Source organism: Phaseolus vulgaris, chromosome 5, assembly GCF_051622355.1.
Source record: "Phaseolus vulgaris cultivar YP4 chromosome 5, ASM5162235v1, whole genome shotgun sequence".
In the NCBI taxonomy this organism is placed as follows: domain Eukaryota; kingdom Viridiplantae; phylum Streptophyta; class Magnoliopsida; order Fabales; family Fabaceae; genus Phaseolus; species Phaseolus vulgaris.
The window spans coordinates 33552336-33613086 of NC_143502.1; the positions used below are offsets into that span (position 1 = coordinate 33552336).

Sequence of the window (60751 nt, forward strand, 5' to 3'; positions counted from 1 at the left end):
AAAGGAATTGTTTGTTTTCAAAAGAATGTTACTTACACAGTTTATACTTTTGCAATATGTGAGAACCTATATGTGAGTAGTTTTTGAAAGAGTGAGTTTTTGATTGATCTTTGATAATTCTTGGAGCCAAATTTTTATCATCTAAATAGAGGTAAAAGATTCTTCAAGTGTTGTTTTGAATTGAGAGATCCTGTTGCATTTCTTGGTTCACAGTTAAGGTTTTTTCTTTCCTTTATTACTGTTTTGTAATTATGTGTTTGTTGGTGATGGAAGAAGGCCAAGCTCAGGCCCAACCACTAGGTCCATGATAAGGAATATTTTAGAAGACTGAGACTCTACTACTGATGGCAGAGACAACCTTCTATACATATTCAAAAATGCCATAACCTAGTGTAAAATTTCTAGAGTATAATATATTTTCTTGCTAAAATTAGAATATGAATTTTACTTGTAATTGTTTCTTAAATCAAATTAGGGTTGGATTTAGACATCTAAACACCAACCTAAGTTAAATTAGGATTTCTAGAAGACTCCTAATTAACTTAGACCGGTCGTTTAGACCTAAAAGAGTAACATGAAACACAACTTGTCATGCTTTCCTTATTAGGTCATTTTAGGCGCCTAATACAAACTTAATTGGTTTGAATTTTCACTCTTTTCCTTGTACAATAGTTGGACCTCATCACTATATATTTAGGTGCTTGACTGTCATTTTTCTAAGATCAATATATGAGTGAATTGCTGCCAAGTTTGCAACCTTCCTCACTCTCTTGTTTAGACCTCTCTAGGATAGACACCTTGATCTTCTTCTTCACCTCTCCAAGTGATATGACCCAATCAATCACTCTCTTTACCTCTCATGCACCTTTAAGAAAACCATAACTCCATTGGAGCCCTCCATGTTCCATCTCCTTCATCAAGCTTCCTTCAACTCCAACAAAAGTTCTACAAAACTAATTGATCATGAAGGAAACACCATCATTTGGTATCTAGAGCTTTGGTTCTTCAAGAGATAAGTGTCTTCTCTTCATTTTATTTTGCTTTTTCTTCATTTCCATGTTGTTCATATGTTGTTTTGATTGTCTTGTGTTTTTAATTCAAGTTAAAAATCATTTTATGATATTTTTTTTTTGCCATTTTAATCAGTTGAAACTCTTCCAATTCTTGAACGGTCCATTTCTATGTGTTTTAGGTTTCCATTGAGTGAGTTATGTTGTTTTTGCTTTTATTTGAGTCTTATTGTTAATTCAATCAGTGTAATTAAGTGTGGTTGAGTCATTTTAATTTTTGAATCCATTCAAGTATTGTAAATGTCATGTTCATCCAAAATTGTCATCAATTCTATGTAGTACTTTTGTTGCTAATTTTGGTTTCCTATTTTTAATTTGAGTATAAGTTATATTATGAATTTGAGCTTTGGTGAATTTTAATTTTTCCAAATTTGAGTTCATACTTCTTGTTAGTTCCATAAAAGTTCAATTTTCATTAAATTCCATTATGTTTTTGAAGTTTCTAATGCTGTTTTTAATTCTAGTTTAGGATTTCCATGTTTTCCAGTTTTTGTGCTGGTTGAAAACGTTTATAAAAAATAATTGTGTTGGTGTAAAATTATGACATTCTGGATTTGATCAGTTTGATGTGTTAAGAAAAAGTGAAAAAAAGTACATCAAAATTCAAAATAGAAAAAAAAAATGAAAAACAGACAAAGTGTAAGAAAAATCTAACTCTGGAAAATTTGAATCGGCAGTGAATTTGAAAAAATTATTCAATTATTTGGCGCACTGTTTTTGTGAAATTCCAGCGCCTATTTTGAGCTTAAACATTGAAGTTTTTGTGTTTAAAATTCAAATTTTAAGTAATCTCTTTAGCATAAATTCGACAAGTTGAAAAAAAAATTACATAAAAATTATGTAGTGTTGTTTTAGTTTTATTCATCTAATCTAGTTCCATTGTCTAGGATTCACTTTGTTTGCTACCTTTTTCTTGTGAACTTTAATTTTTTTGCTTGTCAATTTCTTGATCAATCTTTCAAGTCATGTCAATTACCAACTCCATTTGTAGTAGTCTTTTATTTTAAATTTGAGTTTTGTTGCTTTGAATTTGTTTGACCTCTCTTGGTGGAAGTGAACTAAATTGCTTTGGTGAGTTGTGGAGCATAAATTTTTTGGTGCAAGCTACATTACTAAAGAGGTAAAAATAGAATACCTAAGGTTGAATATCCTAAAGAGGAAAAGCAAGGGAGAACATCAACCTCATACATAAACATACACAAAATACCAACAGGAGCTACAAGTGAAGGAGTGCATATAATGGACACTTAATTTTTGTGCATAAAAATTTGTTGCCTAATTTTCTTTGTATTTCTTTAAGTTATAATTTGCAAGAATTTGATTAATTAGTGGATTAAATTCATTTTAGTCGATGAGTGTGTTTTCAAGGTTCAAAGTGCCAAAAAGCTTCACCTTAGGAATCACCTAGTTTAAAAGCTTTCAAGTTTAGCAATTTCTTTCAAGTGCTTTATTGCTTTGCATTTTTCTTGCATAAAATTTTGTAATCTTTGATTGTGTTCTAAGTAAATTAAGTAGAGAAAGGTTTGTGAAAGTGTTGTGGGATAGTATCTGGCAAATAAAGGTTTGGTACTTAAGAAATCCTAGTGATCCACCTCCATTTCCTAGGAAATTACCTACGTCCCTCCACTTATTTTTCTCTTTGGGAATTACTTTTATCACATAACTCTAAACATGTCTACTCATTCTTCAAGTCATAGTGAAAGTAATAGAAAATTTACAAAATCTCTTTTGAAACAATTGGCTAGAGATTTTCAATCACTATCGCTAAGACAATTGCAACATGAGGCTCAAAATTTGGAAGAAAAGAAAGAAAGAGATGCTCATCTTGGAATCTTAGAAGAAGAGCTGAAAATTGTTAGAGAAAAAGATGAATGCATAAGGAAATTAAAAAAAAAATCTTCACATGCCTCTAGTTATAGGTCGAGTGACTCACATGCTGAGGGGAGTCTTAGAGTAAATGAATACTATCAACCTCCACCAAGAAGAACTAGAAGATAAAGCACACCTAAAGAGACTAGGGTAGACCTACCTTATTTTTATGGGAAGGAAAATGTTGAAACTTACTTAGATTGGGAAATGAAAGTAGTGTTGAACAAGGTGCTTTGATGTCTCCAAATCCAAGAGGAATGCATGAAGACGTTTCTGTTGGTTGTGTGTGTCTAGTAGTCTTTGAATTTGTTAATCCACTCATTATGATGATCCAAGGTTAATGGAATCTTAATCCTTTTGAAAAAAAATGAGTTTTCTAAAGAGTGTGAGATTTCAACCTGTTGAATGTCGATTCAATCGGTTGTTTGACACTTAGTGGATTTTAAAATGAGTTTGAAAAGCTTGGCTTTGTTTTGACTTTGCTATCAAACCAATTCAACAGTTTTTTTTTAGAATTCAACTGGTTGTTTTTTTGAAAACCTTAACATAATTTTGTTAAGTTGTACCAATTTGTTTTAAATGATTCAAACCGATTTTGGTTCTTGATTTAACTGCTTTGACCATCTAATTGGAGTATAAAAAGGTTGTTTTACACTCTTGGTCATTAACTAAGAAAGAGAGATTAATCAAAAACAGTTTTCAAGATTTCAAAGAGCTTTTGGATCATCTCAAGTGTGGAATAGGATTGTCTTGTTATTCTGAACTTTAATCTTTGATTTACCCAAGTGTATTCTATTCCCTTCTTCTCTTAACATTATATTTTTGTGTGATTTGGTGTGGTGCAGTTTCAAAGGGTTGTTATGAAAACTGTGTGTTTTTCCAAATAGTAGTGTGTGTTCTTGAGGGGTTCAATATCGTCACTCTTGATGTGTGGTTTGTAATCTAGGTTTGATTACATAGTGAATTCTCAGTGGTTAGCTGAGGACTGGATGTAACTATTGGTTAAGAGTGAACTAGTATAAACATATTGTGTGAATCTCTCTATCCTTACACTCATTAAACTGCTTTAGCTTTGATATTAACAACTAGTTGATTTTATGAAATCAAACCAAGAAAACAATTTTCTTTTTGGCTGAACAGTTTTCTAATTGATTGATTCTTCATAGTCTTTCACTCTACCTTCAATACTTGCGAAAATATTTCAAAAACAATTCACCCCCTCTCTAATTCTAACAAGTAGAACAAATTTTTTGCTTGCCATCATGTTAGTGAGGAAAGGAAGGTACCCCTAGCCACCTTAAGTTTTCAATCTAATGCAATGTATTGGTGGACTACCCTAGAGAGAGAGACGTCTCCACAAGGACCCTCCCATTACATATTGGAATGACCTTAGGGGAACCTTGATACGCTGCCATATTCCCTCATACTACAATAGGGAGAGTTTGGACAAGCTCCAAAGACTCCAACAAAAGAACATAAGTGTAGAGGAGTATAGGCAAAAGATGGAGCTTTATATGATAAAAGCCTTTATTGGGGAGGAAAAAACCACCACCATATCTAGGCTCTTAAGTGGTCTCAATCTTGAGATAAGAGACAAAGTTGAACTTTTACCATATAGAGATTTAAATGACTTGATTGAACTTTGCATTAAAGTTGAACAACAAATTTTGAGAAAAGAATCAAGTCAAAAACAAAGTTCATACGTTGTACCTTATGACAAGGGTGAGTTCCAAAGGGGGGGGGGGGGGTATGATGCAATCCTAACTTGCATCTTCATTTGTAGATCTTCTTCTTCATTGTTTTGATTTGAATATCTTCTATTCATGATGAAGACTACTGCGGAAGCATGAAGAATTGTAGAAATTTGGAAGAGATGAAAATTATGATTGTGAATCTAAGTGAGGTTAGACCAACACTTAGTTTCTAGAGTGAGGTTAGGCCAACACTACTAGAAGGAGTCTAAAAATTTGTCTAGCAAGAAGACAACTCTAGAGAGAACTTTGAACAAGTAAAAGTGTCTCAATTGGACAACATTTCATTACTCAAATCAAAGTTAAAAATCATGTACAAGAGACTCCTATTTATAGGAGAAATTCTCTCAAAACCTCTCAAACGAGAGTGTGACAAGTGTCACAACCTTATTGGTGCAAATCCTCTCCATTGAAGAAAAGACATGTGGAGCATCATGCCTTCCTTGCCTACATTTCTATTTGCACCCCTCTTTTACTATTTTACACTTTACTTTCTTTTCTATTTACATCATTATCTACTTTGGCCCAAAATACAAGGCCCAAAACTTCCTAACTACTCTATACAATTTTTACAAGGCTGAGAAGAAGAAAAAGACTTTACAATATCTCCAGTAAGTCTCAATCTTCGTCTATCTTCTTAGCCAAAAGTTTCTAGGCCGGATGGTTTTCATTAGGGTAGAACATATAAAAGAAACCTATCTAAATATGAGCACATCTCACACACTCGAACTAGAGAAATTTAGTGTTTTAAGTGTCTTAGTAGGGGTCATTTAACATCTCAATGTCCCAATATAAGAAATATGATCTTGAGGGACAAAGATGAATATAGTAGCCAAGAAGAAGAAACAAGTAAGAATGAAGAAAATGAGGATAAAATAAGTGAGAAAACCTATCCTTGTGAGGGTGAATTACTCATGATTTAGCTTAACCCTGACAACAAGTCTAGTCCTCTATCTGATTCACAAAAAGAGAATGTATTTCATACACATTATAAAAGTTTAGAGAATATTTGTTCTCTCATTGTGGATAACGGCTCGTGCTGTAATTGTTGCAGTACTAGACTGGTTGAAAAGTTAAATTTTCCTGCCATTCTCCATAAGCTTTAGTGGCCAACACCACAAAATGTAGGAGATGTTAGGAGCTTTCATGGCTTAACAAGTTTTTATAGAAGATTTTTCCCTAACTTCTCAAGTCTAGCTTCACCACTAAATGAGTTAGTGAAGAAAGACACTCCATTTTGTTGAACGGAGAAACATGAGAAATTGTTTCAAATGTTGAAAGCTCAACTCACTAATGCACCCATTCTAGCTTTACCAAAATTTTCAAAAACCTTTGAACTACATGGTGCAACCCTTAATTACCCCACTTGTGACAAAGAGCTATATGCACTTGTGAGGGCCCTACAGACTTGGGAACACTATCTAGTTTCAAACGAATTTTTCATACGTAGTGATCATGAGTCTTTGAAATATTTGAAGGGTCAACACAAGTTGAACTAAAGACATGCAAAGTAGATGAAATTTCTTAAGCAATTTTCATATGTTATCAATTACAAGAAGGGCAGTACAAATATTGTGGTGGATGCTCTATCTAGGAGACATGCCCTCTTTTCTAAACTTGGAGCCCAAATTCTTGGATTTGAAAACATACCTGAACTTTATAAAGAAGATCAGGATTTTGCACCCAATTTTGCTAAGTGCCAACATAAAGCACAATGAAGTTTTTATGTTTTTGAGGGGTACTTATTTAAAGAAGGAAAACTTTGCATACCTCAAGGAACACATAGAAAACTCCTTGTGAGAGAATCACATGAAGGAGGACTCATGGGGCATTTTGGAGTTGATAAAACTTTTGAGCTTTTAAAAGGAATTTTTTTTTTGCCACACATGAGGAAAGAAGTTCAAAGACATTGTCATATATGCATTTCATGTTTAAAAGCTACGTCTAACACAATGCCTCATGGACTTTACACTCCTTTACCTTTTGCAAGTGCTCCTTGGGAAGATATAAGCATGGATTTCATATTAGGACTTCCTAGGACACAAAGAGGTTTTGATTCCATCTTTGTGGTAGTGAATAGGTTTAACAAGATGACTCATTTTATACCCCCCCATAAAGTGGATGATGTTAACAATATCTCTAGACTCTTCTTTAGAGAAGTAGTAAGACTACATGGTTTGCCTAAGACCATAGTTTCGGATAGAGATCCTAAATTTGTTGGCCATTTTTTAGAACTCTCTAGGAAAGGCTAGGAACTAAGTTAAACTTCTCAACTTGTCATCCTCAAATAGATGGACAAACTGAAGTTGTAAATAAATCTCTTTTCGCTATGCTTAGGTCAATCATGAAGGGAAACCACAAATCTTGAGATGGGTACCTTCCACATATTGAGTGCATATAATAGAGTAGGTCATAAAACTACTAATATTTCTCCATTTGAGGTTGTGTATGGATTTAATCGTTTTACCTTTTTGGATTTGTTGCCTTTACCTAATTCACAATAATTTGTGCATAAGGAAGGAGTAACAAAAGCCGAATTTGTAAAGAAAATTCAAGAGAGGATTAAAAACCAAATAGAGAAATATATGAAACATAGCAATAAGGGGAAGAGAGAGATGACTTTTGAAGAGGGAGACTGGGTTTGGCTTCACCTTAGAAGAGATAGATTCCCTAATTCGAGGAAGTCTAAGCTTATTCCCCGAGGAGATGATCCTTTCCAAGTCCTCAAGAAAATCAATAATAATGCATATTAATTAGAGTTGCCTAAAGAATATGGATTACATGCTACCTTCAATGTTATGGGTCTAACCCCTTTTACAGAGAGTGAAGATGAAAAGGAAGAAGCATGTGATTTGAGGACAAATCCTCTTCAAGAGGGAGAGGATGATGGAAGAAGGCCAAGCTCAAACCCAACCACTAGGTCCATGGCAAGGAAGATTCAAGAAGATTAAGACTCTACTACTAATGGTAGAGACACCCTTCTATACATGTTCAAAAATGACATAACCTAATGTAGAATTTCTAGAGTAGAATTTATTTTCTTGCTAAAAGTATAATATGAATTTTACTTGTATTTTTTTCTTGAATAAAATTAGGGTTGGATTTAGGCATCTAAAAACCAACCTAGGTTAAATTAGGATTTCTAGAAGACTCTTAATTAACCTAGGCCGATCATTTAAACCTAAAAGAGTCACATGAAGCACACCTTGTCATGCTTGCCTTGTGAGCTCATTTTAGGTGCCTAATTCAAAAATTAATTGGTTTGAATTTTCCCACTCTTTTCCTTGTACAATGGTCGGACCTCATCACTATATATTGAGGTGCTTGACTCTCATTTTTCTAATATCAATATATGAGTGAATTGTTGTCAAGTTTGAAAGTTTTCTCACTCTTTTGTCTAGACCTCTCTAGGATAGACACCTTGATCTTCTTCTTCACCTCTCCAAGTGATATGGCCCAACCAATCATCCTCCTACCTCTCATGCACCTTCAAGGAAACCATAGCTCCATTGGAGCCCTCCTTGTTCCATCTCCTTCTTCATGCCAACTCCATAAAAAATTCTACAAAACCAATCGGTCATGAAGGAAATACCATCAGTTGGGGGCCAAGATAGGGTTTCTTGGTGGGAATCACAACTATGACAGGGTGTTGTAGTGCGTGGTTTGGTTCTTGTAGTGTTTAAGAACTGTTTTTGCTTTTCTTGTAAAAGAATTGTGTTAGTTTAGTGAATTCCATCTTGGTGTGAGGTGGAAATAGATGCAACTTTGTTGTGAATGAACTAGTATAAAATATTGGTGTCTTTTATGCTTTCTTTGTCACTGCATTTTAATTTTTTTTTGCATAATATTTTGTTTTGGTTTAATCAATTGATTATTTGTAAAAATCAATTTGTTGTTTTGTTCTTTGTAGATCTGCTTGTTTTTCTAGAATAACCGAAACAGTTGTGTTAAACAATATTGAGTTTTACATTGAGAATTGGTTTTGTTTGTGTTAATTAATATTCATTATTGGTTAAACAAGTTAATGGTTTCTTGAAAAACACTGTTTAATACCTTTTTTGCATGTTTCTTGAAATTTGTAAAATCTCTTTTATGTCATTGTTAATCAGAAAAACAATATGTTATTTCCAAATATAATTTGTTAAAAATTAATTTAGAAATTTATTCTTAAAACAAATTCAAATCTTTTTAAACTGTGATTTTGATTTACAAGATCGTGCTTTAAGATTTGTGTGTTAAAAAATTAATCAATTATTTTTTAATAAAACAAATTCTTTTTTTTTCTTAATTAGTGCACTTCTGTAAAAATAATTTGTTGTTTTAAGAAAACAATGAGTTAAAAGTTCGTCAAATTTGTTATAAACCATTTATTGCGAAAATCTAACGTATTTCGTAAAATCGTGGCAAGTCCTTTTTTCAACTTGTGTTCATAAATTGGGGCTTTTTGATTGGAGGTGTGGTTGTTAGGGTTTAAGATAATTGGTTCTTTGTCTGGAATGACATTTCATTGAAAATGTATGAGTGTTAATAAAGTTAGCTTTTTTGTTTAGGTTTGTTCTATTTTTTTGAATGACATTTTAATATAAATGTAGGAAATGATGTTTTCACTAATTGTTCATCATATTAGAAAGTTTATAACATCTCTGGTGTTGCACTATAAGAAAGGTGAAAAAATATATTTTTCTAGGTCTGATTCAGATAGGTGGTCATATTTTGAAGCACCTATGATAGTTAAGGAGTTCAATTATAATTTTGAGGTGCAGTTGTGGTGGAAATCTAAGAAAGGTAGGATGAACAAAGATTTGAAACAATTATGTTTGGATAGAGATGCTACGAAAGTGACTAACTATGCAGAATATAGAAAAAAGAAAGTATAAGTTTATGTTAAACACATTCTTGTTAGTGAAACACATAAAATTAAGTACGTTAGACCAATTGAAAAGTGATAGAATGAAGGGCGATGGGGGTGATAATATGAAAGGTTTTGGAACTAATGTTGTGGATGGTATTATGGAGGACGTTGAGACTGAATTTCATGGTGTACCTCATGAACTGAAGGATGTTGGGATTGAAATGCATGGTGTAGGTGATGATGTGGAGGATGTTAGGATTAAAATGGATGAAGAGGGGGCTAGTGTGTTTGTGAGGGTGGTCAGTCAGGAATGGAGAGTGAATAAGGTGTTGATGTGAATATTTATGAGGGTGGTCAATCTAGAATTGAGGTTGTCAGTGAAAATGATGGGTTTGTTGAAGATTTGGAACTTGATGATAGTGAAGAATATAGAAATGTGGATGAAGATGATAAATTTTGAATGGAATGTAGTGCATACAAAAATATGGATGATGTCAGCAAAAGATGAGAAAATTGATTAAAAGAGGACAAGAAAGGAGTGAGTAAAGATACCAGTGAAGCTAGTTTCAAGAGTAAAACTATTGATAATCATGAAATAAACGAAGATTATAGTAATGAAGACTTAATGATGTCGATGTTGATGGTGATTATGTGGAGAAATTTCCCAAGTTTTGACATGTGCAAGAACTTTAAATTCAAATTAGGAATGAAATTTTGTTTGTTGAAGGAATTCAATGCAATTATGGAACATTCTATGTTGAATGGAAGAGAAGTTGAATTTGTGAAAAATGACCATGTCAAAGTTAAGGTTGTATGCAAGAAAAGGTGAGTTTGTTATGTTGGTTAGTAAGGTGGGTGATAGTCATAATTTTAGAGTGAAAACAATTTTTGAGACTTATAAATGTGGGAGAATATTTGTGAACAAAAATGCAAATAAGGAATGGGTGTTAGAACTGTAGAAAACATGATAGCTAATGAAATTAATGATGATGTTAAAAAATCACGCAATATTTGAATCACTATATGGAGGACTTTGAAAGCAAAACATAATATTCACTGCAATTTGATTATATGAATAAATTAAGAAGGGTATGTTCATGAAATACTTGTCAAGTTCTACTCAACCAATCTAATCAGAATTTACAACCACGGTTTGGAAGTTTTTATGTGTTTGGATGGTTGCAAGAAAGGTTTTTTAGTTGGTTATAGACCTTTTATTAGGGTTAATAGGTGCCACTTGAAAACTAAATATGGTGGGCAATTGTTGGTAGTAGAAAGAGATCCAAATGACCAATATTTTTCGCTTGCATTTGCAATTGTGGAAAATGATAGCAAAGAAACTCGAAGATGGTTCCTTACCTTATTATTAGAGGATATTGGTGATATCTAAACCAACCATCGGGTGTTTATATCTAATCAACAAAAGGTACCAAATTTGCGACTATATAGTTACTAGTGATTATACTTGCTAAAAAAGATACATTAATTACAATTTCATCATTTTCATTTTACAAGGTGTGATGTCCTTATGAACAACCTGTCAAATTCCTTTAATAATACCATATTGTTAGCTATAGATAAACCAATAATTACAATGATGGAGTGAATTAACACATATTTAATGAGTAAATTTACAACTTTGAGGGAAAATTATGTAAACATATCGGTAATGTAATGCCAAAGGCAAGGAAAAGGTTAGGTAGGGAAGTTTTTTTGGTTTGGATTGGAGAAGAAGTTACACCTGATTTTACTTTTAAAAAATGTGTAACTAACCTTAAACACCATACTTGTACACGCTATTTTTGGGACTAAGTGAATATACCTTGTAGATAAGTTGTTGTTGCAATTAACTATAAGTTAGAACAACCTGAAGATTATGTGCATAAATACCATAAGAGGGATGCATATGAAGCTTGCTATAACCAACAAATTTTTGCCATAAATAAATAGCAGTTGCGGCCAAGAAATTTTTTGCATGAAATCTTACCTCTCATATAAAAGACCCCCAACAAGGCCTAAAAAATTAAGGAGGAAGTTGATGAAAATGTGAGTCGTTTGAAACTTATCAGAAAAAACAAATGTTAAGATGAAGGATAATATACGTTAATAGTATGGTCACAAAAGTAGAGACGGTAGAAAGTCACGTGGAAACGAGACTAAAAAGCCTGCATTATGGAGAAGTTCCTTGTTAATTTGAAATGTTTTCATTAACAACTAATTACTTGTATTACTATTTACATTTTACTTATTCAAATGTATTGCCTAATATGATCACAATTAATAATGATTTCGTTAAATGGGAAAAACATGTACTTCAACTTAATACAATTTCATTCATAACAACTATTTCAATACAATTTTTTTAAACTTGCACTTAAAAGGGGAAAATATTACATACTACACATTACAATTGCTTTTTAGTAGAAATATGAAACAAAGCATAAATGTAAATGTCCAAGACACAACCAAAAAATCATATTCATTTTCTTCAATTTTTTCTTCCTATCACTAATTTTTGCTTCAACCTTAGAATTCTTGCTAAGCAATTCCTCTATCATTTGTTCAACAAGAGAGGAGAAAAAAAATACATACTACACATTACATGATAACAATATTAGTTTCTGTTATTTAATAATAACAATTTTTGTTTATTTTTTGTTATAACAGTTTCTTAGTTATGGGCCCATTAGGTTCTGTTTATTGTACCCTTAGGCCCAACTCTATTAGCAAGAGTCTTCCTTTAAATCTTCTTTACCTTGTAATGAAAGACACGTAATACAATCTTCTCAGTTTTTTACTTTCTTCTCCAAAGTTGTGCCTATCTCAATTACGTGCCTTTGTCGGTTCACGCTTCTCTATCACTTATCATTCTGCATTCATCTAATGGCACCGCTATGTTAGATAGCTTAAAAGTGGCTACCGTGTTATTATTACAATTGCATTTTAGTAGAAATATGAAATAAGACATACTTGTAAATGTCCAAGACACAATAGAAAACATATTCATTATACTTGTAAATGTCCAAAACACAATAGAAAACATATTCATTTTCTTCAATTTTTTCTCTTTGTCACTCTTCTTCTTAGCCGTCAGACAAAACATATGAATCAATTTAATTTAGATTGAGGTTTAACTTGACTTGTTTTATAAATTAGTCTATAAATCAGTAATATTAGAGAAAGAAAAAAACTCACTAATAACATTCCAGTAGTGTATTATTTATAGTTTTTTTATTGTTTATTATCTCATACTTACTTATTTTGTGATATTTAGTTTATGTTATTTTGTACTAGTTTATCTTATATTGATTTTTTTTCATAGAATTGTCTATACTTACTTGGATGTATTCTATATTTTTGTCTCATTTTTATTTATCAAATTATTCAAAAAATAAAAATTAGTATCAAATTTAAATTAAGTTAATTTATATTTATTTATCTTATAAAAAACTATTAAAATAGTAAAGATATTTTAAAAAATACATAAAAATGAAACGAGTTTCCATTATTATATATTTAAGTCAAAGTAGACCACATGGAATTTCTGTTGCGCAGTATTTGGCACGGGAAACTGTCAACCAAAACATTTTAGTTTTGTATTTGGACGATTCAACCACTATTCTCATAATTGTTTTAGGAAAATAAATACTTTTTTTAATATTTATTACAGTTATAAAAAATATCTAAATGTATTAAAAATTATGAATTATATACGTTTTGAAGGTATTATAGGAAAATATGTATTTATTTTAAATGGAATATTCTAAAATATTTCATAATAAGATTTATTAGTATAGAATTACTTATTCAGAAAAAATTAAAATGTATTAGGAATATATTTTTTTATCAAAAGTGTAAAAATAAAAATAAAAATCGAAATCGGTTTAAGCGTTAAGATGAAATAAAAAGGTTTTGGAAGAAAATATGATATTTCTTCCTGTACTCCTACATTTATCTCTCTGCACCCTTATATTCTTTGAAATATAGAATTATTTTTAATAATTTTCGATGATTTTGGAATAGACTTTTTGTAAAATAAAATGTGTTTATGGAATAAGAGTTCTGTAAGCAAAGTGTGTTTATGGAATAAAAAATCTGTTGGGACAAAAAAATTATTTTGAAATATTTTTTCTAAAACACATTTTTTTAATTTTCAAAACGTTAAATCCGGAATTCATCAAATGTGTTCCAAAAAATATGGTCATTTCAGAAATATTTAAAAATAATAATTTAAAAATCATTTTTAAAAAGGGTAAAATAGTCATTTATGAAAATGATGGGTGCAGGGAGAAATTTCCGGATATTAGTACAGCCAATTATTCATTCTAACGGCCCATTAGGAAAATTTGAAATCGGATCATATGTATTGAATACGAATCACGCGTATACTATTTCGTATAGGTGCAGAACAGAAAGGAAACAAGGTCCTTCACAGGTACGGTATCTCATCATCTTAGAACCAACTCTCTCTGCGATGTAAGCGAACCAGTTTAGGGGCTGTGATTTCGATTTCGACTTCGATCGCTCTCCATTTTCGTGAATTCATAGCTGATTGACACTTCCTTGAAATTTCGTTTATATGTTTCTGATGAGCAAAACGACTTCACTGCTGATTTCATTTTCATTCGTATTTGGAGCTTTGAGCTTCCCAATTAGGGATTAGTTGAGATGAACGCCGAAGAAGTTTCATATCGTATTATTATTCGTAGATTCATAGCTGATTTGTACGTCCTTCGAATTTCATTGAAATATGTCTAGGATGAGCAAAACGACTTCACTGTTGATTTCATTTTCCTTCACATTAGGATGTTTGATCTTATCGATTGGGAATTAGTTTAGACGAGCACCAAATGAGTTTCATATTTTATATTATTATTCGTAGATTCATATCTGATTGGTACATCTTTCGAATTGCATCGATATATGTTTAGGATGAACCAAACGACTTCACTGTTGATTTCATTTTTGTTCATATTAGGAAATTTGAGTTTTCAATTTGAAATTAGTTGAGATGAGCCCCGAAAAACTTCTATATCATATTAATATTCGTAGATTCATTGTGGATTGGTACTTTCTTCGATTTCTTTGATATATATTTAGGGTGAGGAAAGCGGTTTCACTATTGATTTCAATTTTGTTCGTATTAGGAAGTTTGAGGTTTCAAGTAGGAATTAGTTGAGATGAGATGAGCACTGAGAACATTTTTTATCGTCTTACTATAGTAATTATCCTTGTTGACCGAGTTAAAATTGGTGCCATACAATCTTGGGGAGAGTTAGTGTTGATCCCCGGGGCTAGTTCATTTTCGATAATTTTTTTTATTGTTCTACTAGCATACAATTTTTCAGTCTTGTAGGAATTCTTCCTCAGTGTACGACAGTTGGAACACTGAAAAGGAATAAAAATAATATCTATTTTGCTATTGTAATGTTGGAACCTTGTGCGTGCTGTCTTCGCAGCATGTACTCAACATGATGGTTATTCGAGTGATTTCTTAATTTGTTTCCTCCATAAAAGGATTAAATGTACTTTATGTGATATGGCATGCATGACATGCTATGAATTATGGATGCTATTCTTCTGCGATACTTACTGTCTTTGTTATTCACTGTGAAGCATTTCTCTGATATTTAGTTGACTATAAGATTGATCAGTACCTTTTGCATGTTAAATTACCTGTTTCTTTCAATGAATTTTGTCATTCGGTGGTGCTTGGGCATAATTACCATAAGATAAAGGTATTACACACAACATATTTTGATTTGCATGCTGAATATTATGATAGTATTTGCATTTAGATATGTCAAGAACGTATTGAGATGCTCAGTTTATTTTGAGAGTCAGAAAATGTATTTTTTAATTGGGTGCAATCCTTTAATCTTGTTATCTTTGTTTGGGGATGTTTCTTGGTTTTATTTTTCATGATAGCAAGTTTTATCTGAAATTCTGAATTTTCTCTCTCTTGCAGGATGTGACTGGTTGAGGTTTCTTCAAAATCGTTTTATTTGAGCATTGCAATGAAGCTGTAGAAGATAATCTATACACAAACAGATGCTCATAATTCAACAATGAAGCGTTATGTTTATATTGATGATGATGAATCATCTCATGATATATACTGTGATAATCGTATATCAAACAGAAAATATACTGTTTTAAACTTTCTTCCAAAAAATTTATGGGAACAGTTCAGGTAATCTTTCCCTTGATGCTCTTTGTTTCTCATTTTGTTTTTTAATTATGTGTCATGATATGATGCACATTCTTTTTCACACCTTTAAGGTTCTTCTGTTTGATCTCCTTCCCTATCTTCTTTGATATTGAATAACAAAGGTTTGTCTGCAAGGAGGGAATTTCATTTTGTTGGATATTCTGTGCGATTTCATAGATTCTACTTTGTAGACATGAATCATCATATAGTTAACACTAGAAAAAGAGAGTTCAGAAGATTAGTTAGTGGACAATGCCATTAATGTGGAGGATCCAGACAGTTTTAATTTGACATTTGTGTAACTCACTCATCCTATATTCTAGGGATTCAGCCTTTTTTTTGTGTGGTTGTTGATAGAAAACATTGATGCACTGATTTTATTATGTAAAGAGAAAAAGGTACAAAAAGACACCGAGATTCTGTTTACAGAAAACTATATAGACAGAGCTCAGTCACAAGTTAGTTATAACCTTCTAACTAAAGCTGTTGCACTAATTAGAGAAGAAACTAAGTATGGTAACTGCCTCACAAACGGTTACACTAAACAAATCAGAGACCAACAGTTGTAGCAGCTAACCAACTCAATATCATTGCCTAACAGAAGTATAACACTCACAGTTGTTTTGTTCACTGTGCAAGATTCCTTAAGTGTTCTGAATTATCAAGGAACTTTTTTTTTTATTAAACAAAATGAGTTTTTCGTTGGTGTTAAAATTTGAGGTTATTTTTCTAATTAAACATAACTATCTTTAATCCATCTGATTTTGCCCTTTTTTCCAGCCGGTTCATGAATCAGTACTTTTTGCTCATAGCTTGCCTACAGTTATGGCCTCTCATTACTCCAGTAAATCCTGCCAGTACATGGGGTCCACTTATCTTTATTTTTGCTGTCTCTGCATCAAAAGAGGCGTGGGATGATTACAATAGATATCTTTCAGACAAAAAGGCAAATGAAAAGGAAATCTGGGTTGTGAAGAAGGGCATCAAGAAACATGTATGAAACGTATTTAATTTTCTTGAATATATATTATGCTGTGTTTCCAGCCATTGATCATCATCATTTGAATAACTATGCATGATATTGACCTTTATTATTTACAATAGAGTATAATTTGTTTATCTTTTCAAGATATTGTTACCTTTTCATTTCAGATGATGGTTTTAATTTTAATCTAAATTCTATACACAAAGTATGAGGTACCTCTTATGGTTTTTGAAATATCAGGATATTGTTTATAGGTATACTTTTGTGTCTGAGCAGTTTAATTATGCATACATGTGTATTTTCTCAAACCTTTTGATATTCCTGGTCTTGCTTTTTTTTTTTCTTTTTCCATTCCCATTTTTTCAGAGACGTGCATGTTTAGTTGGTTCATTCTTGTAATGATTACTTGCATAGTTATTTTCTCCCCTATATTCTTATAGTTTATACATATACCACAAAATGGAACTTTTAGTTTTTAAGAAAGGCATGGACCATAAAATGGCTAGTGCTCTGACAGATATGGGATGCTTACAATTGTTTCTTCATTCTAATGAATGAGGCCATAGGCAACAATGAATGACTTTATCTCTCACCCAACTACAGATGAAACTCCAGCATGAAGCTTCTAGTCTATGTATCTACTTATTGGCCATATAAATTTATGTGTGATGTTCATTGTTACCTATCCTGCCAAAATATTATGTGATGTTTGAGCACATTTTGACACAAAATTTTGATTTACCTGTAAGAACCAATGGTCATATTTATCTATTAGAAGGTTATTCCTTACACTTGCTTGAAGCATCAATTTGTATGATAGTGATTATAACTAGACATGCCCAAATCCTGCTTGTGCCATTTAAACGATAAACGGTCTGTTTTTTTTATGCCTATTTAGAGAAAAAGTGCTATACCAATTAAAAATGTCTAAAAAATATGATAATTAGATAAGAAGCTGTTTTATTGCTTTCTTAAAACACGAAGAGCTTCTGAATAACTTTTAAAACAAGCTATATCTTAAAAACACCTTTTTAAAGAAAAAAAGCTGAAGTTGAATAGACTTCAAGCTTCTACTTCATATCCCATACACAACTTGGTCTGCTTCATGTCTTGTAGGCAGGAAGATTTACATAAGCTTTATCACTTGATATTATATGGTGTGTTCTTTTATCTGTAGACCTAATGATTTTTTCTGGGTGGGGGTGGTACCGTTGGTGGTTTTGCAGATTGAAGCCCAGGATATTCATGTAGGTAATATAGTATGGCTACGTGAAAATGATGAAGTGCCTTGTGACCTTGTTTTGATAGGCACCTCTGATCCTCAAGGAGTTTGCTATGTAGAGGTAATTATGTTGTGAAACATGCTAAAGTTGGTCTTCTCTCTCTGTAGCATTGCAGGGAATTGGAACGGAGTTCCACTACTTTTCTTCTTCTAAATCTTCTTCTCTTTCTCTCATTTGGGGGGAGACATTTCATTATATTCATTTTAAGGATCTTATAATGTGACATGTTATTCAGACAGCTGCATTGGATGGTGAAACTGATCTAAAGACACGGGTCATACCTTCTGCTTGTGCGGGAATTGATGTTGAACTATTGCACAAAATTAAGGTAAGGTTTTATCTACAGTAACTATACTTGGTCGAATTTAATTGTGAAGAGTAATTAGATAAGATGTTTGAATGATGTAGGGATATCAGCTTATGCCTTTAATCTTGTGGTGGTTGTTGGCATAAACAACTATCATCAACTAGGGATATCATTAGTTGTGTTATAACTACTATTGTATAAATTGCTACAACTGTACAGTTACTGGTGTGAATGAACTCATTTTTAGTTTATCAGAATCATTTCATCTTCTATCTCTTAATTGTCTCTCAATTATTAATCATTAATATATGAAACTACTTAGTTACTCTATTCTCTATTTGTGTGTGTCTAGGGTGTAATTGAGTGTCCTTGTCCAGATAAAGACATAAGGAGATTTGATGCAAACATGCGGTTGTTTCCCCCATTTATTGATAATGATATATGCCCTTTAACCATTAAAAACACCATTCTTCAGTCATGTTACTTGAGAAACACGGAGTGGGCTTGTGGAGTGGCTGTCTATACAGGCAAGTCCATGTAGACAATCTATTAAATTCTTGGAACTGTGTATACCTTTTCAGCAATGGTTTAAATTTTGTATCTGGCATGTATTGTATTTCTTCAGGTAATGAAACCAAAATGGGCATGAGTAGAGGTATACCAGAACCAAAGCTCACTGCTATGGATGCCATGATTGACAAGTTGACTGGCGCTATATTTATATTCCAAATTGTTGTTGTTCTGGTTCTTGGCATAGCAGGGAATGTTTGGAAGGAAACAGAAGCTAAGAAGGTATGTTACAGTTTCTCAACATAAGTTTCTTGTCAATTGTATCAAATCTTGTACCTATCAGGATATGTTCACTAGTGTTTATTACTTTGGTTTTGCTATATTGCCCTTTTGTTTACCTGTATTTTCATGGTAGTAGCGTGCACCCATTGCAATTTTAATTTTGTTCCAACAAAGAGCATATCGGCTTGGCTGGTTGCTTCCTTTGTGTTTTCACGTGGACTATTTCGTTGAGTGTAAATTTTACTCTTTGGTGCTTTGGTTTATTTTAGGAAATATTGCTCATAATCTTTTAGTCCCTTTGTCAATGGATGCTCAGGCATCGTGTTTTTTTCTTCTTCTTCTTAGAATAACCACTAATTTTGTAATTTCCTGTGTCATCATGCTATTTAATCATTAAAAGGTTTATTTATTTATTTTCTGGAATCTTACTTTTATGGGGTGCTTGAAACAGCATCCAAAAACACATTTTCTGAAAACCATGTCAAAATTGAGAGAAATACACAGAAACGGATTTATATTGATTATGTGTTCACTGTTTTGGATGGGAACTGAAACATGATAGTAGACTTTTGACCTGTTTTGATGCCGTATCTTTCATAATTCCATGGAAGTTTCTGTGTTTTGTAGTGATCTTCAAGATTCATGTTGGTGGATCCTCATGTTTTTTTGTTTCTTTTGTTTTTCAAAGCAATGGTATGTTCTTTACCCTCATGAAGGTCCTTGGTATGAACTGTTAGTCATCCCTTTGCGGTTTGAGCTTCTCTGTTCCATCATGATACCCATTTCAATTAAGGTGAGCTGATGGTAAAGATTTTGGCATACATTATATTATGATATAACATGCTTGTCATTTGGATAACAGTCATGCATAGATAGTATAGTGGAAGTCCTTTGAGGTAAGAACATTTATGACCTTAAGAACTAAATTAAAATATCATTAAAACTTAAGTTCTAATTAAAAATAGGATTTCCGACTGATAATCCTATGCTAATACCAATTATTATTATTTAACTTTAAAACATTTCAAAATTGTGTAAATATTGAGGCTAACTTTCTAAATTTGATAGAGCCAACTATTTCATCTCTGGCAGGTATCTCTCGATTTGGTGAAGAGCCTGTATGCAAAATTTATTGACTGGGACAATAAGATGATTGACCTCGAGACTAGCATTCCATCCCACGCAACAAAGTGAGTAACTGAATGATCCTATGACTAACTACTTTGAGGAACTTGTACATTGAAGAATTTAGAAAAAGAAAATTTTTGTTAGCTGTAAAATGTCTTGTATTATTAAGGATTGAGTTTCAATACTCAAGTATTTATATAATCAAATAGCATGACCTGCAAGCTAGTCAGTTAAGATTGTTCTACACTAGACTCCAGCAGTCCTAACATAATTACAGATGGATAGCTCGAGATATAAGCTAGTAAGTTAAGATCTAACTGTTCTACAACATACTCCAGCTCTCCTAACGAATAACAGCTGACTAACTAACTATTAAAGGATGCTGACTTAATGCTGAGTTTGCTTAATATACTAGCAGAGAATAGTCTAATAGCACAAAGTATACTATCATACATTAGCACACTATTTTTTATTAATGATGTTTGTTATATTTGACAGTACAGCGATAAGTGAGGACCTGGGACAAGTTGAGTACATTTTGACTGACAAGACAGGCACGCTGACTGAGAATAAGATGATATTTAGAAGATGTTGTATTAGTGGCAATCTCTACGGAAATGAAAATGGAGATGCATTGAAGGGTATGGTTGCTTGGGGAAAACTTTTCTTGTTGCCTTGTTAACATGTAATAGTTGTATTTAAAACTTTTCCTTTGCCATGGAAATTGTGTGGAAGATATATTGAAATTTGTCTAAATGAGTTGGCTTCTTGTTTTGAGCGTGTAGTGTATCTAAGGCATGGCTAATACCATTGATCTTGTGAACATATATCCTTAACATCTCCAATGGTTTCCTTGATTCACTTAGATTTAGAGATTTTAGTTTTCTTTTTATTGTCAGGTACCATTATTTATTTGAATTGAAGATTAATTTTCTCAACTAATAGGAATTAATATCATCTGACATGAAGAAATGGAACATTTATTTTCATCGAAAGATGGTTTTGGAACATATTATGGATCTATGGGGAGAAAGTGTAAATTTGAAGATTGTCTAAATTAGTACATCAGGAACATGAAATGATTCATATTTGTTTATGAACATGAATGAATTCACTTCTATTCCCTTTCTTCCTCTACTGTTTATGCATACACTGATTGTTTTTTTTAATCACTGACTATTTTCCGAAGATATATTTTCTTCTGTAATTGTTTCAGATTTCAAGTTTAACCACCTGATTAGTTACATCTTGTGATGTGCAGATGTAGAGTTTATCAATGCTGTGTCCAGTGGTTCTTCAGATGTTGTACGATTTCTTACAATTATGGCAATATGTAATACTGTCATACCTACACGAAGGTGATTCTGCCTTTATCTTTGCTAGGTCACCGGATATGACAACTGTTAAGACTAACAAATTTCTAAGTTGGGATATTTTTTAGTAAGCCCTTTGTAGGAAGTTATTAATTTGTGCTTGTTTTCTTGTTGTCATACTTAGCAAAACTGGAGATATCTTGTATAAAGCACAGTCTCAAGATGAGGACGCCCTTGTTCAGGCTGCTGCTCAAATGCACATGATTTACTTTAATAAGAGTGGAAATATTCTTGGTACTGTGATTGCTGTTACTTTTGAAAGCATGACTGACTATTTGGTTACATAAATTCATATAATCACTTTTTTTAATATTTCAGAAGTCAAGTTCAACTCTTCAATACTTCAGTATGAAGTCCTGGAAATCCTAGAGTTCACCTCTGATAGGAAAAGAATGTCAGTAGTATTGAAAGATTGCCAAAATGGAAAGATCCTTCTTTTGTCAAAAGGTGCAGACGAGGCTATTCTTCCGTTTGCTCGTGCTGGTAAAGTTATTTATGTTTTCTGTTCGTTTGTATTTTATGGTATTCAACTAATGTTTACACTGGAGTTTTCTTTCAATTCATGATTCCTTATACTTCTCCTTTCTTCTCACGAATATAGTTGGCTTAGAGTCAGATAGGAGTATAGTGATTTCAGATGAGTGAAATATTGAGATTAAATAGTCATGCACTATTGTCGGAAAATGATGTCAGTTCATTTAATTTTGTTTTTCCTTTTTTTTAAGTGTCCCATACTTTTACTCATACCTGTTTGCATGTATTGGAACTAACTTTTCAAATCTGATCCGACCAGAATTGATTATATGATTTACATTAATTGAATGACTTTTAACTGAATCTGACTTAAAATGATCCTAGGATCTGGCTTTGGCTATGAACTTGTGAATTTTTACGAGGCCCATCCCTCTTTAAAGGCTGAAAAAAATCTACATTAGATAAAGGCAAAAACTTGGTTCTGTGTTAAGGACTTACAACCGCAACCAAATTGAACAGTTCAAAATTTAGGGGGAGGAGACAACACTTCAATATATGGTAATGAAAGCTTTTGAGGCTTAAAGAGAATTTACAAAGGAACTTATATCTACCCCATCTCACCCTACAGAGACAAGTGGGCCTTGAACTCGTGATCTATCAAATGTAAGATATGCCTTGTTTCTCTCGGGCAAACCCTTGGGGTTATATAAGTCTGTTATATCGGTTAGTTTTTTGTTGACTTCTAAGGCCTAACACGATCTTCTTCCACTATCTGGGTTTGGGATTGGGTCTGAGACCATAGACGGGGTTATATGATTTTACATAGAAGAGATTGGTTTTGCGTCAATTATGGAAAAATAACAAGGAATCTCCAGGTAGTTTAAGGTGTGTGCAAAGAAGGCCCTGAGAGGTAACAGTAAGAAAAGTTGATTTTGTTGAATATTCTTTTGTCAAGAATTGTATGTGCAGAAGGCTTTATTTTATTTATATGGAAATCAACATATTGATAGAACATGAGCAAAACAAGAAAACTATCAGCAAATGAACTGATAAAGATAATGCCCAAAAAAAATAGGATAAAGACATTTATCCTATCAGTTAACATGACTTTTATTTAAAATAAAATAACATAGAAATCCAATATATTCTGTTTCTTAATTAATTCCAACAGTTATATCTTCAATACTCCTCCTTGACTCTGGAACTACAAATTCCAAGTTTTTTGTCTCAAGTATTCAAGTCTTGCTTTTGAAAGTGCCCTTGGTCAAAATGTTAGCGCTTTGATTCTCTGTTTTGTAGTATAGTAATTTCACTCTTCCCTCTCTTTGAAATTCTCTTAGAAGAAAAAGATTTATCTTTTAATATTTAGTTTTCCATAAAAAACCGGATCATTGGCAACTGAAATTGCAGCTGGTTGTCTATAAAAATCTGTGTACTATCTTCTTGTTCCATATGCAAATTTGTCATGATTGTCCTGATTCAAAGAGTCTGATTCACCGTGGAAACAGCAACTACATATTCTGCATTTGTAGTTGATTGAGCTATAACATGTTGCTTTTTAGAGTACCAAGAAAAAACTCCAGAACCAAAAGAAAAACAGTAACCAGATGTGGTTCTCATCACAACCTATCCAATCACTATCAGAGTAGACATGAAACTTAAACTTATGAGAATGAGAGTACATCACACCATATTCTAAAGTTCCTTTAATATATTAACAATTTGTTTGGCAGGCTCAAGAGTGAACATTAGCACAATGCATGAACCTTGAAAGAATACTTATTGCAAAAATTACATTTGGTCTTGCAGCAGTAAGTTATATTAGGCAACCAATTAAGCTTTTGAAATGATGTTCATCTATCTTATCGACTCCATCATCTTTTCTAAATGATTCCTTCTGGTGTATCAATGCTTTTGCTGTCCTCCATTCAGAATTTCTTTAGGATTTTCTGTGCATATTCTTTTTGACGTAAAACTCCATCCTTATGTTGCTGTACCTCCATTCCCAAGAAGAAGGACAATAAACCAAAATCTGTCATTTCAACTTTAAACTCCGTTATTAGTTTCTCATCAATGTCAGTCACAAGTATGTAATCAACATAGCTAGAAACTATGATTAAATCAACACTGACCATTTTCACTTATAATGTAGCTTTGCTTGGACGTTTAACAAATCCAAGTTTTTGAAGATAATCATCAATTCTACCATACCAAGCCTAGGGGCCTATTCAAGACCATACAATGCCTTCTTTATCTTGTACACGTTGTCTTCTTGTACACGTTAACTTTAAATCCCTCTTGTTGCTCCACAAATATCTCCTCATGCAAATAACCATTTAAAAATGCATATTTTACATCTAAATGATAATTTTCCATCCTTTGTGCAGCCAAAGCAAGCATCATTCAGAATGTAGCAATGTCCAACATGAGCTAATTCATCCTCTTAAAACAGACTTAGTACACTGAGATTTGCCCCTTATATACTATTAATTGGTCTTCTCTCTGGCTAATGTGGGATCTTTAACAGTTCTGTAAACCCATTTGACTGCTATAGGTTGTTTGTGTTGAGGGCTTTCCACCATCTCCCATGTGTCACTTTTTTCAATCATTTTGAGCTCTTCCTCCATAGCTTTAGTAATCAAATGTGTGTGTTATATATACTGTGGTAATGTAGTAATTGGATAATAATAATAATAAAAGGTTTGTTTGGAGAAGCTTCTATAGAAAAGAGAAAAAGCAGAAAAAATTAAATGAACTTTTCTGTAACAAAGCATAATAAATTAAAATAATAGTGATAATTTAAACATAAGCTAGTTAGTAATAATTAGAAATAATATAATAATAAGAAATAATAAGAATGTACATATATGTGTGTGTATGTACGTGTATTTGTATATATTAAAACATTGGATAGGTACCAAAAAAAATCAGAGTAGCTGTCATCTCAATACCACTACCTGCTGTCGAGTTTTTATTTTCTTTGGGGGGCAACGGGGAAGGGGGCCGCTGCTCTGCTATTGACACCATTGATTATTGCAGGGCAACAGACTCGACATTTCATTGAAGCTGTGGAACAATATGCTCACTTGGGATTGCGTACACTATGTTTGGCTTGGCGTGAGTTAAAGAAAGATGAATATCGAGAATGGTCTTTAATGTTTAAAGAGGCCAGTAGCACTTTGGTTGATAGGGAGGTAAAGGGCATATACTTATGGCTTATTTTATGTACTTTAACTCAAAAGCTCTCTTTCTCAGTTTAATATCTTTCACAGTGGAGAGTAGCTGAGATTTGTCAACGAGTAGAACATGACTTGGAAATTCTCGGTGTAACAGCAATAGAGGATCGTTTACAGGTGAAAATTAGCTGTACTTGCAGATAACAATCTATAATATATAGTAATACTTTTAAATTCATGTAATTTTACTGAATCCTCATCTACTTTTGATGAAATGAAAATATTAAAGAATTTCCCCAGTGATTTAATGTGATGACCATTATGATTTATTTTTATGTTTTGCTTTTAGGATGGAGTGCCTGAAACGATAGAAACTCTAAGAAAAGCTGGAATAAATTTTTGGATGCTAACTGGAGATAAGCAGAATACTGCAATACAAATCGCTCTGTCATGTAATTTTATTTCTCCAGGTGATTCAGATTTGGGATCATGTTGTAGAATATAGTTTTCTTCTTAGTGATGTGAAAATAGTACAATTATTGTATGTCTTCATAATCAAGCAGCATTAGAATCTCGAAATGACCCCCATAGGTAGTCTGCCATTATCTCTGTTTATATAAAATAGATAAAAACTTATGTTTGTGTCTTGTTTTTCTGCTGTATATATTCTTCCATTTAGTAGGGGGGTAAGCGTATGAGTGGTGAAAACTGTCCCAACTGTACAAAAGGAGGAACACCTGATGGTTGTTCTCAAGACTCCATTTTAGTGCTAGTAGTGGGTAGCGGAGCTTAATTGTTCTATTTGGGGTAGCCAAAGAGATAATATAATTGAAGGTCTTAGAAAATTGGTCTTGGTCTTAAGTCTAATTAAATTTCACAAAACAACCTTGCAAGGTAAGGTTTGTACCACCTATCTACTATAATTTAATCATATCTCTAGTCGATATGAAATATCTAGCACATTTCACACCGAGGACTAGACATCTAAAGTGTGGGACTAAATATTGATTAGTAGTTTGATAATGGGTGACAACAGGTCCAACAAATCTCAATAAGATAGATTTTGATACCATCTTAGAAAGTGAACTTTAAACCTAATTCAATCTCAACAAAATAGTTTGTAAGGTGAGGTTTGCATCCACTTATGCTCTATATGTTACAAAACACTTTTTATCCATATAGTTTTAATGAATGTTAAATAAATAATTAAATAATGTAAATAGTGATTAATTGTGTAGAGGTTTAATATAATGATCATTCCAAAACATCGTCATTTGAATACCTCATTTGAATTTAAAAATATCTTGATATCTTATTCAGAATCCATATAAATTTAATAAATAATGTAAATACTGATTAATTGTGCTCTGAAGTTTAAAGCCATAGTAAAGCTTGATATGATGATCATTCCCAAATGTAGTCAGAAAAGCACGCATTTATAAGTTTTACTAATCACTAGCTATCTGAAAACACATTGATAATAGGAATGACATAAATCAGGAAATATCTAGAATACCTTATTTGAATGCGTGGCTTCTGGTTAACAGCTTGAGCTACCAACATAAAAAAAATACTTTTCAACTTTAACTTACTATCTCTTGTGCATATTATCCTGTTTTAGAATGGCTTGGCTATGTTTGTGTTAAAATTTGCTTTAAATTTTACTGTTTGATTAGTGTTATTCATACTTCATTGGAAGGCTATTAATTTATGTTGGTAAAACTGGAGAGGATTTATTCTTACAATTCACTCTCCCAATGGATAGCTTCTATCAATTGATGGCCATAAAATAAATTCTTTTCAACTGATAAAGGCTTTGGTAATTGAAATGATGTAAAAACTCGAATAAGGAAATATCTAGAAGTATACCTTCTTTGAGTTTGGAAATGTCAGAGTCCTATTCTGGATGCTTCAAAGATTTATATAGCTGGGCTTACGAACTTAAACAACACTACCGTAACTTCAACTCAACTATCTGTTGTGCATAGTCCCATTTTTTAAGAGCTTTTCGATGTGTGTGCACAAATTGCTTTAAATTTTATTGTTTGATTAGTACTAAGCATTCTTCTTTGGAAGGTTTTTAATTAATGTTGGTAACATTGAGGAGCCTTTATTCTTACGATTCCCTCCCCCAAAACAAACAGAACCAAAGGGACAGCTTCTATCAATTGATGGAAAAACAGAGGAAGAGGTTTGTAGGAGTTTAGAGAGAGTGCTACGAACTATGCGGATAACTACCTCAGAACCCAAGGTATTGCTTATTAATTTCTGTATTATCTTAGAATCCACTAGTTTTGTTTTTCTTGACCATTCTTCATTCTTTTATTGTGTGGTTTCTATTTTGGAGGATATGTTATTATCCCTTTGTCTTCTCCAACAAATTTATTGTCATATCTAAAATAAGTAAATAAATCTAGTAATGAGCAACTTCTATGGACACATAGGGTGTTCTAACTAGGACACTCTTTTTAGCAAACATGTGGTGAGATCAAGATAATTTGGAAGGTTTTGGAATTCATCTGATCATTCTTCTCTTAAACAGGATGTGGCTTTTGTTGTTGATGGTTGGGCACTTGAGATTGCACTTACTCACTATCGGAAAGCTTTCACCGAGTTGGCAATTTTGTCAAGGACTGCTATATGTTGTCGTGTGACGCCATCACAAAAAGCACAGGTTTTTTCTTTTTACCATTTATCTGCTTACAATAATATGTTGCTTCTGTTTTTATGAGGCTAATGCATTCCTTTCATTTTTAGTTGCCATCCATGTTAATAAGGGGTGTCTTATCTCCTTTTAATTAACCTATTACAATAAGAAGGGGGATGACACGATCAACATCTTATGTTTTCCTCTAATGGGAACCTAATACTTCTATTTGTATTATTTCAATTCTAAATTATCAGAAAATAATGGTTACTAATTTGTCTTGTATACTATATTCCTTGTTGCAGCTTGTTCAGATCTTAAAATCATGTGATTATAGAACATTGGCTATTGGTGATGGTGGAAATGATGTAAGGATGATACAACAAGCTGATATTGGTGTGGGTATCAGTGGCAGAGAAGGATTGCAGGCAGCAAGAGCAGCTGATTACAGTATTGGAAGTAAGCCATTTTACTCCTTTGCTGGTGCAATCATGATATGTATACTAGTCCTTTGACACAGTTCCCCAAGTACCATCTGTTTCTTGTATTTTGAATTTGTCAGATATTTCACACATATGGTTCAATTTCTAATGTTGTTCTGTATCTCTATCAATAACTTTTCTTTATTATTCTTGACAACCATAATTTGATTCAAAGCTCTTCTACTAATTAATCTTTTTCAGTATTTGGAATAAGACAGGGCAGACTAGTGTTTTCCATTCTTTCAGTAGTTGCTTATGACTACCAGATTTCATCTCTTTAATGTTATGATTATTCTGTTCATTTTCAGAGTTTAGATTCCTGAAGAGATTAATTCTGGTCCATGGCCGCTACTCATACAACCGTACAGCATTTCTTTCTCAATATTCATTCTACAAGTCCCTACTGATTTGCTTCATCCAAATCTTGTGAGTTTCTTTGACAAGGTCTTGAATTTTTTTTTCCTGACAAGCATTAAAGATGTCCCTAGCCAGAAAGGGCTGGGTTGCTATATACAGTAAGTTTCACAGAAACACCCACTGATAGCCCAGAAAAAAAGGAAAACAATGTCTGTTGTTTTTCCATTCTATTTCTGTGCGGTTATTGCTAATGATTATGAATATGATAATCAAACAAGCACTTCAGGAACCTACCCTTAAAAGCTAGTTTTTAAGGGAGACAAATGAAATACTTAAATATTCCACTAAACATCTCATATTTGATGTAGGACTTAATAACTCGTAGTATCCAACTCCCATCATAACATCGTCCCTGGGTGCTAATGTCTCGGCAGATTTCACTTTATGACATTCTACTTAATAACACTTCAAAGTTTTTTTGTTGGTCGGAACCTATATAGTTAGTCCTTTTCAAAATATCAACAATTAATTCTGATACCAAATTGTTAAGAAGCAGTCAAGCATTTGAGGAACCCACTCTAACTGTTAAGGGGGGTGGGGAACCAAACAGACTCCACCAAACATTTTATATTACTCAACGTGGGACTTAGACAGCCCATAATATTGAAGTCCCTATTAAAATGTTGTGATGAAAGAAATGCATTCCAGTCTTCTTTATATTGATGGTTGCATCTCCAGTTTTTCATTCATTTCAGGTGTCTCTGGAACTAGCCTCTTCAATTCTGTCAGCTTGATGGCTTATAATGTTTTCTACACCAGTGTTCCTGTTCTAGTCAGCGTGCTCGACAAAGATCTTAGTGAGGAAACTGTAATGCAACATCCGCAAATTTTATTTTACTGCCAAGCGGGAAGGTTTGTAATTGTGCTGCTTTTTGTTATAGATAGCAGAACTATCAAAATGTATAACTGAGTAACCCTTATATTAGTAAAAGGAAATTTTTTTATGGCCATTTCATTGGGTAAGCATTTGACTATAAATATTGAAACAGGCTTCTGAATCCTAGTACATTTGCTGGATGGTTTGGGCGATCTCTCTTCCATGTGAGTTTTATTTGATATTAACCAATTGTTTATAAATTACTGAGATGATGAGTTTATAGGAAGCTCATAATGTTGTCAAGGGCGCTTTGGGCCAAAATTATGCCATATGCATATGGTGGATGGTTTAGCAGCCTATGCAGGAGCCAAGGTGGACAACATAAAAATAATATAAATATATAGTAATTAAGTATTAAAGCAGCTATTAAATTGATAAAGAATAATAAAAATATAAAAATGGTGTCACGGATTAGAAAGGGGAGTATAAATATTAAAAAGAATAACTAAAATAGTTGAAAAGGGAAAAATATAAAAAAAAACAGTATAAATATTTAAAAAAACGGAATTGAAAAAGTATACTTAAATAAAAGATTAAATTGACAGATTTAATAGAATTGAAATTTAAACAACAAAATAAATAAGAAACAAAATAGACAGTAAAAGTTCACCGGAGATGGAAAAATCATACACCAAAGGTTGTTGAAGCTGAAGCTGGACCTTGCCGAAGATCAAGGTTGTTGGTGGTTGGATGCTTGGGGGGGATAGACAGGTAGTAGTGACTCATGAGGGAAAAATGGGTTTTAAACCCATGGCCCAAATACTATTTTTGTTTTTTCCACCATGGCCACCGTGACTACCGCAGGCATGTTTATGGTAGGTGCCATTTAAACACAACCCTACCATGGTGCCACCATTGCTGCTGTTTAATAACACACTCTCATGACTGATGTTTAATAACACACTCTCATGACTGATGTGTTGCTCCACGAAAAAAAACTGAGTTACTAGCTTTACTTCAAAATTATGTAGTTCCATGAACATTTTATCTGTGCCTGTTCATTTCTCATTGGTATCGATTGTAATTTGCAGGCAATAGTTGTATTTGTGATAAGCATACATGCTTATGCTTATGATAAAAGTGAAATGGAGGAGGTTTCAATGGTTGCACTTTCCGGCTGTATATGGTTACAGGCTTTTGTAGTAACAATGGAGACCAAGTAAGCTTTAATATTGGTGGTCACTGATGCAACTGTTACTTCCACTTAGAGTGCTATGCTATTAGTAATGAATTGAAAGAACTATCTGGTGTATAATGTTTCCATTTTTAACGAGAAGAGTTTAATTTTTTGTGGTGATGGAGTGGGTGGGGAGGATTATTGCTTTTTTGGCTTGGTTGCAATTGTTTGGTTGGCATGGAAATTCCGAAAATAAGTCATTTTAGTTCAAAGCATTTGCTTCAACTCGCTGGAGAAGTTTTCCTGGTTTGATCGCCTGACTCTTATTTTTTATGCCTACAGTTCCTTTACTGTATTGCAACATATGGCTATATGGGGTAATTTGGCTGCCTTTTATGTCATTAACTGGATCTTCAGCGCTCTTCCTTCATCAGGGATGTATACAATTATGTTTAAGTTGTGTCGACAGCCGTCATATTGGATTGCAATTTCTGTAAGTAGCTTCTCACCTCTTGCACCTTAATGAAGTTCTTCACTCTCAATCTCCTCCTTCTCTTTCCTTTCTACTCTCATCAGATGCATTCAAGATTATGTTTTTCTATTTTTTGTTTTATACATTTAAAATTGGAAACATGATAATAATAGAGATTTTTGTGATTTCCAGTAAAACAAATCGAACACATCCATGTTATTTCCATGTTATCTCCATGTTATCCTTTCCAGTGTTAGATCACGAGATTTCACATTCTACAGGAATCTTGTCCCAAAACTGTATGGCATTGAGTTCCTTTTTTACCTGATAAAATTCACGTCTATTTCTTTGCCTGTGAAATAAATCAACGTAGATTGCATGGCCCTGGCGATAAGCCAAATCCATTCACATTATGACATACATTATAAATTTTGTTCACACATCTATTTCTTTGCCTGTGAAATAAATCAACGTAGGTCAGATGGCCCTAGCGAGGAGCCAAATTCATTCACATTTTCTTTTAGCAAAAATACGTTGATTATGGTTTGATGGAAACTATTATTCCATACAGCTCATGGTTGCGGCAGGGATGGGTCCCATTCTAGCTATCAAGTACTTCCGATATACATATAGATCGAGCAAAATCAATACACTTCAGCAAGCTGAACGTCTGGGAGGGCCAATTATGTCTCTTGGCCCCATTGAGCCTCAACAGAGATCTATAGAGAAAGATGTTTCTACCCTGTCAATAACACAACCCAAAAGCAGAAATCCTGTGTATGAACCACTGTTGTCAGATTCCCCGAGTGCCACCAGAAGATCTTTCGGATCAGGAACACCATTTGATTTTTTCCAGTCACAATCAAGATCATCGATGTCTAACTACACAAGAAAGGACAACTGAGATTAAGGGGCAACTGGAAGAGCACCAGATGCTGCACCTTAGTTGTATACCCCTTTTGATCAAAATTAACGAAGTGCATTGTTAGTTACGTGTATACTAATGTTATTTTTGTAAATTGGGCACCTCTGAAGTGCCATTAGATAATTGTTGATATAAAACGAAAAGGAAATGAATTTTCACAATTCAATAGATTATCTGATTGTTTTTGTATTACTATTACTATTTTTTTCCAACTTCTGGTTGGAGACATATTTGATTTCTTTCCCATTGAATTACATTTTTCACCGTATGTTATCCTGTTGCATTTATTAAAGAGTAATACAATAGATGGCCATTCAAGAATGTGGTCAGGTCAAGGAATGATAAATTCATAGTTTTTCCTTTGTGGAAGCCTCTGGAAAATGATATTTCGTAAAGAGACGTTAACACGCTAATATGTAGGTTGCAGATGAATACAAGTTGTGACACTTTTAATGCTCCCCCAGGGGAGAACTTAAATCCCCTATATGTTCCTCACCAACCGGCTCCATGAAATAATTAATATTTTCTTGACAGTGTTGTTTGAGCATCAGTTTATTTAGCGTTAAGTATTAGGGATTAAATCAATTGGTAAATGAGAAATCCATACATTAAATTTGGCAATGATTGTTAACTTCAATTAAATTAACTGGTGTTGATTTCGGGAACTAAATTCTTTGACACATCTGGTAATTGAGGGTTAACTTTTTTATAATATTAAAAATTAAATTGACTGATTTACAGCTTTGAAAATTAGTTTGTTTTGATGCATTTTTTATTGAAATAAATCAAACTGCATATGAAGACAAGAATGGAGAATCTGTTAACAACCTAGGCATTTTGCATGCAGTAAGAGAGCTGCATAGAATTGCCCTATCACAAAAAAAGGACCCATTTACAGGTAGGTACAAACAGTTATATCTACTGATTCACGGGTCAAGAAAACCGCAAGAATGATAAGAGCTAATAGTCCCAAACACGCTCGCTTAATACCATTTGGTGTTAGTTTATGCATGACCACCTAACCCAAGCTCACAAACCAGCAAATCCCGCCATAAGAGTTATTCCAAACAAAACACCATGGATCCTTACCCCACCACCCTAGCTGTCTTTGGAATTAGTCTGCATGATTGCATCCTAAGACACTATCAACAAATGTTATGTTGTCCAAGTTTGCACTATCAATTAATGTCCCTTTTTTCTTCAAGCAGCAAAAATAGGTAGTTAACAAAATTAATTGGCTTACGCATTTGGATCTCAAAATTAACTGATGAAATTGAATTTCATTTCGTAAGTGGCATTGTAGGCCCCTACTACCCATCTCCATTTTAGTACCACCCTTTTACTTTTAACTTCTTTAACTTCTTTCTCTACATCCATCTTTATCCTTATTTTACTATCAAATTAACTCAACTATTAAAGGGTTTTTAAAGTACCTCTACCATTTCTACTACCCTGGGACCACCATGCTATATCACTGCAGGTGTAGAATCTTATGGCGTCCAAAAGTAATCCCAGACCACCAGTTCCATCCATTTAACATCAAAAATTATTATTTTATTATCATCTAATATTTTATTTTAAAAAGTTATTGCTATTTTTTACTAGTGTAAAGAAACTTTATTTTAAATACAATAATAAACTTTCAAATATTTCCCAATATATTTTCCTTTTTCAGTCCAAGCTCGACTTGAAATTGCTTATATTTGTATGTGAATCTCGAATTGGTTTCTCACTTTATTATTTACAGCATTCTGAGGTACCTCTTTCAAGATTTAATTCTTTTGGTGCAAGAATTATTCCATTTAAACCTGCATTCTTTAAAACCCAACTCTGCACCCAAACAACAGTTAACCAAATTCTCTATTAGTCTTTAAGAAATGGAGTTGAAGAAATATTCAGACTAGTGAGGGGAACACAAATGCATCTTAGGTAGCTACAAATGTATTGTAGAAACATGGTTAAATCTTCTCTCTTAGAATTATTTTTTCCTACCCCTGTTTCTTAATGTAAAAAAAATACAGATTGAGGTAAATAATGTAATAGAGATAACAAAAAGGTAGCTTAAATTTTTGTATAGAATATAATAACGTCTTTTCCATGAAAATATGGCTGGACAACATAGATATGCTAAGCATATAACATATAAATGTATCTTGGTTTCAATTTTATTGGATTGTTTTCTAGGTTTATCTAAATGTTCAAAAATATTTAAATACGCTACAAATGTCAATCTAAACTCATCAAAAGCTTATCTGATCCGAAACTCCAAAAAATTTATTCGAGTTGAAATTGAGACTAACTTATCAATGAAGTTTTTCGTTTAATTATTACAGTTAATGAAATCAAATGACTGTTATTTTAATATAAACAGTCTTTTGTCTGTAAAAGAATACTGATAAAAAAACAGACTAGACAAAAAATAATTATGCAGAATATCATAGAACCTTTTCTTTATCATATGTATAAGGTATATAGAGTAGATCCAAATTATAACATGTACAGTTCTTAGTTGGATTCTAATGAGTTATGGAAGATCAATAGAGATGAATTTGTTTGCTATCTAACTTTTCGCTTATCCATAAACTTGATTGAAAACAACGTAATTAACCTTTCATATATTATACAAGGGTTAGCAGTTTAATAAACAAACGTAATTATTGCTAAGTAATTGATGGAGCAATAAAATAGCAAAACTTGCTAGATTTTAGGTTTTAGTTGGTTTTCTATTTCTTCCTTGCTAAAGGACAATCTTTACTAAATAAAGGACATCAATGTTTAAATTTACACCTGTAAAGATACTTTGATTTCCCTTTTCTGGGTCTCAAATTTAATTTTCAATCGACTTCAGAAATTCAAAGTGCATCACTTGAAAAACTGGTATTCAATCCCAAACGAAATGCTCAAAGAATATAAAATTTCCGAGATTTATCCGTGATTATAATATTGATTGAATGTGATGATGTGTTGCCACGACAAAGATTGCATGCTTGCCATGTCTTGGAATCCACTTTCTGCACTTGTAAAGGCCAACATAACATGAAAATATCATGATTTGGCATCCCAAAGATTTAGCTTGTTGAGGGTAGGTTTACCACGTAGTTCTTACCACCACGCCATACTCGGTAGAGAAAATAAAGCTAAAGAATTTTTCATTATTAAAAGACAATACCATCACCAATCAGTCAAAATATTCCCTTATGCATTAAAACAAGATGAAATCCAAATTACTTAAAATTGTCACAAACTTAACAAATTCAGAAAGCAATGAACCTGCAACAATAATTAACAATAGCAATAGACTCCAGAGACACGTTATGTTTCTACGCGCTATTTACACTTTCATTCACTGTATTCACTACCATTTTCGTCACCATCTTCACCTTCTACATCAGCAACTCATTCACCCACGCGAGATCTGGGACATTTGACTCACCACCGACAACCTTGTTGTCGTTGCCTATGAATCTGTTGCTGCACAACTTAACATTTGTCGGTGTCCGAGTGGACGGTGGTGAATAAATAAATTGCTGCGGATCTTCGCAGCCAAAAGAAGAAGCACTGAGCGGTTGTCGTTGTTGTTGCTGTTCCTCGCAGTTCAGAGAAACATCAAACCAAGGCAAGTTCAATGGTTTGGCACCAGAAACAGGAGAGCCCTCGTTCAAACTCAAACCCTCCAAGGAGTTCACAAATTCAGCGAACGCTTCTTTGTAACTCACCACCCCATGATGAGGGTTTACATTCGCAGCACCATATCGGGAAATTGGAGAAACAGAAACCCCGTTTCGGGGTTTCAAAGGAGAAGGAGGTGGTGAGGAGGAGGACGATGGTGATAGCGGTGGCGAGTAATGAGAAATGTTGAAGAGGGTTGAAGTTGGAGAAGCGGTGGTAGAAGAAGAAGAAGAAGAAACACAGTGGCAAAACAAACAGCAGTTGTTGTTGGATCTTGAAGCATGGTTGAAGAGCTTGTTAATGCTCTTGGTGCATGACATGTCATCTGAAGAAGGAGAAGTTACCGGTAAAATTCTGAGCTGGCGAGGTGTGTGTGCAAAGAAACACACCTTTCTCTTGCAGTTCTTGCCATCCTTACAGGCCTCTGTCCTGTATTTGGCAGGGTGCAGCCAGCATTCAAATACGCCATGAGCGTATTCACATGCATCACCACGATTGCACCCTCCACGGCGATAATCAGGACATACAGTTCCCGAGTAGTGATACCGCCGAGGGTCGCGGCGGCGAGCCTTTTCGCCGGGGTGGGCAAAAGGGCAGTCAGTCCAGTCGTGACTCCGGCTTCGAGTGCACCGGCGGACCTTGAACTCAAACATCCTGAAGTGGTCGGAGGAGTAAGGGTCGTCCTCATCGGAGTCATCAAGGTTGTTGGAAGGCAGGAACTTTTGCAGCATGGTGTCGTCTGAGAACAAGTCCGATATGCCGCATGCAGCGGTGGCGCGGCGAGTGAGGAGCTTCCTTGGAGGGATGTCAATCTCTCTGAGGGTTTTCTTTGGAGAGAGGAATTGGTGAGAGGGGTGAAACTTGTGCTGCTGGGCACAGACACTGGTCATGTTGAGCACCTTGTGTGTGGTTTGAGTGAATGATGAAAGAGAAAGGGAATAATAAGAAGAAGAAAGAGTGAGTGAATGTGTTAATATGGAGGGAAAGAAAGGGGTGAGTTATATAGGGTGGTTGGTGAGAGAGAAAGTGAAGAACAACAAGGATGGGGTGTGGGGACAGTGAAGGAGGTGCGTGGCTGCATAGCATTTGGGATGAGCATGCAAAAGAGGGTATGTGGCAGTTTGATAATTCATTGGGGGCACCAACTTTAGCTATGTGTAATTCTCTTACAAGTTCTCTGTTACACATCTCATCACATCTAACATGACAATTCTAGATCACGTTAGGGTCTGTCCAAGAGGGTCCATCTAACTCACTTTCTTCTCTACTACTTCTTACTTCATTGCACTTGTTTCTCTTTATTCCTTTTTTCTTTCTTTCTCCTTTGACTCAAAAGAAGTGTTCATCAAATTTTTGACCAATTGTCCCTGCCTAAACGTTTCATTACAACAAGTTTAATTAGCACTCCTATAACGCGTGATTATGAGTCTGACAGTAACAAAAGGGATATGAAGAAAACTCATGTTCTCTTTGTAAAATAATGGTTCAACTACTGAAGAAGGGAAGTGGTTGAACCTTAAAAGAGATGTGATAACATATATGACGGATGAGAAACGGTCAATTATACTACTGCTATTGATTGCAGCAATTCAAAATTAAACTCTTTTGAATAAATTATAAAATAGTACTTCATTTTTTATCTGCATCATTCATCAATACAAATATGTCATGCTTTTTTGCTCACAAAGACTCATCTCTTCATCCTTTCAAACTAATGACCATAACATTAAACATAAAAGAAACTAATAATTAATAATCTTATATTAAAAGAGAGAAATAAAACATTGGAAGGAAATACAAGTACAGGTTTCTGAGGTATCCATGTCCATCCTAGAAAAATGAGTTTTTTGTGATCATTATTGACATGTTTTAAGGTAAAGTCATTTTGTCTTTGCTGCAATGTAGTAAGTAATGTAATTGTTATGTCAGTTTCAAGGTGTTGATTTGAATGAATAATGCAAATAACGTGAGCTTTATTAAAAGAAACTAGTCCCTGGTCATCTGGAAGTTAAAATTTGAGGGAAAATGAAGAAGCAGACCAAACTTTATGGCTTTAAAAAATTTCTGAACTTTCTTTCCCAATAAAGAATAATCAATCCACATAATGGATGAAATCATAACTGACACTTCCTCAATTTAAAGTTTTTTAAAGAAAAATATTAAGTTTTCACAACAATAAATTAATTAATATTTTTATTAATATAATTTATAAATAGAAAGTAAAAAAAAATGTGATTTGATCAATATAATTTTATAAAGTATTATATTTAATAAATTCTTTTTTTAGTTATAATTTATATCTTTTATATATAATGAGGATTTTTCTTGTAATTGTTCTTTTATGTACATATTTATTTATTTTTATATTAATATTTATATTTTATTATTTTAGAAATCTATAATAAGATACTTTTTATTTTATTATTATTTTGGACATTTTTGTTATTTCAATTTTTTGGTATTCATTCTTTTTTTTTTAATTTTATAATTTAAAAACTAAAAGTAACTTAACAACTTTTCACTTTTCTCTCTATAAAAAAACTTTTCACTTCTCTCTCTATTCAAAACTTCTCACACTTTTCTCTCAATTGCACTTAAACTGATGAACAATATTAATGTATCTGAAGTCTCACTACCTTCTCTCATGTTCTTATCTCTTGGAGACACGCGCTTCTATTCTCACTTTTTTTTTTCTTTTCTGTATGTACTTTCATCCTCATTTTTTCTATTCTAGTTTTGTTTCAAATTGTTCTATCTTCTTTACATGCATTGCATTTTTGTATATATAATTTTGTAAATAGTTTTTGTATTGGTTTACAAATGTCGTGCATGAAATTTGATCTCTTAGTTTAATTAAGACAAGTGACTCTTCTTCCAACGTGCTTTCTTCAATTCCCCTCACTCACTCTGTTTCCTTTGGTTCCAAATGATTAACTTTCTCAATTTCTTTTGTTTATAAGCCATTACAATTGTAAGCCTAACAACTCTTTTTTTTCTGGTTTCAGATATCCAACATGGCGTTGTTGTTTATTTCTTTACTATTTTTCTCAATAAAGAATAATCAATCCACATAATGAATGAAATCATACACTTCCTCAATTCAAAGTTTAGGAAAGAAAAATATTAAGTTTTGACAACTATAAATTGATTGATATTTTTATCAATATAATTTTATAAATAGAAAGTAGAAACTAATATGATGTGATCAATATAATTTTATAAATTATTATATTTAATAGAAAGTTATTTTTTAGTTATAATCTATATTTTTTAAATATAAGAGGATTGAGGATTCTATTAGTTTTTTTTACACATTTATTTGTTATTTTATTTTTATATAATATTTTATTTTATTATTATTTTTTACATTTCTGTTATTTCAATTTTTTGGTATTTACTTTTTTTTAATTTTATAATTTAAAAACTATAAGTAACTTAACAACTTCTCACTTTCCTCTCTATCAAAAACTTCTCACTACTCTCTCTATTAAAAACTTTCCACACTTCTATCTCAATTGCTCTTAAACAAACCGATCAGTTACAATATTAATGTTACTCCCTTCTCTCATATCCTTATCTCTTGAAGACACACCCATTCTCACTTTTTTTTTTCTTTTATGTATGTCATTTCATCCTCATTTTTTTCTATTTTTTCTACTTTTATTCCAATTGTTCTATCTCCTTTACATGTATTGTGTTTTTGTATATATGATTTTGTATACAGTTTTTGTATTGATTTATACATATGTCATTATTAAGCGCATGAAGCTTAATCCTTAATTGAATTAAAATGAGTGACTCTTCTTCCAACATGCTCTCTTCTCCAATTTCCCCCACTCACTATATTTCCTTCAGTCTCAAATGATTAACTTTCTCAATTTCTTTTTTATAAGACATTACAATTGTAAGCCTAACCATGTTTAGTTTTATGCATTTCAGGTTTCAGATGTCCACATGACATTGTTGCTTATTTCTTTACTATTTTCTCCTTAAATCCTTAACCATTCACTACTTCTTTTCTATCTTCAAAGTTAATTTTTGTAAGCCTTTAAAACTATAAAAAGATAAATGTTTTATTAAGCTTATTTACATGCTTTTGTTTTGTTCTCAAGCTTCTTGGATACGAAGGTGTAGAAGTTATTAAACCAAAATGATAAAGAAGACCAGAGGAGGGAGATGGAAACAAGTGTTTATTTATTCCCATTGACTCTCTTATGTAAAAAAAGTAAAGAAATGTTTACTAAAAGATGATGTTTATTTGTTCTGATGTAACATTAATGGTGACACTGAAGTTATTAATATTCTTTCTCATTTGTATATTTAATTGATGGATTTAGTTTTAATAAATATTATTAAATATATAATAGATATATGATCTCTTTTATTCAATTTTTAATATTAAGCGTAACTATATATAAATAATAAAATAAAAAATGTGAATACACCGGTGCAACAACAACATGTGTTTCCGCTAGCAATAATTGATAGTTATAATCTGAAGTGATACATTATTTTTTTTTAAACAAATAATAGAATATATGAATACCATATTGAAAGATTTTCTCAACCTCTATTTAAAAAAACTCAGAAAACATATTAAATTCATGAATTAACAATTCTTCCATATTTTAATTTGGTATGGTTTCAAGAAAAGGGATTCAAGTTTAAGTAGTTTGATTCATTTCCAACATTGTTTTTAAATACTATAGTAGTTGTTTTTAGGAATATTATAGTATTATCTATTTAACAAGGATTGTGATTATTTATAAATTGATTTTTTTAAGGAAATACCACCATTTCCCAAATTTAGTTAGCCAAGTTACATTATATGCTTTCTTAGACCCATTATGGTCTAATGTAATTTGTTTTTTCATAAATGTTATCTGAAAAAGAAAATAACTTGTCAAAGAAATAAACATATTTAGTTTTCTACGAATTAAATCAATGTGCATCTCAAATTTTGAAAATCTTCCTCTTTAACTTCTCTACGAGTGTTTATCTAAATTTATGAAAACTGAATCTAAGTTTGGCATTGATTTTGAAATCCAAGAGATGTAAATTGCAAAAAAGGATTCATGTTAATGCTGCAAAAATTTCTACTAAATTTCGTGAACTATTGATTTTAGCACATTTACATGACCAATTTTAAATATTGAGTTTAGCACATTTATATGACCAATTTTAACTATTGATTTTAGTACATTTAGCACTTACACGACCAATGTTTTCATTCTTTAAGATATCCTATATTCAGGAGTTCAAAGAGTAAAAAAAAAACACTCAAAGGAATCTCCTGAACTTTTGCTCCAATAATTAAGACAAAAAGGTATACGAAATTGTGAAAATTTCTTATTTCAAAATATACTTAAAGTCTTTTTAAATACAACTTGTTATAGTTAAAAATGAATGATATTAATTAGAGTATTCACTTTATATATATATATATATATATATATATATATCAAGCATCTCTTATATGCTCTGTTCCCCCACTTTTTTTTATTGTTTTTTATTAGATCATATTTTCAAATTTCTTCAATATTAAAGTTTAATTCTTCATTCAAGACTAATTTCCTAATTTTCAATTTAGACAATATAATAATATACGAAGAAAATAACATTGATATATTTAATGTTTATTCTTTTACATATCAATTTTTATCTTGTCTACATATACATTTAACTAATCGGATTCAACTTATGATGACACTATAGCTCTCGATCTTAGACTCAAGTCTTAGAGACTAACTAATCAGACCCAACTATTATCATGACACCATACATCTTGATAAAAAAATTGATTCATTACAAGAAAATTATTAAATAACAACTAAATTTATAGACAAAAAATAATTAGTTACTATATTGACTAAAATAGATATTATTTTACAGACTAAAAAGTTATTGATATCTGAAGTTGTTTTTATTATTAATAAAAAACTTATAAAATAATTTCTAAATTGATATATAAATTAGCTACCAAGGTTTTAACTACTAATATTTTATATTAGTTTATAAAAAACTAATAAAGACTAATTTAGGATATAAAGTAGTTAGTAACTAAAACCTTGGTAGCTAATGGTTAGGATATCAATTTAAAACTATTTTATAATTTTTCATTAATAATAAAAATTACTTTAGATACTAATAATTTTTTAATTTATAAAAGTATCTCTAATTTAGTTAATACAATAACTATTTATTTTAATTTCTTAAATTAATTTTTATTTAATAATTTTTTATAAAGTTTATATTCAACACAAATTCTAGAAAGTCGACATTAGATCTCTTCTAGAAAAAAATTGACATAAAAACTAATAATATAATTATTTATTTCTTTTTAAATATCAAAATATCACTTTTTTTATAATTTAAGTTAAAATATTGTGTTAAAATATTTCGTATTATAATACATGAAAAAAAACATATTTCATATACATAAAATTATTTATATTAATTTTTCACTTTTAACTTACTAAAAATACCTTTTAAAAAGCAAAACTGTGATTAAACACATAAACAATATAGAGTGATATTATGTACGTCATTGTTGACTTGGTAACATGTTTGTGTGGTATTAGAGTGAATAGTTTGAAACTGATGTTATCACAAGTTCAAGCTCACTCATTTCATTCAATGCAAACAACGTCACCTCCAATAAAACAAGGGAGAAAGTAGAAACGGCAAATAGTGCATTTATGATAGTAACAATTCTTTACAAATATATTAAATTCAAATGAAGATCAATAAATAATTAAATATAAAAGAGTCAGGTCAATAATGGGGTCTATTTATGAAAACTTCTAGAATTATTGAATAGCAGACTAAAACTAATGGACTTTGTTTACAATAATAAAAATGATATTTTTTATTAAACCATATGAACCCTCACTATTTTAACATCTTAAGCTTGGTATTATTAAATGAATATCTATATAAAAAAATATAAAAATATGTTAGGTGTAAAAATTAGTAGGGTTGTATACAATATAAAAAGGAGATGTTAGGTATAAAAGTTATAAAGTATAGATATCCTAACTTACTTGAATTATTTGAATGGAGAGATTGTTCATCCTCATAAATAAAATAAATGAGTAGTTTGAAGTTATTTAATAAATCTAACTTCCTTATAATGATTTTTAATATTAAATTAAGAAGTAAATTTAAATTTAAGTCATTTTTATAAAAAAAACTGATATATAAAATAATATTTTGTCTTACTTATATTATTTACTATTTTTTTAATAAAAAAATTAAGTAAGAATGATAAGAGTTAAGTTTGGTAAAAAATATTAATAATAAGTTGAGTATATATATTTTTTAAATTATTTTTATAAAAAAATTATGTTAAGTATTTGATATATCGGTTAGTGACGTTTTAAGTAACAATCATCTCTCTTATGAAAAAAAAGTATTATTGAAAAAAAAAATCTTATATAATCTATAAGTAATATGATTATCTAATAACAGGAAGAGAAACATTTAGAATTATTTGAGTTTGGAAATTAAGTTTAAGCAGTTTGGTTTGAATTATTAATTTTAGGTTGTTATTATAGTTTGTAAGTGAAAATCAAAAATATTTTTTTATTAGAATTTATATTTTAAAAGTATTAAATATTTAGTTTAAATTGTTTATGACGTGCACTATTTTTATTCGTGATATTATTTTTCTGAAAAGGATTTTATTAAGGAGGAAAAGTGTAAGGATTTAAGAGAGTGGACGTGAGAATTTGAAATAAAAGTATGAAAAAAGTGAATGTATTTGGATTGATGTATGTTAGAGTCAATTTGTGACAAAAATTTATTGAAATTTGTGAGTGATGTGATAGTTGTGAGAATATTTTGATTATTTTTAAAGATGTAAAATATAAAATTATAAATTTATCCTTGTCTTTAAAAAAATAGAATAATCAAATATTAGTTATTTTTGTGTAGATTTGGGTGAATTAAAATTATGTAAGTTATTTATGATATCATTGAATAATTAATTTCAAAAAAATACGATTACTTGATGAAAAATAATTTACATGTAAAATTATCAATATATGTAAAAATTGTAAATTACTGTACATAAATAAATAATTTAAATATTCATAAATTTAAAAAATATAATTAGAAAATAATTTTATATTAAATGTAAATAGTACTATTATTATATAATTTTATTATTATAAATAATTGTTCCTGCCGGTTGACTCGAAACGCCTTCGTGCATCTACGTCACACTCACACTCAGAGTCCATGCGTTCGCTGTCGTGGTTCCTGTAATGAACACCTAAAACACAAAGACAATGGGCGCGCTAGCGGTCGTTTGCACTCCGACGCTCAAGTCAGTACTAGGGCTAGGAAACACCAAAAACTGTATACTCTTGCTTCTGTGTGTGTTAACGACGCAAGAGGATTCTTTTTTTCTGGACAAGCTGTTTAACTTACTATTTATAGACTGAAAACTAGGGTTTCCTGTTTACCTGAAACAGGCCTTTCTGGTGGGCGGGCCCAGCACTGTTGTTACCTTACTCTTAGGATAACCTAGCGTGTGGGGTCCTAACTGGAGTGCAACCTCTGACGGGATGACCACCTGGATGCCTCCTCATGCATCTCATCTCTAGGGTCACCCGCCTCTGGGAGTGCCCTAGCTGTTCACGTACCATGCATGCAGCTCGCCCCTAATCGTGGCCCATGCTGGTCATATCCTTTCAGTGGCTTCTATACTTCGTGTCACGCCTGAACACGTCGTCCACTCTGCACGCATGACACTCGTGATCTAGGCTTCTCCCTTACTGATAACTGGCGTGTGATCTAGGATCCACTTTCGCGGCCCATCTCTACTATATGGACTTCTGATGTCCGACCTCTCCACACTGCTAAGTGGCAAGTCGGTGCATCCTGATGACCGATGTCTGACCACTCTCCGTTCCTTTGGCGCACGTGTTTTGCGAAGTACTGGCTCGCACTGCTCGTGGGACCTGCTTACGTGGCGCCAACATCACTAGTGGTTTAGTCAACGCCCGGGGACTGATCAGTACATAAGCCCCCAGCCTCGAGCTGTAACTCGTTCAACGAAGAGGCTAAGTCTTCGCCTTGGGTGATCTACGTGGCTCTGTGCAACAGAACGTAAATGCGGCGCCAAAGTGGTGTCTTTCTGGGCCTGTCTTATCTATGCACACGTGTCTTGATCAACGGCTAGGGTTTAACGTCGCTTACGCTTCTTCGTTTGCCTTTAAACTTTGGAAAACGTGCGCGTCTAATCGCTTGTTACATCATCCTCCGAAACTATTATCATTTCGCCTTCCTCCCCAAGCATTCTCACACTCCTTCCGCGCGTTTCTGTTTTCATTCGCTATCGTTTGCAGGTATGAACACTGACTCTCATTCACCCATGTTTACTTGGTTCTGGATAACTGCCTGTTTGCTTTAATCTTCGTATCGATTACTTTCTGTTTCTGGGTTCCCTTTTGATTTAAGAACCTCTGGACTCTAGGAGGTGTTGTTTCTTGTCACCGTAACGTCGTGTTTGCGCTTTTCTTTCGTGTATTCGCATGGTTTATATCTCCAAATCTCTTGAACTTTGTATGCAGGCATGGGTTTGACCGAAGAGAAGCGGGACAAGTTGACTGACATTCTCACTCGTCTTCACGGGGTTTCTAGGGACGTGGGCACTTCCCTTCAGCACGCCCGTGCCCTCGCCGCCTCTGCGTCTTCACCTGTTCCCTCCAATCCTGGGGTTTCGGTCTCTCTTCCCGCCGTTCAACCATCTCCCACTTCCCTCTCCTGTCGGGGTAAAGCCGTGGTGATTGAGTCGGACGAGGATCCTACTGAGGGGCCAACCTTCAAAAAACCCAAACCTACTCCAATGACGGTATCACACTCTTCTTCCTCTGGTCGCTCTGCCTCGCCTCGTGGTTGCTCGATGACTGGTGCCCCTACTCTTTCTGCCCCTAAACTGCCTCTTGTCCTTCAACATGTCATCAAGGGCTTTCAGCAAGAGGCAACTGTGGACCTAGATGGAGCTGCTGCCAGGGAGAAACTGGGTTTCAACTTCGGGGGGCTTCTCGCTCAGTTCAATGTCCTATTGTCCAAGGCTGAATCTGGGGACTCCTCGACAGCTCGCTCGTTTGCTGCCCGCAAGGCGACTCTGAGAGAATAGTTGGTCCACTTCTTGAAGCTTCTCCACACCAAGCGCCAAGGGGTTACTACGCTGGAGGCGAAAGTTCTGTCCCTGCGGGTTCAGGTCTTTGAGCTGGAGGAGGCCGAGGAGGAGTCCAAAGCCAATATTACGGAGCTTAAACAAAGGTCCGCCAACCTTGAGGTGCAACTGGGTCAACAGGCCAGAAGGTTCGAGGAAGCCGAGGTTGACCTGACCGGAGACGTCCTGGATGCTTACGAGGAGGGTTTCAAAGATAATCTCGCTCAAGTTGCTTGTGTACATCCAAGAATGGACACTACACCCTTTTCCACGTCGAACTTGGTTGATAATGGGAAGATTGTTCCTAGGGTCTTTACTTGACTTGTATTGACGCGCAAAATCTTTTATCTGCTTGCTACTTTTACTATCCGAACATATATCTGCTTTTATTTCTATATGTTGAACCGCATTTCGATTTTACAACTGCTCCTGTCGTGGTGCCTGGCGCCACGATATTTCCTTGGATGTTTTGTTGCATGTTCCCCTTATCGTTGGGAGGGTTTTCACTGTGAACTAGGTTGTTTCGCCCTAGCGTTCTTCGCGGGGGAACAAACTCTTAACTATCCTCGTCTTCGCCCAAAGGCGCAGAGGGTTTATCTGTCAAATTATTTTGCTTTCTGTTGGCACTTTCACTCACGAGGGGAGGTGTTCTCTACGAACCTACCTTTCTGCTCGCAAGACTTCTAGCGCAGGAGAAATTAGTTTTGAACTGACCTCAGCTTCGCTCAAGGGTGAGGAGGATTTGACTAATAACTGACCTCAGCTTCGCTCGAGGGCAAGGAGGATTTAACTATTAACGTTTAACCCTAGCGCTTTCACTCAAGAGGGGAGGTGTTCTCTGCGAACCTACCTCTTCGTCTACGATACTTCAAACGTGAGGCAAACAAATGTTTAACTGACCTCAGCTTCGCTCGAGGGCGAGGAGGGTTTATCTGGTAATTATCACGTTTAAACTTGGCACTTTCACTCGAGAAGGGAGGTGTTCTCTACGAACCTACCTCTCCGCCCACGAGACCTCTAACGCAAGGTAAACAAGTTCTGAACTGACCTCAGCTTCGCTCAAAGGCGAGGAGGATTTAACTGGTGAACTATTTCGTTCAACCTTGGCATTTTCACTCGAAAGGGGAGGTGTTCTCTATGAACCTACCACTCCGCTCACAAGACCTCTAACACAAGGAAAACAAGTTATTAACTGAATTGTACATAACTCGGGAAAAATGCTTCAATTATTCGGGGACCTCATTAAAAAACCCTTGTAAGGGAAAAAGGGTGTCCTCTAATACCACGTACAATATTCCTGTTTTAACTGAAATACACTTGTAGTCGACTATGTTCCGTGTATGAGGAACCGAGCCTTGCTTATGTTAGAATGTATGGCTTTAAACTAGAGGGGGGGTGAATGGTTTAAAGAGGAATTTCGAAAACTTTTAAGCCTTGAATGAAATTGCTTCGAGAATATCTTGATAAAGAAATCAGTTTTTCAAAACACAAAGCAAAAAGCACAGCACCAGAAAAAAATCGGTTGTTTCACAGAAACAATCAATTGTTTATACCATTTTACAAAAATAAAAATTGAATTTAAAGAGTTAAGGGATAGAGAAAATGCACACAGAGATTTATACTGCTTCACTTTAAACCCAGAGCTACATCTAATCTTCTCAGAAACCACTGAGGAATTCCACTAAGCAATCAAACCTAGATCACTTACAACACAACCAAGAAAGTGACCGTGATCCCCTCAAGACACACACTTCTCTTGGTCAACACACCAACACTAAGAATGTTGATCTTGATCCCCTCAAGAACACACAACACTTCTCAGCAAACACACAAGGTTTCTTTCAACAGATACAAGGATTACACTTATTACAGAAGCAAATCTGAAATCAATACAAGAGAAAATCCTAGCTCACACTCTTTGATCAATCTCAATCTCTAAGCAATCTCAACTTTTCAAAAACTCAAAATCAGTGAAAAACTCAAATCTATTTTTCTGTATATATCAAAGTTGTTGTTTGTTATCAAATCTTAACAAACTATTAATTGCCTTTAAAGATTGGTCAAAGCATTAAACACTGGAGCGTAAACAGTTAGAAAATCATTTAATGCTCAGTCAAAGCACAAACCATTTTTCTGTTATGGTACCAAAACAAACAATCGGTTGTTTCCACGAATCAATCGGTTGTTTTGGTTTTAACAGCTCAACCATTTGAAAAACAGTTTTCAACCTTTTCTAAAAACTCCTAAGTATAAAACAATCGGTTGTTTCGACAAAACAATCGGTTGTTTTTCACTTAGTTTGAAAAACACTTTTCTTTTAAAAAGATTGAGAATGCCTATGCTTTGGATTCAATCAATGAGTGGATTACAATACTCAATCTACCTCAGATCCTATCTAAGACAGCTCAGCAACAGCAAGCACAGTCTAGTCTTCAACATCCTTCAAAGGGTTTGGATTCTTCAAAGCTTGAACATCACTTGGTTCAACAGCTTCCACGCCTAAACATGCGCGCGTCATTCCGAAAGATCTTTATTTTCCTGGGAAAATTGGTCCGCACGGGGGAGAGCGGGTGTGATGGTACCTGAAGTTTTTCTCCAGGCTCTTAGCATACTCTGCTTCCCCTGGGCGTAAGAGCTTGAAACTGACCATGCCTTTGTTCAGGGTCGAACCGATCGCCTAGTCGATCATCATTGATTATCCCGGTTCTGGACTCTACGATCTTCTCAACCGGGGCTTGCTCCGTTTGACCGGGGGCGTTGCTTAAGTTGGAGACTCTCTCTCCAATCTCTCTATCTCTGAAGTTTCCAAACGGATCAGATTTGGTCCTGCGGGCGATTTCTGCTACATGTCCGTCGGTCTTGGGGCGACTGACCTCATGAAAGGGGGCTCTCTCGATATACGGTGGTCCACTAGCGACCATGGACACCCCTCGCCTCGTTTTGAGGCTATTCTCGTAGCACCGTCGGGCCTCCTTCTGATCTAACTTGATCGTAATCACCTTCCCTGTTAGGTTTGGTAACTTCATCTTCATGTGCCTTGTTGATGGCACCGCCCCTAACCTGTTTAGCGTTGGTCTACCCAACAACATATTATAAGCAGAGGAGGCGTTGACGACAAAGTACCTGATGCTCTTCGTACGTGACGCGGTGCAATCCGTGAAGGTGGTCCTTAACTCCAAGTATCCCCGCACCTCTACCTGGTCTCCTGTGAAACCGTAGAGACAGCCGTCTTAGGACCTTAGCATGTTGAGAGATAGTTGTAGCTTGTTGAAAGTCGTCCAGAACATTACGTCCGCCGAGCTTCCCTGATCTACTAGCATGCGGGGTACCTTCCTTCCTATGGTTACCGCTGAGATCACCACTGAATCGTTGTCATAGGGTACAACGTCCTCTAGGTCGGCCTTGGTAAAGACCAGGTTTACGTCGAAGGCTTCGTCGGTTCTTGGTGCTTCTACCGACATCACCGTTCGCACGTATCTCCTTCGTTGAGAAGCGGTACAGCCTCCGCTTGAGAACCCTCCTACGATGGTGTGGACCTCACCATGTACGGGGACTTCGTGCCCCGGGCCGCCCCCTGTTGCCGCTGCGTCCTTGGTCCTCTGTTTCTCCAGCAGATAATCTCTTAGGAGACCGCTCTTCACCAGCTCATCTAGCTGGTGTCCCAGCGTTAAGCAATTGCGTATGGGTGGTCGTACGCTTGGTGAAACTCATACCATGCATTCTTGTTAGGCCCGAGCTTCTTGTCAGTCTTGGGAGGCACCTTTAGTCTCTCCGCTATGTTTGGGATAGCGATGAGATCTTTCAGCTCTAATATGAAGTCGTGCCTTGGCGGCACGTTATCTCTACCACGCCCCCTCGTATTGGGCCTTTGATAGGGTTGCTGCTTCACGGGGGTCGTCATCTTTGTCGTCGCCTCATGGACCCTTGGGGCTTGAGGGCGACCTGCTGCGCGTGGCCGCATGGGGACCACGCATGTGCGCTTTTCACTAAGTTCCTCCTCTGTCGTGATGTGTGTCATCGTGCAGCGCTTTATCTCAGCAAAGGTCTTGGGGTGGTTCCGGATGAGTGATTCGCTGAAGGGTCCCAACACGATGCTCTTCCTAAACGCATGCACCATCATCTTTTCTTCTGTGAGGTTCAACCTCACCACATGTACCTCAAAACGGTAGAGGAACTCCTTCAAAGACTCTCCTTGATACTGTTTCACATAAAAGAGGTCGTAGGAAACAGACCGGGGGGGGGCTCGATTCGCGAGGTATTGCGCCTTGAACAACTTCGTGAGTTGCGGGAACGACGTTACATGGCCGTCAGGGAGGCTCATGAACCACTCCATCGCCGTTCCTGCCAAAGTGCTCATGAACAGCTTGCATCGCACCGCATCGGAACCCCCAACCAGCAGCATCTGTGTATGGAAGGTCACAAGGTGGGCATCTGGGTCTTCCATACCGGTGAAGGTCACCTTGGGCCCCACAAGCGTGGCTGGTATCACTGCATCCACAGTCTCTGTCGAGAACGGTGTTGGGAATTCTCTAGGTGACGTCACAGGCCCCTGATCTGCACCCTCACGCTCAGTCGTGTGGGTTTGCAGGTTTCTGCGCAGCTCCTAATTCATGGCCTGCGACGCTACCAAATCAGCTTGGATGCATTCTTGGTTTGCTCTTGACATGGCCACTTCCTACTGAAGGGCCCGCATCATCTCCATGATTTGTTGCAGGGTGAGGGCCTCACCCCCGTTTGGCGCAACAGGTCCTTGCCTCGTACTTCTCATCTCTTTGGATTTTTCTGGTTCTTGCAGGTGGGACAATGTTTTGTATCGTGCCCCACGGTGGGCGTCAAATGTTCCTTCTAGTTGACTCAAAATGCCTTCGTGCGTCTACGTCACACTCACGCTCAGAGTCCCTACGTTTTTGGTGTTCGTTGTCGTGGTTCTTGTAATGAACTCCTGAAACACAAAGACAATGGGCGCCCTAGCGGCCGTTTGCACTCTGACGCTCAAGTCAGTATTAGAGCTAGGAAACACCAAAAATTGTATACTCTTGCTACTGTGTGTGGTAATGGCGCAAGAGGATTCTTTTTTCTGGCCAAGCTGTTTAACTTACTATTTATAGACTGAAAACTAGGGTTTCCTATTTACCCGAAACGGGCCTTTCTGGTGGGCGGGCCCAACACTGTTGTTACCTTACTCTTAGGATAACCTAGCGCGTGGGGTCCCTAACTGGAGTGCAACCTCTGACGGGATGACTGCCTGGATGCCTCCTCGTGCATCTGATCTTTAGGGTCACCCGCCTCTGGGAGTGCCCTAACTGTTCACGTACTATGCATGCAGCTCGCCCCTGATCGTGGCCCTTGCTGGCCATATCCTTTCAGTGGCTTCTATACTTCGTGTCACGCCTGAACACATCATCCACTCTGCACGCATGGCACTCGTGATCTAGGCTTCTCCCTTACTGATAACTGGCGTGTGATCTGGGATCCACTTTCGCGACCCATCTCTACTATCTGGAATTCCGATGTCCGACCTCTCCACACTGCTGAGTGGCAAGTCGGTGCATCCTGATGGCCGATGTCTGACCACTCTCCGTTCCTTTGGCGCACGTGTTTTGCGAGGTACTGGCCTGCGCTGCTCGTGGGACCTGCTTATGTGGCGCCAACATTACTAGTGGTTTAGTCAACGCCCGGGGACTGGTCGGTACAATAACTAAATATTTTTGTATTAAAATTTTATTTTATTATTAATTTTATTAATTATTATTTCATTTTGTTAGAATATTTGTGTTAGTTAAATTTATGTAATAATTAATATATGTAAAAAAGATAAAATTGGAAAAATCATAGTGGTAAGCTAGCTTTCCCTAGCCTTCTCTTCATTTCAGATAAAGATGATATTTATTATTAATGGATATATCTTTCTCTTCTCTCCTGCACAAATCCTTGGATCCAAATGAATGATATACTCTAATTCCCTACCCGTGAACAATAAATCACTAGAAACAAACACTACAAGAAATAATGATGGTAGAGTCCCCATAAGAGCGACGCAAAGAGCAGAAGAGATATACGCTACATGGGGCTAGTCTGGGCTTAGCGTCCCAATAGAAATGGAAGTTATTTTTTTGGTGACTATGCATTAGAGACGGCCTCTAATAAAACAAAAATTTACAAGGTAGTGTTGACTAAGCCTACATAAAGAAAATATATTATCTAACTCAACCTCATAAAACCGGTTTATAAGGTGAGGTTTACACCCACTTATATACTAATCTCTAGTCGATGTGGGATCTCCAACACACCCCCTCACACTGATGCTACCAACTTGTGTGTGAGACTGTATATTATGGGTGGTCGATAATGGTGATCGATAGCAGGTGGCCTGATAAGCCTGACAAAGAATCACTAGGATAGGCTCGAAATGGCTATGATACCATATTAAGAAGTGGACTTTAAGTCAAACTCAACCTTATAAAATCAGCTTATAAGGTGAGGTTTGCACCAACTTATATACTATGAAACTTAGCATTGCCGTCGAGGACACTACGTGAGAAAGCAAATGTGAGTAAATTGTCGTCATTGGAAACACTACCTGGGAAACAAATATTAGTGTCACCTAGACTTAAGTTAAATGTAATAAAATATTAACTTGCATTCACTTTGTGTCCCTCATTCTAGACGCTAACTTATTATTATTATTTTAATAATTTTTAACTTGTATCCACTTTATGTCTATATTCTACACTCAATATTATTTTGTCACTTAATTTTTTTCATTGCATCTACTTTGTGTCCCCATTCTAGTATTATTATTTTAATAATTTTTAGTGTGAGTTAACGGTCTCCATTGTGGACACAATATTTGACATTTAATTTTGTGTCCAACTTGAGTAGACTTCACCTTTGCTAGTGACTTCTATTTTGTAGCTTCTGCTTTTTGTTGACTATTAAAATGAATTTTTCTTATAGTGAAACAAGCCCTAAACATGATAAAAAGTAAAATATTTTAATTTCCTTAAGTCTATTTAGATTAGAGAGGGATGTGTGAAAATTGAAAAAAATAATTCAAATATATTTTATCCAACCACATTACAGCCAGATCCATAGAATAATAGTCTATTAATCGTTCAATTAATTTTATTTATTTATTTTAATTATTTCTAATTTACAATGTAATATTAATATACTAAGAATATTTTTTTTATTATTTTTATTCTCTTAATAATATTCTCTTAAATATATATTATGAATGTTTTAATAAAACTAATATTAGATCTTAATTTACATTACTAACTTGTAAGTTACTTGAACTAATAGAAAAATATTTAATAAAATGTTCTAAAGAGATTATTTTGTAAACTTTTAACTTATAAATTAAAAAGCTACCGTTTATAAATTAAAAATTACTTAACTTTGAACTTATACATTATAATTTATTTAGTTTTATTTCTTTATTATTTTTATATTTTAATTTTTAAAACTTTTGAATATTTATTTTAATGATGATATAATTTTTAGTATATATTGTATTTCTTAGTTCTTTTATGTAGTTCAATTTTTTATTTAAAATTAACATTACAAATTTAAATAACTAATATTTCATTACATATGAAAAATATATACAATATTTTAAAAAAAGTATTAAATTTTTTTAATACTTTTATTTATTTTTTAAAATATTTTTAATACAAATTATTTTTAAATATGAAATTATAATAATTTAATAATTTTTTTTTTTTAATTTTTTATTTATTTATATAAAAAAAAACTTACATAATTACCTTTTTATGCTATTTTATATTTTTTTAATTAGTTTATTAACTAATTTTATCAAAGATCTCTAATAAGCTAATGTATTATCTTAGAATTTATAAAGACTTATCAATAAGCAATTAACTTATAACTTATAATTTAACACCATAAAATAAATCCTAATTTTTTTCTTCTTTCACCCATATCAGGGAAACCTCCATTACAAAAATAATGATTTTAAGACTTAAATATTACAAGATCTTTCTATTTTAATATCTTAATCTTACATAATTAAAAAATTTAAAATATTAATATAAAACCAAGTTATAAGAATAAAAATATTTTGAATTAAAAATAATTATATCTACTAATTATTAAGTGTTTTTTTTTCTTTTTGTCTATTTGCAATGGTGGCTAACAAATTGTTTTTGTTGTTGTTGGCTAGTTGATGAGAATGGATATTTTGGTGTGTCTATTGAGATAGGTTCTCTTGGACATTGATACTTTATAGGGTTATTCAATACATATAATCTCATTTTTTAATAAGGTTGAGATCCTTAAAATATTTTTTTTTCTGAGAAAAATATATTTACTAATACTTAAATATAAATTAATCATTTATTAAAAAGTAAACATTATAAAAAATATTACAAGTGATTTAACATAAGATCCCCGAAAACTAAATTAAAGTATTATAAAATGTTGATTCAATTACATTGCTGTTAAAAGTTTAGTATTAAAGTGTTTGTATATTATAGTTTGAAGGATAATATTTAAATAACATGGGTTTGGCATCACCCCACAATCAGGTTTTCTTCCTTGGCATGTCAGAAGAAATTTGCAGAGCAGTGTGGTTGTTCAGGAATCTATCCGGAAAGAATATGTGCTGGAGAAAATCTGAAATAAATCAAGATTTTTGCATGTAAAAAATAACTGTATATTTTAACCCTTTTAATTTTTAATTTTTAACTCATCTCATCATGAAAATAAAAATAAAATTCTTGAACTCTCTTTATATTTAATATTTTGTATTTGCAAATATATATTTATATTTTAAAATACTCACAACTATTAAACAATTTTAAATATGACAAATTGAAAATTGAAAATTAATTTCACAAAATTACATTAATTATGTATAAGGGATTGTCTATTTTTATATGAAATTGTTTATATATGTTTTTAAGTCTTATTTGATATTATTAAAATATATAACAAAGTTTTTAAATAAGATTAATGAGTAAATGATTTTGAAAAGTTTTCATATTTGAGAATGTAACACATTTTATATTAAAAATCTCAAATATCAAGTGTTTCAACTATTTGTTATTGATTATAAACATTTTCGTATACTAGTACATTAATGATTAAGTTTAAAATTGTATCTACTAGAAAGTTTTTGAAGAATAGAGCACGTGCATTTTCCATATCAAAAATTGTTTGAAATATATTTTGTGAAAAGATACATCGGTTAAAATGTAATTATACTTTAATGTTCAAACTTTGTATTAACTTGCAAAGTATTTGAAATGGATTTACGGTAAAATATTTAAGAAAAGAAAGTCTTGATAATTCATAAAATATAAAAGATATTGTTTCATTGATACCAATTATTATGTTGATTATAATGTTCACTTACATTGATATTATTTCCTAAAAGATTATAAAGACGCGTATAAAATTGATAGTCAAAGTTGTCTTATCAAGCGTTTAACGGAAAAACGATGAAGTCATGGAGCAAGATTAGTGCAAATGAAGATTAAAGTGATATCAAGTTGTTGTGAACAGAAATATATAAAAAAAGAAAGAAGATTCTAAGTATAAACAAGTGTTACAATGCAATGAAGACTCGTATGTGAATCTTCCATATTAAGTAATTGATACAAAGAAGATGATGAACAATACATATTGCATATTAAAGTCCAAAAGTGTCAAAGGTTCAATGTTCAATTTTATTCAGATAAAGAAAGTTTTTGAATGAACAAAGATATGTTAAAGGCATGCATATTGCATCAAAATGAATGTTTCCTATTCAAGTGTTTATCATGAAGAAGCCAATGAATATTGCTGGAGAGAGAAGATTTGAGTACAAAAATAAATCAAGCTTCAATGTTTGACTTATTACAGATAAAGAAAGTATTTGAAGAGCAGTCAAATCGTTTAAAGAAAGCATCAGAGCTAAATTTTCATTTCATGTGTCTACTGCATTGAAGATCAGCGTGGCAGATTTGATGAATATATTGAGTTAAGAAGATTAAAGTCACAATGTTCATATAAGGAATATAAAGAAAGAATTTGAAATGTCTTACATGTCAAGGATGTGTAAATATTAATCAGAGAAAAAATTTCTATATTGAGCGTCTAACGACAATATTGAAGAATGAAGAATGCAAAGCTTTAACAATCATATTCTGAATACTCTATAAAGAACCTTGAAGATGAAGAACACAACAAGGAATGTATATAGAACGAAACAAAATTTTGATATTTAGTTGTGTGTTAAAGTAGTGCTTATACAGTTTACATCTGTTTAGTAAAGCAATTTGTGAGATTGGGTTGTGTGCTTAACCTTTGTAAATTCTTCACACTGTGAAGTATACCCTTATAGCTTTCATTATTCTCTCAATAGAAAGGCTTCTTATATTGTTAAGAGATCTTAATCTGAGGAGGAGATTATGACAGATTGTCTAGAGAGGTAAATAATACTTTGTGTACATGGAGAAGTAGATAATACTTTATGTACTTGGAGAGATAGAGATTACTTGGTAACCTAAAGAGGTGTAAGAATATTTGTGTACTTGGAGAGGTGAAGAATACTTAATGAAATGCTTTTGAGTGGGTTGCTTGAGATGACTATACGTAGACCTTGCTGTTGGTTGAACCAACATAAAATATTGTGTCTATTTCTCTCTTTCTTTATCCTTTATTTGTTAGACTTTGTGCTTGCTTTATTCTTTTTAGGTTTGCAAATTGAGTTTAGATTTCACTCAAACCCCTATTTTGGAACCAACTGTACCTTCATGTCTTCTTCTCCTAACCATTTATCATCACAAAATATAATGTCTCTACCTTTTCCTACTTTCCAAGTGTAACCTTTATCAACCCAATTGTGGTGTTATTGGCTTCACAAACTTTCTTTAAATTCCTCCACCAAATAGAGTCACCACTCCTAGTCTTTGTTTCATCTGGCAAACCTCTCCACCTCTATACCTGGCTTCTACAATTTCACTCCATGGAATACCCTTTTGGTTGTAGAGGGTCAATCTCCATTTCTTCAATAATATCTCATTAAAGCTTATCATATCCTTAATACCTAAAATTTGTCTCATCTAGGTGTGCTACTAGTTCTCTAGTCAACTCATACTCATCATTTCTTCCTTTTTGCTCACAAGAATCTACTTTGGATACTTTATAGTTTCCTTTCCACCTCACTTGGTATCTTGAAGAAAGATAGGAAGAAAATAGGTATAAATGTCATGCATTGAATTAATGAAACATATTCTATAAAACGATGAGAACTCATTTTTCTTCCAAGAGCTTAGCTTTTTCTCAACTTTATTAATTATTGGCCTCCACATAGCCTACATTCTTGGTTAGCCCTAGTGCGTATGTCTAAATATACATAAGATAATTTCAATACCTTACAGTTCAACACATATGGCATGCTCTCTACACTTTGGTCTCCACCCACACCATACCTATTTTTGCAAAAGTTAACCTTCAAGCCTGATGCAAGTTTGAAGATACCATAATGCTTTTGATCACCACCTCATTATTCATTGAAGTTTCTCCAAGAAAAAAAATGTCATTTTAATATTGAAGCATGTTTACCTCAACTTTTCCATTTCTTACCTCGAAACCTTTGAAGAGTTGTTTTGTAGTTTTTCTCCCTTTTTAGATCACTCGATCCATCTGCCACCACCGTAAATAAGAATGCTCTCAAAGGATCAAATTGTCTCAATCTTCTTTGACGTTTGAATTCACTTGTCGAACTATCATTTACCAATATTGATGTGGCACTTGAACACACATTCTCTAATGCAAGTCACCTATTTTATTTTTTTAAATCTTAACCTCCGTGTATGTTAGATACTTCCCATAAACCAAGTCATATGTCTTTTCATACTTAACTTTGAAACTTATACAATATTTCTTTATCTTTTTAACTTTATTAATCACTGATAAGTGTCTAATTTCAGTAATATTTCATATTAAAATATAGGTACTTATAAGTATTAATTGCTAATTTACATATAAAATAATCCCTAATTTATGAATATATACATTTTTACATATTTTATGATCTTTATTTGAATAAGAGCATTTTATTTCTCAAATTTGGTGTTAATTTCAAGTTTTAAGGGAAGAATGGAGATGATTGGCCTAAAGAAGAATAATATAAGCTAAATGGAGAAAGCTGGAAGACCCATGAATGCATAAAAGCGCCAAAAAAGCCCAACTTGCAATAGGGAATCTTGATCAAGTGAGTCCATTCTCGCTTGAGCGAGAGTGCTCCAATGGCGTTTTCGAAAATATATGTCTTTCTCGCTTGAGCGAGAATGCATCAGAAACATTGGACCATTTTATGTTTTAATCAACAAGCCCATTAGCGTGACGCAAGAAGTCACCTAACCCTAGCAAATTAGGTTAAATAGGGGGCTAGAGGCTCAACCCTAGTGTGCTAGATTTAGAGGAAAACACCATTGAGTGATTTGTAACCAATTGGGAGAATGGAAGGTGCTAGAAGTATGCATGGTTAATTCTACCCTTTGGGATTGGGAGTAATCTGTTCGAACTCTTATGTATTGAGGTGATATTTAAATATGATATAATATTTTGTTCTTGATTGATTATTGGTATTGTTGTTTTGCTTCTAAATAGTTGTGACATGTTTGAGAATCTTAAATCTGACTGAAAAGTATTTTTAGAATTCTGACCTAAACAAACTTGAAATGTTCGTTGCTATTAACGTCTAAGCGTGATTATAAGTTGTTTTTATAAATATGCGAGTAATCGGTATTAGGAAACATTCCTAATAATTTTATATGCGAGGAATCGATATAAATGACTTTTCTACGGGCATCGATTTCAATCAAAGAACATAATGTTAACATGCTAATCAAAATACATAAGAATGAGAAAAGATGAAACCTAGTCCCTAATTTTCCAAATTGAAGCAACCAATTCTTTGTCTGTTTTCTCATTGATCATAGCCAACATAACCACTTTCAACACATTTTTTATTGTTTTGTTTTATATTTAGTGAATATTATAATTCAAATGTTCCTTGTGGGATCGATATCCGTCCTTAGGGATAAATTATTACTTCTGACAACACGGTACATTTGTCATAAAAAGTCATCAATCACCTCGTTTACTCTCATCACGCTCATGAGAAGGTTCCAATATTTTAAGAAAACACTCCATTTACTCAAAATGAAGTTTGTGAGGACCATTTTTTATTCTTTTAGCTAGTAACTTTAATATCACCTTCTACGTATAGCCAACCAATAAAATTGGCTTAAAATCTCCAAAACCTTATATGTGTTTTTCACCTTAGTTATCAGAGTTATGAATGATGATTCAAAAACTTCATAAAATCATCTCTTAAAAGCATTCAACATTAGTGCAAAAAAACTCATTTACAATATTTAATATACATCGATTTCACTGTCAAACGTTGTCCATCGAATTGCGGTAGCATTTTTTAAATTAAAATAGGTAAATAGACAATGGTTCCTTATACAACCGTTGTATATTCAAATTACATAAGGAATAAATGACGATTGTGAGGTGGAACCGTCGTCTATCAGTGCTCAGCGGTTTTACTAAAATTGCTATATATTCCAATACCCTTAGGTATAAACAACGATTTTACCTAAGAATCGTCGTCTATACCTCTGTTATTTACCCTAATTCGAAGTGCGGCACTACATTTTCGTTATTAACATTTTCAAATTTTCTTCTTCACGACTTCAACATCTCTTTGCATTATTTCTTTGTAGGTTCTTCCTTCACACTCATTGTTGTTTCTATCCTTGCTCATTGCCCATCCATTCGATTCATTGATCAAGGTTCTCATTGCCTTCGTTCTCTCACTGTTCCACCACCACGCCCTTCTTTTCATTGTTTTGACATTTTTACCCTTCACCATCGTTACTATTGTAGGTTGGTTTTTTAATTTTTTTAAATATTTTTTATTTGTTTTTTAAATATTTTTTATTTGTTTTTTTAGTATTTATTTTCATTTTTATATTTTAGTATTTATTATAATTTTTATATTTTAGTATTTATGTTAATTTGTATCTATTATTAATTTATATTATGTTAATTGTTAGGTTAGAATAGAATTATTAATTTGTTAGATTGTAATTAAAGTAATATTATTTAGTATTTATAATTAATTTAATTATTTTTAATTATATTGTGTAATTAGATTATAAATAATTTGGAGCACAAAGGAGAGTTGTGCAACTCCTACAACGTCAGGGGATGTCATTGGTCAAATAAGACAATGTGAGTTACTTATAGAGGGTTACATCTTTCCTCAGGTTGTGGCCATTGAAAAAATCTTTGAAGAGGTCACTACCTTACATAACGTGCCTATCCCCTTGGTGTGTTGAAGGTGACAGTGGACAAAGTATGAGTTGTTAATGCTCGTGTTCCACTACCTACAGATGAGGTAACTACTATGGTCGAGGCAATTCAGACATTCATAGCCTAACCTAGACAAGTCGTTCGAATTATTCCATAACCCCCGGTAAGAAGTTAATTTCATTATATTAATTTATATTTATGTATTATATCTAATTTAATACAAATGTTTCATTATTTTGTATAAACTTCATCGGAAAACAAGTTCGCAAAAGAAGCTTATGGTTTCCATTGACGATCCTATAGCTTCTTTATTATCAACTATTAAGGCTATTGGTACAAACCCACTCGAGG

The 60751-nt window shown here is 33.4% G+C and overlaps 2 protein-coding genes across 6 annotated transcripts; one reads left to right on the forward strand and one right to left on the reverse strand.

Annotated features, from left to right (window-relative positions):
* The first annotated feature begins 13877 nt into the window (after window positions 1-13877).
* Window positions 13878-32403, forward strand: ALA2 (aminophospholipid ATPase 2). 5 transcript variants are annotated; one of them, XM_068643963.1, is made up of 25 exons: window positions 13878-13977; window positions 15511-15735; window positions 16534-16747; window positions 17965-18081; window positions 18257-18349; window positions 18681-18855; window positions 18954-19120; window positions 19809-19913; window positions 20213-20310; window positions 20747-20889; window positions 21510-21606; window positions 21746-21855; window positions 21940-22104; window positions 25135-25289; window positions 25368-25448; window positions 25621-25741; window positions 27416-27522; window positions 27814-27945; window positions 28224-28377; window positions 28709-28826; window positions 29496-29669; window positions 29807-29858; window positions 30726-30853; window positions 31154-31304; window positions 31855-32403. In XM_068643963.1, exons 2-25 carry the CDS (start codon window positions 15611-15613, stop codon window positions 32185-32187), a joined length of 3315 nt encoding a protein of 1104 aa, XP_068500064.1. In that variant the 5' UTR covers window positions 13878-13977; window positions 15511-15610; the 3' UTR covers window positions 32188-32403. The 5 variants fall into 5 exon arrangements, with proteins under 5 accessions (XP_068500064.1, XP_090158130.1, XP_068500065.1 ...); XM_068643964.1 differs by having other exon boundaries at window positions 13940-14018; XM_068643965.1 differs by having other exon boundaries at window positions 13970-14266.
* A 2983-nt stretch (window positions 32404-35386) lies between these two features.
* On the reverse strand, window positions 35387-36846 carry LOC137835447 (Zinc finger C-x8-C-x5-C-x3-H type family protein). Its single transcript, XM_068643967.2, has one exon. It carries the CDS (start codon window positions 36765-36767, stop codon window positions 35592-35594), a length of 1176 nt encoding a protein of 391 aa, XP_068500068.1. The 5' UTR covers window positions 36768-36846; the 3' UTR covers window positions 35387-35591.
* Between the last annotated feature and the right edge of the window lie 23905 nt (window positions 36847-60751).

Bases quoted from the DNA above. Each gene is read 5' to 3' on its own strand.
- ALA2 (XM_068643963.1), top strand. From the start codon at position 15,611: ATGAAGCGTTATGTTTATATTGATGATGATGAATCATCTCATGATATA. The intron at 16,748-17,964 runs GTATGAAACGTA...GTGGTTTTGCAG, and splicing joins AGAAGGGCATCAAGAAACAT to ATTGAAGCCCAGGATATTCA. The intron at 28,378-28,708 runs GTAAGCCATTTT...GTTCATTTTCAG, and splicing joins AGCTGATTACAGTATTGGAA to AGTTTAGATTCCTGAAGAGA.
- LOC137835447 (XM_068643967.2), bottom strand. From the start codon at position 36,767: ATGACCAGTGTCTGTGCCCAGCAGCACAAGTTTCACCCCTCTCACCAA.